Here is a 72089-nt window from a genome sequence, read left to right on the forward strand (position 1 = left end):
TAGGTGGAGCGATTTTGACGTCAAATCCCAGAGGCGGAGCACGTACCTTCAAACCAGCTTGGACTGACTATAGCAGAGCCCTTAATTGCAGGGCTTGTGAGTCTTCAAGACACTGGGAACTCCTTGAAAACAGGTCTTGTAAGTGGTCTGGCAGATTTCCTTCTTCTTTGACCACACTCCTTTTACAGGCCTTCCACTGATGCCACTCAGGGTACACTGCCTGGCACAGTCCCACTATTTCTCCCTCGTTCATCTCTGTCTCATGGGAGAAATTGGCCACCACAACTGGCACTTCACCTGCACCTGTTTCACCAAATCCTCCCTACCATCACTCCAGCCTTCGTCTTGCATCGTCCATCAGGCTGCACTGTTCCTAGACAGCTGACAAAAGAGCCACTCACCTTACAGTGGAGCAACAGTTTTGAGCTCGGGGTATCATTGTAGTGTGCAGTGCCCTCATCTCGCCACCAGACCTGGTGTGTTTCACTGCCATGACGGGAACCCAATTTCCTCAGCCCTTAAGCTTCCTGGAGCAGAGGTCCAGCTCACATCCCATGGACATCAGATAGCCCAGGCCAGGAAGGCAAGGATCCTCCATGTTGGCCATGTAGATTAGAAGCATCTCCTCTTGTCTTGCCACTTCAGTCCGGATATTCAAGGATCCCTTCAGTTCAGTGTGGTGCCCAGATAGCCACACAAATGTTCTGATGACTCAGGCAGATACCGATGACATACCACATCAGGGCTCACGAAAGCCTGCTTTGAGGCTGATTCAATCACCAGGGAGCACCTCTCGCTGTCTATTCTTCCGTCTGCTTTCACATTGTCAATCATATTTCTCTTCCATTTTCTCTGAGGTGGGGCTACTTGGGAAAAACCGGGTGTTGTTGCCCCTTAACACAAGCCTGTACTAATTTTCCAGTATTTTTTTCTTGTCTTCTGCAACCTGCTTCTTATCCTCCTTTTTCTTCTTTGAAAAATCAAAACTGAAGTGTCAAATCTCACCATATGTCCAACACTCTTTTGTTGGAATCGTAGGTTTACCTGCACTTTTCTGTTCTTGCTCCTTCTTCCCTTTGTAACAATCCTCCTTCTTGTGTCCTGGCCTCTCGCAGAGCCAGCAACCTCCTCTAATCTTCTCCTGTTCCCTCTTCCACTTGTAGCAGTCTGCTTACCTATGTCATGGCTTCTCACAATACCAGCAACTTACATCAAATTTCTCTGCTTGATGTACCTGCCCCATTCTTGCCTTGAATCCTGCACTATGTCCTGCCTGCAAATTGGATGTACTGGACCTGATGTAGGATTCAAATTCCAGAGGCCTGGCTAGTGCTTCTCGCGTGCTTATCTGTTGTGCCTGCTTCACTTGCACTTTCAACTCATCACCATCAAAGGCATAAATGACCGAATCCTTCAGAAGAATAGCCAGCACGTTAGGTACTGTTTCAGGGTACGCCTTTTGTGCCATACTCTCCAGGTCATGAACAAGTTGCTAAAGGGATTCGCCTCGAGCCCATACATGGTTCCGGAATCTCCCTCTGTTAACCTCAGTCTGGCACATGGTCCTGTATCTGCTCTAGCACTTCTACTAAGAAATGATAAATGTTCCTCTCCTTCAGTGACAGCTGGCCAAGAATCTCCATTGCAGCACCCTTGAGGCTAATAGCAAACTGCATTGCCCTCTGCCTATCATGCCAACCGTTCTGATCTTCAAGTAACTCAAACTGCACACGATAGCTTCCAAAGATACTTTACCATCAAATTCCTGAATATTCTTTTTAATTAGGCCCTCATTATAGTTATGCACTTCACTGGTTTAAGGACTAAAAACTGGGGCATTATAATTAAGTGTTGGACTCAAACCTTCTACATTCTAATCTTTCAGCCCTGTAATGCTACATTCAGATGCTTGGGATTCATCAAGGTTCACCACACACTGTTCATTTTTTACATATGCTCCCTGTACACTAACCTGAGGCTCAGCAGTGCAAGATTTCTCTACAATCTCAATAATTCTCCCACTTATTATCTTCAACTGGTCATCTGTATGCTGTCTGCACTCCATCATGTTATTGCTCACCTCACGCTTCTGTTGCTGTAGCTCAGTGTATACTTCTTCCTTCAACTGTTGCTGTTCTTCCTTCAGTTCCCTCTTTAATGTGTCTTGTTGTTCCTGCATCACCAGTTGAAACTCCTGTTGTTCCTACAATGTCTCTTGAAGCCGTTCATGTCGTTCTTTCTGTTCTTCACTTTGTGCTCGTAGTTGTTCACTTTGTGCATGCAGTAACTTAGCAATTGCAGCCAGAGATGCCACCTCCTGCCTAGTTTGCCTTCTTGTCTGTACATCTCCTGGCTCTGTGTCGAAGATTTGACTCACTACAGCACTTTTCTATCCCAACTCCTGACACAACTTGTTACGTCCTCATCCCACACTGCCACAGGCTCCAACGTCAGTACTTCTGTATAGGATGGACGTCCCACAGTGAATTGTTCCTTGAAGGGTCAGCTTTTCAATGTACACAAGATCACCTCAGGCGTCGTAATAACATATGCTTCTTACGTTCGAAGTCTTTATTTTCCAAGTAATTATACTGTCTACATAACTAATTTCACAAGTGCCAGAGATACACTAACCTCACTAGGCCACAAGTAAACTCACTCCTCTATTCACTCCCCCGTCCTGTTATACTCTTCTCGGACGTTCTAGATACTCTTAGCAGCAACAGTTCCAAGTCGGAGCCATTTAAAATATTCCAGAGTTTTCTTACAATATGTGTCACGAAATGCTTTAGCATGCAAACTGAAAAATTTGAGTGGTACATAATTTAACAACCATCCATATAAAACATTATAGGGAGACAAAAAAAAAAATCACGCATAACTTTACAAAATACCTCCACTCACAACAGCAGGCTACCTGGCACCTCTGACTAACAACTGAAAATGCACAATCTATCCTGAATTTTCCGCTACCACCTAGCTATCACTCGTGTTTCTCAACACCTGTGTATTATATACATCTTCTATTTTTATGGAAGGACGAAGGAACCAAAGACCAAAAGCCTGTAAGACTACTCCCTCCACGAAAAAATAATAATAATAAGATAGCAATGATAAGATGGTTTGCACCAGTTACCTTCAAGATTATACCAAGAAGTGCAGGATAACTTGCAAAGGAAAAGGCGTTACGGATCAACAATGCCACTTAAAATAAATACAATATCCCCTCTGCGATCATACGCGTACTACCATTGTGTCGTGGGAAGAGAAGGTAGTTGAGTAGACTGCAATTGCTGTCATCCTTGGAGTCTTGAAGGACAGATGATGTTCCGGCACCCATTCGAACATTCATCTAAGCTCGTTCAGATTAGATTGTACTCGCCAGATCGGCCTTACATTCTCACTACCTACATTCCCTAGTGCTTGTTTACATTTGTTCATCAAGTGTAACTCCACCCTTTGGCCCTGAACCATTTTCACGGCGGCCTTGAGAATAGTTGCGACCTTGTGATAGCGAAGAATTGTTATCGATTTTAAAATTTAGTTGGGGTGTTGAGGGGTAGCCCTGACGACCTGAATAATTTTTAGAACATTAGGTTAAAGGTCAAGGTCAAAGGGCCAGGTCATATTGAGTTTGCCATGTAACCTTGATGGTTGCCCTATTCTGCTCAAACACAGTATTATGAACTGAGATATAACATACAACCCTGGACCAAAAATATTAATTTTCACCTGTTTAACAAGAGACCTACTTTCCAACATGTTTTGTACAAAATCAGGAGTGTGTGTGTGTGTGTGTGTGTGTGTGTGTGTGTGTGTGTGTGTGTGTGTGTGTGTGTGTGTGTGTGTGTGTGATGCATGGATATACAAAATTTTTAATACTGAGGAAAATATTATTAAAAAGGTAAATTCTCTTGCCCTAGGAGGGACATATGCAACGTCGATGCAAGCAATTGTGGTTACTTAACACGGGAGAGAGAGAGAGAGAGAGAGAGAGAGAGAGAGAGAGAGAGAGAGAGAGACAGAGACAGAGACAGACAGAGAAAGAGATTCTGATAGAAACACACACACACACACACACACACACACAGAATAAGCCTGCATCCTACCAACAATAATAGCTAATGTCTGCAATTTCGAGTCCTGCATCTCTGCCAAATTTCCATTATTGCACATTTACACGTGACCTATTCCAAGGCCCAGTAGTCCTCCTACACCTCCGCATGTCACCACTTCGGCGCTAACACCCACCATCCTTATTGAATACATGCTAGGGCTGCCTCATACAGGACTGGTGTATTGGTATTAGCGGGGGTATTTTTAGATCAGGAAAGCCTGCTTTTAGGAAATACAAATCCTTAAAGTGTTCCATGCCCCAGTTGGGATTCGAACCTGGGTTCATACGGACTGCAGGCCGCCTGTGTACCGATTCAGCCACCGCCTCCGCCATCATTTGTCCCTGCATCATTTGTTCATTCCCTACTCACACTCACATCCTTACCACAGACAGCGTTATCAGTGTTTATCCTGCATCATCTATTCCCATCTTACTCATATCTCACACTGACGCCCACACCACCGGCAGCATTACCAGTGTCCATCCTGCATCATCTATTCATTCCCTACTCACACACTCACTCCCTCACCACTGACAGCGTTACCAGTGTCCATCCTGCATCATCTATTCATTCCCTACTCACACACTCACTCCCTCACCACTGACAGCGTTACCAGTGTCCATCCTGCATCATCTATTCATTCCCTACTCACACACTCACTCCCTTACCACTAACAGCGTTATCAGCGTCCATCCTGCATCACCAATTCATTTCCTACTCACACTCACATCCTTACCACAGACAGCGTTATCAGTGTTTATCCTGCATCATCTATTCTTTTCCTACTCACACACGCTGAAGCCCACACCATCCTGCATCTTCTCTTCATTCACACACTCACGCCCACACCGTCATACACAGCAGTCCCTGCAAAGCACAAGATACCACCAGATATATTTCAAGTGCAGCGCTATTCCCTGTAATATGTCCCTCATACTTACACTTTTATTTACATTTACAGTGCTAAATAATGGCTGGTAACGGAGACTGCTCCCCCGTGATGACCTTCCCCTTGGCCCCGGAGATCCAGCACGAACTACAGACGAAATTCGGATCTTTTGATAAGGGACTGATGAAGGTTGGACCAGGGCGGTACCTCCTGCCACGGCACTGCAGATTGTACCTTGATAAATATGTCCAGTTCAGGTGAGTAGATTTGTGTGTGTGTGTGTGTGTGTGTGTGTGTGTGTGTGTGTGTGTGTGTGTGTGTGTGTGTGTGCGAGAGAGAGAGAGAGAGAGAGAGAGAGAGAGAGAGAGAGAGAGAGAGAGAGAGAGAAGTGAGTCTATGATCTTTACACACATACAAGGAGAGAGAGAGAGGGGGGGGGTTGCAGGGAACGGTGTAAGGCTTTGAATTTCGTTAAAGCAGACTTCCTGGTCAACCATAAGACCCGCCGATATGTCATAAAAACACCCCTGCTAAAACCAATACACCAAGTCCTGTATGCAACAGCACTACCATGTATTCAGTATAGACGGTGGCTGTACCATGTATTCAGTATAGACGGTGGCTGTACCATGTATTCAGTATAGACGGTGGCTGTACCATGTATTCAGTATAGACGGTGGCTGTACCATGTATTCAGTACAGACGGTGGGCGTTAGCTCCAAAGTGGTAACATGTGGAGGTGTATGATACGCTGAAGGACTGCTGGGCCTCTCGGAACGGACGCATTAAACAAAAAAAAAAAAAAAAAAAAAAAAAAAAAAAAAAAAAAAAAAAAAAACATATACCTCAACGGAAGTAGTATTATCCAGACTGAATCTTCCTCATCATTGATCCTGCCATCTTCCCCACTCCACCTTCAGTTCATCCCCAAGGGGGGAGGCGGTGGCTGAATCGGTAGAGAGGCGGCCTGCAGTCCTGATGGACCCAGGTTCGAATCCTGGCTGGGGCAGGGAACAGTTTAAGGATTTGAATTTCATAAAAGCAGACTTTCCTGATCTACCAGAAGACCCGCCGGCATGTCATAAAAGTACCCCCACTAATACCAATACACCAGTCCTGTATGAGACAGCCCTAGCATGTATTCAATATGGACGGTGGGTGTTAGCGCCGAAGTGGTGACATGTGGAGAGGTGTATGGTATGTAGGAGGACTACTGGGCCTTGAGAGCAGGCTGTGAAGCCTATGCCCAGAGTCGGACACATAAAAAAAAAAAAAAAAAAATCCACATCCACCATCCGTTACCCCCTCCCCACCCTTATTCACCGTGACGTGTAGGTTGTTGAGCAGACCCAGTAACCGCAGGCAAGCAACCACTCTCCACCCAGTTAATAAGGGCACCATAGAGGGCAGCACATCACGCCACAGCTGTATTATACGGTGGTCACCCAGAAGTGTAAACAGTTTCTTGGGTTAAAGGCTACCATTACGTTTGTCAGTCAGCTTAGAGCCACCTGAAGTTGAAAGAGTGGCAATAACAGTGACAGCAAGGATGGGAGTAACAGGAAGAGAGGAGAGCAGACACAGAAAATGAATTGTGAAGGTGGAGGAGGATGTAAGCAGCACTACATCAGGTGAGTGGATGATGGTCGCCACCGCCTACCTACCACCGTGACGTGTAGATAAATAAGATATACCGAATTTCTAATGATGGAAAAATCAGAGATCTAAAAAGTATATGACTAGTGATGACTAACTTTACTCTTTACTAGGGCTCTCACCACAGCCATCAAGGATTACCTTGAATCCTCCGTGAAATACCTTAGATGCAATTGAATTGACTTAAAAAACCCATGTATAATATATATATATATATATATATATATATATATATATATATATATATATATATATATATATATATATATATATAGATAGATAGATAGATATATATATATTTATGTGTGTGTGTGTGTGTGTGTGTGTGTGTGTGTGTGTGTGTGTGTGTGTGTGTGTGTGTGTGCGCGCGTGTGCGTGCGCGCGCGCGCAACAAGTCAGAACAGCGAGAAGAGGAGAATATAACTTTATAAACACAAGAAATTTGTATTTGATTATTACCGCTGCCAACGAAGTTGGAGGAAGTTTTGTATTCACCAGTGTTTCTCTCTTTGTCCACATGATATCTCCAAGAGTTCTCTGTGAATTTCAATGAAATTTTGTGGAAGGGTGGGCCATGGGCCAAGAAAGAATTGATTAGATTTTGGGGCGGATCCGGATCTGGATCCGGAGTATCCCGCACAATATCTCCAAAAATTCTCAAAATTTTCAATAAAATTTTGTTGAACAGTGGGCCATGGGTCAAGGAAAAATTAATTAAATTTTGGGGAGGATCTGGATCCTATATGTTTCACACAATACCCCCACGGATCCGGCAATGACATTGGCGGATGTATGCACTCTCTGAGTGCTTTCTAGTTGATAATGCACTCAAGTTCTCAGTTAAATGGAACGTATTTTTTCTTTCTTTTTTTTTCTAAACAACCAAAAAACATATCTCAAAGAGAAAACTAATAAAATTTTTCCAACAATTTTCCTACATTCATCATCAGCTGCATTACTTACTACATTCTTTAGGGTAGGGTGAAGATGGTTATCCAGCTGCAAATGAGCAATGGATACACCAATTCTTTTTTTTAGTCCATATTTAGTGTGCAGTAAGCTAACCAGGCTTGTACCTTTAAGTGAATTTCTCAGGTCAGTCTAACTACGTCTTAAGTGAAAAGCGTCTCTGCTGAAGCATTTGTGTGTGGCAAGGTTAATGCACATTCTGTTAACTTAGAAAGACTGGGTAATCGTTGTTTTCCATTAACATCAGTCAACAGAAGCTGAGCATTGAGCATTTCGGTTATGGCAGAGAATAGTACGTTTTAGAATGTCAGGGTTAGGTACTTTCACTTGACTATGTACTTGCACTTGACTTGGTTAGGTTAGGTTAGGGTGGTAAGGTTAGGTTCTGATATTTATTGACATTCGCAAACAAAGTTTATGTGTTTTGACGATTTTTACATTAATTACTGTGGCAAAATACGAAAGTGTTCTCGTCCGTAAAATTTGTCTTAGAATAGTCTAAACAATTCAGAAGAAAAAGTACTACAGGCTGGGCTGAAAGTATATATTTATCTAAAATCATTTCGCTGTTAAATTCAGAATTATATGATCAGTACACTACCATTAGGCTACTTACTCACTGCAGTTTCCTTAAGACTTCATAAAATGCCGGAGGAAAGACAGTACACTGACGATTAGCACACCATAACACTGCTACTGGAAAGCCTGCGAATCTGGGCTTGGAACTCGGCGCACTCACCGCACTGGCTGGCTGTGTGGACAGTGTAGTGCGAGTAGACGAGACAGCAGAGATAAGCAGCCGGTCTCGTGGACGTAGTCGTGTACCGTACGGAGTATGGCCTGCCAGGCCCGGCCACCATGTGATGTAACCGTGTGTATTGCCGCTGTTCGTGGCCATTATACCAGATTTTTTTTAAACAAAATATAATGATATTGAATGTATAATGTACTTTAAAATTATCAAAATTACCTTAGGTGTTACCACCATAATGCCCTGAAATACCTCAAAATTACCTTAAAAATTCCATTACCTCAGAGATTTCCTTAGATGAGTCAAAATTACCCAATCTAAGGTAATTACCTTAAAAGTGAGAGCCCTGATAGTAAATATCTTTACAGTAAATATGCAGTTGAGTTTTAACGTGGTTCTTCAAATGTTGGAGCTTTTCTATCCTTCCCTCCCTCCTTCCCTCCTCCCTTTGCTCTCTCTTTCTCTCTCTTTGTCTCTTTCTGTCTCTTTGTCTCTTCTCTGTCTGTCTGTCTGTCTGTCTGTCTGTCTGTCTGTCTCTCTCTCTCTCTCTCTCTCTCTCTCTCTTTCTTCTTCTTCTTTATCTTTTACGTGCCATGTCTGGGAGGTCCAAAAGAAGAAAAAAAATCCTCACGTAAGACGTAGGACTAAAGATACTCCATCAAGAATTCAGGTTATTAAAAAGACTCCCACGACGACTGGGTACTTTATTGGTAGAGGGCTGTGCTACACTCCCGGAGTCTAGTTGTGCTCTGTCTCTCCTAATTTCGTGGAGGGGAAGGTACAGTACGTGTGCTTCAGTTTACCAGTCCGTTAGGCTGGGTTAAGGAATTCTCGGATTTGTACGAGTAAAACAGTCTTCTCCTCGTTCTCTTCCTTAGTTTGCAAATTTGGCGACAGCAAACTCTTAGCGCCAGTTAGCTCATTTTTTTTATGTTTTACAGGACGAATTTTTCCTACGATTTTCATTTCTCTTGTCCAGGTTTCGGCCAGATGACGTAGTGGTGATGACGTTTCCCCGCAGCGGCACGACGTGGACGCAGGAGATGGTGTGGTGTATGACGCACGACCTTGACTTCACCACAGCCATTAACACGCCACTCAGAGCACGATCCCCCTTCCTTGAGTAGGCACCAACATCACTTGATTCTGCTTCACTGGTAGTGGCAGTAGTTGTATAACCTACTTGACTGACCTGTGCAGCTGAGATGTATGGGGTGAGTAGGGTGTGTTTGATTCGCGGCTGCTGGTTGGCCGCCGATGATTTAAATTTACAGCTTTTCTTATTTTAGCACATATATATTTGTATTTTTTAATTGCCTACAATATAAGCAGCCAGGTGAAATATGGGATAATTTCCGAAGCTACAGAGGTCAAAATTAGCTTTAAAAGTTTACTGTTATCAAAGAAAATAAAAGATGATTATAAAGTTTTAGAAAACGATGAATGACTTTGGAAGTAAATTGTCCACCCACGGTGTACACCCACGTCCGCACGTTGCACTGAATCCACCCACGGTGTACACCTACGTCCGCACGTTGCACTGAATCCACCCACGTTGTACACCATCGGCCGCATGTTGCACTGAATCCACCCACGGTGTACACCATCGTCCGCATGTTGCACTATAATATCTACCCACGTAGTACACGTCCGTCCGCATGTTGTACTACAATACATGCCTGCATTTACTTCAGTGTCATCATCGGCGGCCAATCAGCAGCCGCGAATCCAACACACCCTGCTTGCCCCACACATCTCAGCTGCACAGGTCAATCAAATAGACTAAGAGTAGTAGTAGTAATGGTGGTGATGGTGGTGGTGGTAGTAGTAATAGTAGTAGTAATGGTGGTGGTGGTGGTGGTGGTAGTAGTAATAGTAGTAGTAATGGTGGTGGTGGTGGTGGTGGTAGTAGTAATAGTAGTAGTAATGGTGGTGGTGGTGGTGGTGGTAGTAGCAATAGTAGTAGTAATGGTGGTGGTGGTGGTGGTGGTAGTAGCAATAGTAGTAGTAATGGTGGTGGTGGTAGTAGTAGTAGCAGTAGTAGTAATAGTAGTAGTAATGGTGGTGGTGGTGGTGGTGGTGGTGGTGGTAGTAGTAATAGTAGTAGTAATGGTGGTGGTGGTGGTGGTGGTAGTAGTAATAGTAGTAGTAATGGTGGTGATGGTGGTGGTGGTAGTAGTAATAGTAGTAGTAATGGTGGTGATGGTGGTGGTGGTAGTAGTAATAGTAGTAGTAATGGTGGTGGTGGTGGTGGTGGTGGTAGTAGCAATAGTAGTAGTAATGGTGGTGGTGGTAGTAGTAGTAGTAGTAGTAGTAGTAGTAGTAGTAGTAGTGGAAGCAGTTGTAGTAGTAGTAGTAGTAATGGTGGTGATGGTGGTGGTGGTAGTAGCAATAGTAGTAGTAATGGTGGTGGTGGTAGTAGTAGTAGTAGTAGTAATAGTAGTAGTTGTGGTGGTGGTGGTGGTGGTGGTGGTAGTAGCAATAGTAGTAGTAATGGTGGTGGTGGTAGTAGTAGTAGTAGTAATAGTAGTAGTAGTTGTGGTGGTGGTGGTGGTGGTGGTAGTAGCAATAGTAGTAGTAATGGTGGTGGTGGTGGTGGTGGTAGAAGTAGCAGCAGCAGTAGTAGTAATAGTAGTAGTAGTGGAAGCAGTTGTAGTTGTAGTAGTAGTAATGGTGGTGATGGTGGTGGTGGTAGTAGCAATAGTAGTAGTAATGGTGGTGATGGTAGCAGTAGTAGTAGTAATAGTAGTAGTAGTTGTGGTGGTGTGGTGGTGGTGGTGGTGGTGGTAGTAGCAATAGTAGTAGTAATGGTGGTGGTGGTGGTGGTGGTAGTAGTAGTAGCAGCAGCAGCTGTAGTAGTAGTAGTAGTAGTAGTAGTAGTGGGAGCAGTTGTAATAGTAGTAGTAGTAGTAGTAGTAGTAGTAGTAGTAGTAATGGTGGTGGTGGTGGTGGTGGTAGTATTAATAGTAGTAGTAATGGTGGTGGTGGTGGTGGTGGTAGTAGTGTTGTTATTGTTGTTGTTGTTGGTAGTAACATCAGAAGTACTAGTAGTAGTAGTAGATGCAGTAGTAGTATTTGTAGTAATAGTAGCAGTGGTAGTAGTAGTAGTAGTAGTAGTAGTAGTAGTAGTAGTAGTGATGGTAGTAGTCGTAGTACTAGTAGTACTGCTCTTAGTCTATTTGATTGACCTGTGCAGCTGAGATGTGTGGGGCAAGTAGGGTGTGTCTGAATCGCGGCTGCTGATTGGCCGTCGATGATGACACTGAAGTAAATGCAGGCATGTATTGTAGTTCAACATGCTGACGGACGTGTACTGCGTGGGTGGATATTATAGTGCAACATGCGGACGTAGGTGTGCACCGTGGGTGGATGCAGTGCAACATGTGGACATGGGTGTACGCCATGGGTGGATAATTTGCTTCTAACCTCACTCATCGTTTTCAAACACTTTATAATCAAGTATAATTTTCTTTGATAACAGTAAACTTTCAAAGCTAATTTTGACCTCTTCATCTTTGGAAATTATTCCATATTTAATTTGGCTGCTTGTATTGAAGACAATATAAAAATATAACTATACAGGTCTTAAAATAAAAAGAGGTGTACATTTGCATCATCGGCGGCCAATCAGCAGCTGCGATTCAAACACACCCTACTCGCCTCATATATCTCAGCTGCACAGGTCAGTCAAACAGGGTATAGCACTGTACTCAATTTTCTTCCAGCTGATGATCCACTTTCGTGAATGTGGCACCTGCGCACTCCTGCCGCGTGATTGGTTGGATTCAGTTTAATTACTGAAGTATCATATAATAAAAAAATGTACCTTATACTCCAATTCTCATAAATGCTGTTTTGCATTGTCATTGTACTATACAAAGAGACATCAAACGAGTATGTATCTGTGCTTCACCCAAACGGACAATGAATTTGGGGTCACCCCCCAATTAGCGGTAGGAGGGACAATGTCAGGTGGGTCGGGCCTAACATTTCAAATGGGCATAAAATCGTCAATTTTCACCAGATTTACTCTAAACTTGATATGTGTCATCTTTGACTAAATTTCCTGCTGTGTTTATACGCCAGCACTAAAATGACTGCCCAGGACGGGTTTGCTGTGCCTTGGCACCGCTTCTTGTTTGTACCCTTACGTCTTCTGATTTTTCGTTGATTCATGTCATATTCTTGTTGATCAGGACTACGTAACGCCTCTCCCTTAGCGATTTCTTTTGCCTATCAACTAACACGTCAGATTCATAGTAAATTAGAAGTGTTACTTAGTCTCCTCTGTCCTCCATTGAGTAAGTATAATGAGGGACGCCTTCCCACGGTGACACTGAAATGGACAGGTCACTCCCCTGCCTGTTTATACAAAAAAATTTCCCTCAAATCTCTCCCTATCCCCGAAAGGAGAAAGGTGATCGAAAAGAGCAGGACTACTACTACTACTACTTTTTTTTTTTTTTTTTTTTCAAAAATCACCTCCATCCGTTGGGGAATTACATTGTGAAGATCAAAACCAACCTTCCTAATACAGTTCACCATTTGGAGTTGTAATGTGAAGGTTAACACTAACCCTCATACTACTAGTACTACCACCACCACCACTACCACCAGCAGCACCACCACTACTACTACTACTCCTACTACTAGTTGGCATAGACGTTTGGAACTGGAGGGGTTAGATACAGCCTTTATTGTTTTACTGGAAAACAAGTCAGTACTATGGCTCTACATCCTTTTCCACAACCTGGCCTAAAATTGCCGTGTTTCCATCTTGAATGCTGAGTTGTAACAGTTGGTTAATACTAGAATATGATGCTGATCACGAAGAAGTGCCGTGTAAAAGTAGTAGAGACGTAGCAATGCACTTCTCTGCCCCAGAACTACGAGAAATAAGCTGCGAAAGGACGGACATTTGGGCCAAGTTAAAGTGAAGGGAGTGTAGGTGTATATTTTCGTCCTTTTTCAGCTTATATCCAGTTGTCCAATGATAGAATAATAGAAATGCCACGGTGCTGCATTCTTTCCACATCACTTCCTCGTAACTAACACCATATTCTAGTGTTCATATTCTGTTACAACTCCACATTGTAGTTGGAGGGGGTAATTTTGCGCCAAGTTAAACAGGGTATAGATATTATACTCTTCTAACGCTAATTTCGCCTAAATTTGCCATCTCTCCATCTTGGCTGTGGGGGTGTAACAATAGATCATCATTACGATATGGTGCTTGTCATGAGGAAGTGCTATGTTAAGGATGTAGAGATACAGAACTGTAATTTTTTGTCACTGAGCTAGGATTAACACTAGAATATGGCGCTAGTCATGAAGAATTGGTGTGTAAAGGATGGAGAGAGAGAGAGAGAGAGAGAGAGAGAGAGAGAGAGAGAGAGGGAAACTGACAACGATCCTTTTTTTCAGATTTGACTCACTTTCCCATCCAGATTTTCCCCGGCCCAGTTTTCTGGTTGACAGTTTTTTAAAGCAACATCCAGACGAGGACCCGTGCATCACTGGGGTATTTTTGGCCCATGCTGAGTCCGTTCCTTCACCCAGAATAATCAAAACCCATCTGCCCTTCTCACTTCTCCCGCCATCCATACTTGAGAGCTGTAAGGTGGGTGACGTACACACTCTCTCTCTCTCTCTCTCTCTCTCTCTCTCTCTCTCTCTATGGCGGCATAACCCTAAGCTTCGCCATTTATATGATGAAGCTTTTTGTTTTCACCAGTATTATTTTTCATTGCACTTTTTTCTTCGCTCTTGATGGTATTACACATGAAGGAACCCTAAGGTAACCCAAGTCCTTGTGCCAAATATAAATGACCCTGCCTTTTTTTTTAAGGTGGTATACAGTACTCATTTTTATTCTAATAACTGCATATTTGATTTTAAATATCTCACAAACTAATTGAGATACAGCTATTTGGCTGAAGATACTATGATAAAACTATTTGCTGAATCATTTTGGCTTAATATTTTGCCATTTAGCCTACTGGAAAGTACCGAATTCAAATCTCCCCAGTTTTTTCTTTGCAACACGTTTTAGGGAAAATCACAAAAGCTTTAAAGATGTACAGTTCCATATATACAGCTCTGGTCCCTCTTATGATCAGAAAGGATTATGGTTACAGTTAAGCATACGGTTAGCTAGTTATTGAGACAAACGTAAAATTTACATATGAGTACTTCGACACCTTTGTCTTCAGATCCGTTGTTGATGCTACACAAGTAGTTATCTTAGGGTCTTCAGAGCTTGTTCATATTGTACATACCTTCTATACCATCACCAGTATCATTGCTGATGCCGGGAGGAGTAGAGAGAACAGAAAGAGATCGAGGACCGGACGAGCAACGATGGATGAAGCATCTGCTACTGCCTACAACCCACTGAGGTTGGGAAAATTGCAGACCTCAGTCTCTAGGAACCGTGGTTTGGTTCAACGTCAGGACGGGTACGCTTTCATCAAGCACCATGATACTGGCGCTGATGTTTTCGTACACCGCCAGGCAGTTGTTGCACCAAACCAATTGCATCTCCAGCGCTCCCTCAGGGACGGTGAGCTGGTGGTGTTTTGTCTCTTTGGGACTCCCAGGGGTCCTGAGGCTCTGAATGTTTCTGGACAGAGAGGCTTGGCCATGCAGGGTTCTAACTATGCACGACGGCGTCTCATGGCCCAGGGACGCCAGGTCAGGGATCCTGCGAGTCCTGGGGAGATAAGCACCATTGTGTAGATGTGCATCGCGATGACAAAGGCTTTTGTGGGGGTGACAAGGAGGCTTTGTGCTTTCTTCTCCCCAAGATCTTTGAGGAGAATGGGCTGCCTCGCCTTGTCATCCCCTAGTGAATTGCCCGTGATATACACTTTGTTCCTTGCCGACGAGAATGCCGCGCCAGCCAGCTGCAACCTACTGCCCCCCGCATGACACTGCGGAAGAGGCTGAGGCTGGATGCCCCATTTAATTGGAAGACTGCCAGCCAGATCACTGACCTGGCACTGGAGTTGGACACGGCTACGACCACGGCTGAAGTACACCACCTGCTGTCAGAGACCAAAGAGGGTGGGACTATTCTGCCTCTGTGTCCATGGCCGAGGATGTGTCGACCTGCTGCTCGACTGGGGAGGAGGTCGATGAGTCCTCCCCTCCTTAGGCAGAGGAGAAAACCCATCTTGCCCTGCTATTGTGGAGTACAAAGATTGGCTAGATGAATCTTCTTTCCATCACCCTTCATACACTTGCCGCCCACACCCGGTCGTATCAGCTCGAAGCCACACCCTACTCCAACCTCTGTGATCTGCTACAGGCAGCTGACCTGGGTGAGGGGATTGCACCCATTCTGACTGTCAGGGAGGAGGAGGTATGTCTTGCCGATTACAGTATTTTACTTCATGCTCCCACCCCGCTTGGCCCCCTAGATTGGCCGATATGTGTGGTGCTTGAGCTTGCTGGTGACTTGCTTTCCCAGTCCTCCTGGGCATAATGCCCCAGATACTGGGCGATGGCCATAAAGCCATAACTAAAAAAAACATTAATAGTTATGGCGAAGCTTCCTTGTTGTGGCTCCACAAGAAGATTAGGTAACTAGTTTTAATCTATTTTGTTTTCTCTCTCTCTCTCTCTCTCTCTCTCTCTCTCTCTCTCTCTCTCTCTCTCTCTCTCTCTCTCTCTCTCTCTCTCTCTCACTGTTAGTCTTGATCTACTTTGGTTTCTACCGTAGTCGACAAATACAGACTTTGGCAGTCTAATTCTACTTTTGAAATCTGAATCATGGAGATGAAGATGATGATGATGGTGATGATGATGATGATGATGATGGTTTACATTTTCATTCGTAGGTGATATATGTGGCTAGACATCCGGGTGACGTGTGTGTGTCTTACTACCATCATCAAAGACTCTTCAAGCAAGTGAATTTCAAGGGCGACCTGGAAGAGTTCCTGGATTTGTGGTGCCGAGATTTAGGTAAGAAGAGAGAGAGAGAGAGAGAGAGAGAGAGAGAGTGAGAGTGACTGAAGAATGGGACTTTGCCTCTCTTTTTTCTTCTCCCACGCCTTCACCTTCTTTGCCCTCTCTTCTCTCTTTCTTCTTCTTCTCCTTCTTCTTTTTCTCTACAGTTCTGCTAGGGCCATACTGGAGTCACTTAAGCGAGGCATGGGCAAAACGCACCCACCCAAACCTCCTCTGGCTATACTACGAAGACGTGAACAAGGATCCGCTGAGGGAACTTCAGCGCCTGGACCAGTTCCTCGCCACAGGCCTGACGGAAGACGAGCTGCTGCAGGTGGCCCAGCATTCCAGCTTTGCCAACATGAAGGCCAGACCTGCCACTAACATCAGTCTCATCCCGGAATCGCCTATACTGGTTCCGGGAGAGGCTGAGTTTGTGAGGAAGGGTGAGTTTAATTAGCGTCGTCGTTGTTGTCATCATAATCTTAATCATCCTTTTTTTATTTATTATCGTCAGTCATCAAATCATTGTCATTATTATAATTGTTATTGTCTTCATTACCATCATAATCATCATCATCATCATCATCCATCGTCATTGTCACCTTTGGCATCATTATCATTATTATTGCCTTCATTTCCATCATCATCATCGTCTGTCGTCATTGTCGTCATCCCTTTTCATCATCATTATCATCATCATCATCATCACTGTCTTCGTCTTGGTGTTCATCATCTTTGTCGTTACATCATCATCATCGTCATCATCATCATCATCATCATCATCATCGTCATCATCATCATCATCATCATCATCATCATCATCATCATCCCTGTCTTCGTCTTGGTGTTCATCATCTTTGTCGTTACATCATCATCATCGTCATCATCATCATCGTCATCATCATCATCATCATCATAATCATCATCATCATCCCTGTCTTCGTCTTGGTGTTCATCATCTTTGTCGTTACATCATCAATATCATCATCATCATCATCACCATCATCATTATCATCCCTATCTTCGTCGTAGTGTTCATCATCATTGTCGTTACATCATCATCATTATCATCATCATCATCATCATCATCATCATCATCGTTATCATCATCATCGTTATCATCATCATCCCTGTCTTCGTCGTAGTGTTCATCATCATTGTCGTTACACCATCATCATCATCATCATCATCATCATCATCATCATCATCGTCATCATCATCATCCCTGTCTTCGTCGTAGTGTTCGTCATTATTGTCTTTACGTCATCATCATCATCATCATCCCGGTCATCATCTCAGTGTTCATCATCTTTGTCGTTACATCATCGTCATCATCATCATCATCCCTGTCTTCGTCGTAGTGTTCATCATCATTGTCGTTACATCATCAGTATCATCATCATCATCATCATCATCATCATCATCATCATCATCGTCATCATCATCATCCCTGTCTTCGTCGTAGTGATCATCATCATCATTGTCGTTACATCATCGTCATCATCATCATCCCTGTCTTCGTCGTAGTGATCATCATCATCATTGTCGTTACATCATCATCATCGTCATCATCATCATCCCTGTCTTCGTCGTAGTGACCATCATCATCATTGTCGTTACATCATCATCATCATCATCATCACTGTCTTCGTCGTAATGTTCATCATTGTCGTTACATCATCAGTACCATCATCATCGTCATCATCATCATCACTGTCTTCGTCGTAGTGTTCATCATCATCATTGTCGTCACACCATCATCATCTTCACTCACCTCATTACAAGCCAGTGAGACAAAGTAGGTTAAGCATGTCAGGTTTGAATGACCAGGTTACAGTATGCTAAGCTGGGAATACAACGATACACAAGATGGATGGTATATTGCACCCTTGTATCTTGTGGTCCTGGCTCAGTCTGCTGGTATGGGGAAAGCAGAGATTTTGGCTTCATCATGAAACTACTAATCCACCATGCAGTCAGTGAAAGCATAAACGTGGAGAGTATTAAGGATGTAAAGTTTTATGGAAAGTAGTAAAAAAGTAGAAAAGAGGGAGAGGGAGTGGGAGACCAAGGACGAGATGGAGGGATGGAGTGAAGAGGTATGTGAGACAGGGAAATGTGAGATGGGGGGGGAGGGCTCCAAAATGGTGGGGGCAGGGTGACATGGAGGCTATTTGTTTGTGGGCACCCCTTAAAGCGTCTGGCTGTAGATAGATAAACAGAAAAGATTTATGGGAAGTAGTTGCTGTTTACGCTGACTGAGCCGTCCCTACAACACATGTACCTATACTGTCACTGGGTAAGGAAGCTCCCTAACACCTCTTCCTTAGTTATTTATTTTGGGATACGACTGGTTATTATCTTTTTGTACGTTATTTTTTGCAGAGTATGGTGATGTTAGTACTTATGTAACACTGAAGAGTACAGTAACGTGTAATAAACAAACCTCTTAGGAAAAAGTGTCAGGGACCTTCCTTAACTCTCCAAAATGGTTTGATGGCAACTGTGCCAGAGCAACAGCCCAAAAGTCATTAGCATAGGCCTATAACTCTTACTTAAAATCAAAAACATCTGAATCACTCTCCCAATTTAAAATCGCTAGAAATCATGCAAAAGCTGTATTAAATCTAGCTAAATCAAACTTTCTTCAATAGCAAGCATCAAAACTACTTAACAACCCTAATGACAATAGAATATTCTGGTCAACTCTTAATTCTTTCAATAATAACTTTAACAAGTTATCTTCCATTCCCCCACTAAAATCTTCAGATGGCAACGTTACAAATGACCCGCGTGGGAAAGCAGATAAAATCTTTGCCAGTACATTTGCCAGAAACTCTACCATAGACGATACCAGCCAGAATGTCCCAGTATTAGAACTTGACTCTCCCGAAATTGTCCCACTTAAAATACAGACAAGATACATAAAATCCATCCTAGACAATTTACCCACCAACAAAGCTCCAGGCCCAGATGGAATTTCGCCAATTGTTTTGAAAAAGTGTTCCCCTGAACTTGCCTCTGTTCTAGCTAAATTACTGAGACTATGCATACTTACTTCGTCATTCCCAAATTCATTGAAAGAGGCCAATATTCACCCAATTCCGATGAAAGGAAGTTCCTCTGACCCCTTTGATTACAGACCAATAGCTGTCACATCTTCTCTTGGTAATGTATTTGAAACTTTAATTAATAAGCACATTGTTAAACATCTTGAATCCAACAACTTAATTAGTGATAGACAATATGGTTTTCGCCACGAAAGATCCACAATTGACATACTCAATCACCTAACTCATACCATCCATCAATCATATGATCTACATGGAGAAACTCATGCAGTAGCCCTTGATATTTCTAAAGCTTTCGACAGAGTATGGCACCGTTCCCTGCTGTCCAAACTCCCCTGCTATAGACTAACGTCTTTTGTTCCTTTGATTTCTTCATATCTTAGTGACAGGAAAATAAGAGTAAAAGTAGATGATGTATATTCCAATTTCCACTCAATTAATGCCGGCGTGCCGCAGGGATCAATTCTGGCGCCAACCCTATTCCTGGTTCATATTAATGATCTCTTATCTGTCACACACAGTCCCGTTCACTCATATGCAGATGACTCAACACTACATAGTTCATTCACACTCAGACACCCAATTACAAAGTCGAATATCTCTACCTCTCAACTCAGTACAGCCATCTCCATAAATCAAGATCTATCTACGATCAGTGAATGGGGACAAAATAACCTTGTCTCTTTTAATGCTAGTAAAACTAAATATATACAGTTTACTAATAGACAGATATTGCCAGATTCGTACATTACCTTCAGTGCTACTAATATTCCCATCTCCAAAAGTATTGAAATTCTCGGCGTCTCACTTAACAATGCCCTCAGCTGGACCTCTCATGTCAGATCACTTGCTAAAACCGCCTCAAAGAAACTTGGATTATTGTACAGAGTCAGTAACTTCTTCGCTGATGAGCAGTTAGCTATAATTTATAAGAGTAATGTGCGCTCTCAGCTTGAATATTGCTCACCCTTGTGGAATGGTTGTGGAGAGGTTGCATTAAAACAACTAGACAAAATTCAGAACAAAGCTGTTAGAATCATTAACAACTCTGCCATTACAAATAAACTACCTCCCCTGCAAGTAAGAAGGAATGTTGTCTACCTTGCATTATTTTGCAGATTTTTTTTTTTTTTTTTTTTTTTTTGGCAAATGCTCAGATGAAGTTGCGTCCATGGTACCACCTCTCCATGTCTTCCCTCGTGCTACTTGGGCATCTGGTAGCGTTCATGACTGGAATGTCACTCAGCCATATTGCAGAACTTCTGCCTATTAGAATTCTTTCATTCCCCGAATTCCATCTCTCTGGAACTCGCTTCGCCAGAGTTGTTTCCCTCCAATTTTTAACCCACAGCTGTTCAAGTCTAACTGTTACAGATATTTTATGAACAGAGGACACCAGTAATCTGGTGTATGGATTATTTTTTTTTTTAATTCATTTGTTTTTCCTTCCTCTGTTCTGTTTACAGAGAGAGGAAAAAAAATAAACTAACAAGAATACGGGCCATTGTGTAATATATGGACCACCCTTTACTAGAAACAGGTAAATATAAGCTGAGTGAGATTAAGGTGAGCCCACAGATAAAGGTGAAATAGCATGTTTTACCTGACAAAGATCCATAACCCTTTGTAGCTCAGTTGATGGCCAAGCGAAGTCAGACTGCAAGGTCAATTTAACTATTAATGAGGGAGGCTTATGTCCACCTCATTACTAAATTTCATCTAAATTCACGCAACTGCGACTTGGTTTTCAAGTTGTAGGAGTGGCCCAGTTCCATCAAGTTAATTAACACTGAGTATTGTATGTTCTCAGTGGCAGTGTTCTCAGTGTTCATCCTGTGTTCTTCTCTCCCTACAGGTGCCACTGGGGACTGGGTCAATCGCTTCACTCCCCAAATGAAGGCCAAGTTCCAGGTACCATACTCACAAATTTTCTTGAGCATGATTTGAGTATGAGATTGTTACTTTATGCTTTTATTTCCACTCCTGACACTTCATGGCCAATCTTGAGTTAGTATTATGATGAAAAATTTATACCAAAGACAATGATCTGTGATATTACTGAACCACTGCAATAGAGATTTGTTTATTGCAAAAATTGATCAGGATCTTTTATTCTTCTCCAGGCTTGGGTGGAGACAGGGAGTAAGGCAGTCGGGGAGGTGCCACCTAGGTACACCCGAGGATAAAAGTTCACTTAACATTACACCTGCTCTACTTCCCACTCTCCTCACTCTCCTCTGTTGGCTGATGTTCAAATGCTGAGATGCCTGGTGTGTTTCTCTGCCCATTATTAATGCCCTCTAATCTAAACTATTAGTTGTGGAGGGCTGGGTATGTCCTGCTCTGAGTGAAGCTAAGTGAACTCATTCAGCTCAATTTAAGGACACCTCCGATGTGTGGATGTCCGGGGGGGGGGGGTTGTAATATGGTGTTGTGATCGAGGTGTTGTAGTGCCCTGCACATGAATACAGTATAGGTAGGTGTTTTTTCATTGTTAGTGTTCGAATATCTGGAGGTTGGATATTGTTGTTGAGGGTTTGATAATGTTTGTGTGGTGAGTGTTTTATGTGCCTAGGTGTGTTGTGTGTTTCTTTCATATAAGGACAGGGATGTTGTGTATTGGAGACGGCTGCTGCAGAGAATTGTGTGCCCCTCATATCGAAGTAGTTCTGACAGGTAGGACTTTTGTTTCAGATTGCAAGTAAGCTGTTGGTGTGATTTTGGTGGAGCCAGTGGTGATGCATTGTTCTGTATGATCTGCAATACGTTGTGGCGAACATTAGATAGGATGGGAGCCCAGGCCGGGGAGGCATATGACATTATTCATCTATGTTTGTTGAGTAAGGAGAGTGTTTCTTTTTGTTCCCCAAAGTGTGGCCTTATAGTTGCCCTTAGTGCATTGAGTCTGGGGATGCACCGCCTCTTGACGTACATGGCCCTTGTAGGTGAGTCCTGTGTTATGTCACTCCAAGGGTCTTAACAGAGGGTGTGTGTGGCACATGTACATTGTTAAGTGTGATGTGGGGGGAGTACCTGTGGTCATGTTTACTGCTGCTGATGAGTGTGGTTCTGGAGTTGACTGGGGCAATCTTCAGCCTGTTGTCCACACAAGTCTGCAGTGTGCTGAGGAAGTCCTGTTGCAGTGTGCAGTCTGTGTTTGCAACGAAGTGTGTGGTTATTTTGGTGATGTCATCTGCATAATAAGGCAATGTTTGTAAGTGGTTGGGGTGTGGGAATATGTACGTATAGGTCGATGAGTATGGGTGAGAGAAGAAAGCCCTGTGGAACCCCATTAGGGAAATTTCTTGTTCATGATGACTTGCCATGGAATATAACATTTGCTTATCTATCAGATAAATAGATGGCAAGCCAACAGTTAGTGTTGTTCTCCACATTCATATTCATTAGCTTGGTGATTACTTTGCATCGCGGGATGGCATTTACGGTTTTAAGTATCTGTTGTGAGAAGTGTACTCTGAGCTGGTGTCGTGGAGTTAATGCCATTCGATGCTCGTTGCGTGAGATTAGCCAGTCAGGTGCATGTAGAAAACATTGCATTGAATCCGTGCAAGGGGGACATGGGGAATGACTTTATTGAGAAAGAGACATTCACCTATTTTGGATGGTGTGCTAGGTAGTGTTACTAGTCTGAACAAAGAAGGGAGTGTCTGGTCATTGTTTGGTTTAGGTATAATGTTTCCAAATACTGGGAATGCAGCAGTGTGAATATGAGTAATTGGTGATGTTTGTCAGGGTCTGGATGCCCTGTGGTCCTTAATGTTTTAGGTACAGCTTGCTGATACCATCTGGCCCTGTGCTTGTAGGGTTCTTTTTGTTGATGTTAAATGTCTCTTCTGGAGCGAAGGGGGTTGCATTGTGATCGAGAGAAAAGGAGGGCCTATGTTGAGAGGTTTGTTTTTCAGACCCTGTGCGTGTTGTGACTTATGTTTTGTAGTGTTTTATGAGAATATTTGCTTGTTCATTGTAAAATGTGATGCGTTGGGTGTTGTAGGTGATGGTAACGTGGGTCTTGGAAGTGCATGTTTGTGATTTAGTGATGCTGTTAAATATTTTGTAGAGTCTAGAGGTGTCTGTGAAGTGACAAAGTGTTGTTACAAAGGCTTTCCAGTTTTCCATTTTCTTTGTACAAAAATGTTGTTGATCACTTTGTTTAATTCTTGGAGCCTTGTGATGGTGTGTTGTGTGTGTGGGAGAGGTGAGGTGTGTTTAAATCTGTTGCATTGCCTTATGAGGCAGACAATCTTTGGTGAAAATTTTGGGTTTTAATGAATTCTGTTGCCTCGTGGGTTGTGGTGTTCGTGTGTGTTGAGTATGATGTTGTGGACTAGTAAACAGGCAATTGGAGCTGCATGTTTCTAAGCCCTTAGATGATTTTCCCTGGTAGTGTGTATCAGGGAGCAATGTGATGGACATTCCCTAATTGTGAAGTAGATGCAGTGGAATAGCTGAGAGAGGTATGGTATGTTTCTCTGCTCATAGACAATATTCTGTGATACTGTACTGAACATCAGGGAGGAAAGTGATGTACAGTGTATGCTGTAAGTGTGAAGTAGATGCACTGGAATAGCTGAGAGAGGCTTGCTATGTTTCTCTCCCCATAGCTGATCCTCTTTGGTGTGAAATGTCGGGGAGAAAGTGACACTTGCTTGATCATGAACTAGACGCAGTGGATCAGTAGGCTAACTTGATGGTGGAGCTGTTGTTTCATGAGTTCAAAGCTTCCTATATAAAGGATATATTAACTTTTGCTATACTATATATCTGTGGCAATATTTTCTTAACACTTTGAAGACTAATTATATATTTCTGTATATTTGTAGTTTATTCTGCTGTTATCACCTTTTTTGTTAATATTACTCTGATCAAAATTTTTATGAATTTTACAAAATAAAGTCTTTGTTAGAGTTCATGAATATTCAGTATTATCTGACCCTTAACTCTTCTACAAAATTTTGTTTAAATGATACCAGAACTCTGAGCTGACCCTGTCTTGTAAATATGGCCTTTGACCTTTCCCTGTGACCTTGACCTTTGATTGTGCTCATAATCACACCCTGTTATTCGTGTCCACCACTTTCACAAGTGGTGTAAATTGGATGAATATTTAAAGTTTACCGTGCCCCATGATCTATAAATATGACATATAGTTCTAACAAAAATGCAATACCGTGCCTCACCCTCAGCCATTCAGCAAAGCTTGATTAAAAAGACACTACAACAGTTTGAGTTATTTTATTAACCATCACATATCCGAATCGAAAATTTGACCTAGACCTGTGACCTTGATCTTTCAATGAGCGTTCTCAAAACTGAATCACCCAATTCCTGCCATACCCTCAGCTCTTCCTCCAAGTTTTGTCATAACTGGATAAAAACTGTTGACGTTGATTTTGCTGAATCAACGTTTGACCCAGCCCCGTGACCTACATCTTTGACCTATTGTTCTTGAAAGACAAGAACATTCCTCTTGTTCTGTCCTTCAACCGTTTCCCCAATTCTGACTGAAAGCAGATTACAACTTTTTAAGACTTTTCTTTCACACACACACACACACACACACACACACACACACACACACACACACACACACACACACACACACACACACACACACACACACACACCGCTCAAAACAAAACATCCTTTCTCGTTTCGCGAGTCCTGGGTACAAAAACGTGATTTGGGTTGAGAGGGGTGGGGGGGATGGGTTTGGGTGGTGGTGGGTGTTGGAGCAAGGAAGAAGTAATACTTACCTGTTAACAAAGGTGGTGCAGGTTGCCTTCAGTGGATCTGTCTATCCCATTCTCTTCTCTCTCTCCGAGTATGCCTGGGCAAGTCCAGTCCAGCTGTTGTAAACAACAATAACAGCAATAAAGCCGTTCAGTCTCTCTCCCAGTAGTGCGTTTTCCCACCCACCTCCCTCGGGAGTCGCCGACCCACAAAACCGAGTCAGCAGATTTTCTATCGATCTATCTATTGCCAGATGCCTTAATCCCTTATACGGGGTGGCCACAAACAAATCGCCTCCACGTCACCCTGTCCCCCGCCATTTCATTGCCCCGCTCCTGATTCACAAACCCCCTTCTCTCATATACCTCTCCACTCCATCCCTCCATCTCATCCTTGGCCTTCCCCTCCCTCTCTCCCCCTCCACCTCAGTCACATGCATTCTCCTCGTCAGTCTCTCACTCTCCATCCGCTCCACATCGCCAAACCACCTCAGTGTGTTTCTCCTAATGCTTCCTATCACATCCACATCCACACCACAACGCTTCTTCACACCCTCATTCGTCAGTCTGTCTCTCCATGTGACTCCACAAGCTCCTCTTAAATAACTTATTTCCACTGCTCTCACTCTTGACTTATGTCCCTCCAACAACGTCCAAGCTTCACTTCCATGCGTCAGAGTTGGTATCACAATATTGTCATGTAATGACTTTTTCACTTCCATGCTCACTTCCCTGTTCCCTATCATTGCCTTCAAGGAACCAGCAACCTTTCTTCCTTGTTGTACCCTTTCAAGCACTTCACTCTCCAAACTTCCATCCTTACTCATCACACTACTCAAGTACTTAAACGTACTCACATTTTCCATTTCCTCATCATCTAACCTCACTGTACATTCACGGACTTCACTTCTCTCGAAGACCATAACTTTACTCTTTCCTACATTCACCTTTAAATTCCGTTTCTCTCACACACTCCCAAACGCATCTACCAAGCCTTGCAGCTCCCCTTCGTCTTTACTTTACAACACAGTATCATCAGCAAACAACAGTATAGGGAGTTTCCACACACTGGCCTCTCTCATTAGGGCCACTCCAACATCCACTGCCCTACCTTGTACAAATACTACAGTACTTCACTTTTATTTATGCCTTGTGCTGCCACAGCATCACTATATTTTTTCCTACATTTATTGTGGTAAAATATCAGAAAAAGTATTTCCTTCCTTTATAAAAACAGTATACTGTAAAGAAAAATGTAATTGTTCTTGATTTGTCTGGAGATAATTAAAGCTGATTTAAATGTATGTAAACGAACACTTTTATTCATAATTTTCCCCTAGGATTAAAAGAGGCCAAAAAAATAGTTGTAATATTTCTTAATCTAAACGAATGAAAACGTAATTAAACAAATATATAAATAAATACAAACGAAACAAGTTCAGAACTGTTTCATCTTGCTTACTTTACCTTAGGAAATATGAAACTGTTTGCACCACACATGCTTGGCAGTGGGATCGCCACACACCTAGGCCAGCATTGAGAGATGAATTGGATAGACATCTCGTCTTGTATGACAGTGAGCATTTGCGACCCAGTACTAGCTGGTATGGATTTATCTATACCAAGTCAACAGTTCGCTAAAAGATCGAACTCTCCAAAATGGTTTGATAGCAACTGTGCCAGAGCAACAGCCCAAAAGTCATTAGCATAAAACTCTTACTTAAAATCAAAAACATCTGAATCACTCTTTCAGTTTAAAATTGTTAGAAACCATGCGAAAGATGTAACAAATCTCGCTAAATCAAACTTTCTTCAAAATCAAGCACCAAAACTACTTAACAATCCTAATGACAAATGAATATTCTGGTCAATTCTTTCAATAATAACTTTAACAAGTAATCATCCATTCCCCCACTAAAGTCTTCAGATGACATTACAAATGATCCGCGTAGGAAAGCAGATACCTTTGCCAATACATTTGCCAGAAATTCTACCATAGAGGAAGTCAGCCAGAACGTCACAGTACTAGAACTTGACTCTTCCGAAATTTTTCCACTTAAAATTCAGACAACATACGTAAAATCCATCCTAGACATTTTACGTACCAACAAAGCTCCAGGACCAGACGGAATTTTTCCAGTTATTTTGAAGAAGTGTTCCCCAGAAGCTGCCTCTGTTCTAGCTAAATTATTCAGACCATGCATTCGTAATTCTTCATTCCGTAATTCGTGGGAAGAAGCCACAATTCACCCAATTCCAAAGACAGGAAGTTCCTCTGACCTCTCTGATTACAGAACAATTGCTGTCACATCTCCTCTTGGTAAAGTATTTCAAATTTTATTTGATAAGCACATAGTTAAACATCTTGAATCCAACGACTTAATTAGTGATAGACAAAATGGTTTTCGCCACGGAAGATCCACCACTGACGTATTCAACTTCCTAACTCATACCTTCCATCAATCAATCGACCTACATGGAGAAACTCATGCAGTATCCCTTGATATTTCTAAAGCTTTCGATAAAGTATGGCACCATTCCCTGCTGTCCAAACTCCTTTGCTATGGACTAACGTCTTTTGTCCCTCTGCTTTCCTCATATCTCAGCAACAGAAAAATAAGAGTAAAAGTAGATGATGTACCTTCCATTCAATTAGTGTCTGCGTGCCACAAGGTTCAGCTCTGGCGCCAATCCTGTTCCTGGTTCATATTAATGATCTCTTATCTGTCACCCAGAATCCCATCCGTTCATATGCTGATGACTCAACACTTCATAGTTCATTCACACTCACCCATTTACAGAGTCTACTATCTCTAACTCTCAACTCAGTACAGCCATCTCCATAAATCAAGACTCATCTACCATCAGTGAATGTGGACAAATCAACCTTGTTTCATGTAATGCTTAACCATATATATACAATTTACAAATAGACTGATGCTGCCAGATTCGTATATTACCTTCAATGCTACTAATGTTTCCATCTCTAAAAGTATTGAAATTCTTGGCGTCTCACTTAACAATGCCCTCAGCTGGACCTCTCATGTCAGATCACTTGCTAACACCGCCACAAAGAAACTTGGATTATTGTACAGAGTCCGTTACCTCTTCACTGACGAGCAGTTACCTTTAATTTATAAGGGTCATGTGCGCTCTCAGCTTGAATATTGCTCATCCTTGTGGAATGGATGTGGAGAGGTCGCATTAAAACAACTAGATAAGACTCAGAACAAAGCTGCTGGAATTATTAATAACCCTGCTATTACTAATAAACTACCTCCCAAACAAGTAAGAAGGAATGTTACTTCCCTTGCATTATTTTACAGATATTTTTATGGCAAATGCTCAGACGAAGTTGCGTCCATTGTGCCACCTCTCCATGCCTTCCCTCGTGCTACACGGGCAGCTGGTAGCGCTCATGACTGGAATGTCACTCAGCCATATTGCAGAACTTCTGCCTATCAGAGTTCTTTCATTCCCCGAACTGCATCTCTCTGAACTCGCTTCCCCAGAGTTGTTTCCCTGCAAACGTCAACCTTCAGTTGTTCAAGTCCAACTGTTACTGATATTTTATGAATGGAGGACACCAGTAATCTGGTGTATGGATTATTTTTATTTTTTTCACTCATTTGTTTTTCCTGCCTCTGTTCCGTTATTTAAAAAAAATAAAAAAATAAATAAACCATCTCCACTCTACTCCACATGACTGTTATTCGGCTTAGGGTATACTTCTCTCACTGAAGGGATTAATGAACGTTGCATCTAACTCCTCCAGTTCACAGTCTCGCCTAAGAGGAATAGCATCGTCTGGAGAGAGCAAGAATAATTTTGAAACAAAAATGGCAAAGAATGGGTTAATTATCTTTCAAGTTTCAGTTAATACCAGTGGTGTATAGGGGGGGGGGACGCTCAGCCAGGCCCCCCCCCCTTTTGTCCCAGTAGGCCTACATATCTGCAGCTCTAAATACGTATACAAAACAGGCCACTGTCACAAAAACTGCAAGGTATTGAAATGGATCTAGTGCAAGCTCTTGACAGTGTGAAAGACTGTACAGATGTGTTGCAAATGTACAGGAATGATGATACATTCAAAAGATTGTTTGAGACTGCTAACAAAAGTGTGGAAGAGAGATTCAAGCCCCAAGGAGTGTAGGCCGACAACAGTACCGGTCTAATCCCCCACCGAATCTGGTGATGCAGAAGCATACTCCTACCACAAACGAGCTGTTTTTTTGCCTTATATTGATACAGTATGACAGCTGCTGAATGAGCGCTTCACTTCAAAGCATTCTTCATGGCAGAAACCATGCCATCTCTTACCTTCCCTTTGTGTAAATAAAGCATTCCCAGATGTACATGAAGCAGCTGCAATATACAATAAGTTCCTTAAAGGTAGCATAGAGGAGTTGGAAGCAGAATACTACAGATGGCAAAACACATGAAAGAATCAGAAGGAGAAAGATAGACCAAAATCTGTTGTTGCATCTCTGAATGTCTGCAAAGAATTTGGCACGTATCCTAACACTGAAACACTGTTGCATATCTTTGCAACACTTCCGGTGACAACTGCTATAAGTGAACGGTCATTCAGCTGCTTAAAGTATCTGAAGTCATATCTGCTCTCCACCATGTCGGAGCAAAGACTGAATGGATCAGCCTTACTTTTTGTACATAAGGATATTGAGTTGAACTATCATGAAGTAATCAATTAATTCAGCCGTAAAAACAGGTAAAGAAGCGGTGCCAGTAAGTCTCCTGTACCAACGAGAATAAGATTTATTGTCTATTAACTTCCAATAGTTTCCTCAGGAAATGTTGAGATTTTGGATTCTTTAAAACTTCCAACAGCGTCCCTCTCCATCAGGACGTATATTCGTATTCAGGTCATGTGGTATTACTAATTATTTACACAGTTTGTAGTGTTACCGCTAATATTCAGGAAAGTCAGTTATATACGGGTTTATTAAAATTCATGCAAGCAAGAATACCCGTTTAAGTAATTGTACACTGACCCTCTCATGATAGAAACTTCATTATTCTATTTCAGATAACACAAAATTCTTTGATTATATTTATTATATTTATTTATTTAGTTATTTATCTGCTGAGTGACATATAGGAGCCTGAATATACCTACTTCACCATCAACCTGGTTATGATCGACGCAACTCAAGCATTCCATTCCAGCAAACGCCATATATTTTTATTCAGCCCGCATGTTACTGTGTCCAGGACCGATAAGTTACCACTTTTTGCATTAAACATACTCAGTGATTTTTTATAAATATAAAAGGAAAAAATCATTATGGTAATGCTTACATTGATATGACACTGTCAAAGGCAACACCGTGAAATACGGTAAATGTCTGTACATAAAGCCTCACATTGTATTGCCGAGTTGAATGATTAATCATAGTCTGTATCAATGTTGGATTACAGTGCACTGTTTTACCCTTGCATTGATTATATTGTCTTAATTATACATAGAGTCTTTTATTCCTTTGATACTATTAACTGCCCTAGTTTATCCTTGTTACCTCCAGACTACTCACTTCATTGAACTTACGAAAGTCTTCTCATTCTCGTGTATTTAATGTACACGGAATATATTCTTTCAATTCCAAGAATCTAGTCTGAACTGAATAAAACAAAAATTAACAGAAATGGAGAAAATGATTTAAAGTAAGAGTATGTGGAAAGAGGAGGAGATAAAGGGAATACATGAGGAGGAAGTAAGTGAAAGGAAGAGATAAAAAGACGATAATAATGAGGAATGGAGTGAAAATAGAGACAACGATGAACTGATAATCACACCATTTACGTGTGGGGAAAAAATGTGTGCAAATAGTCAAAAGAAGAATGAGAGAGAGAGAGAGAGAGAGAGAGAGAGAGAGAGAGAGAGAGAGAGAGAGAGAGAGAAACAAATAATAATGCTATTGGGAGGTGGAGAAAGTGCAAACCTGGTGGACAGGGTTTTTTCAAGAATACTTCCTCAGTATCCCTGCTTGTCGTAAAAGGCGACTAAAAGGGTTGGCGGAGGGTTAGTGCCCCTCCCCGGAAAACAACTAACAAAAAAAAAAAAACAATAAGCCTCGGACAAGGACTGACCAAACGATGACGACCAAGGACCTGACAAAGGACATGGTTATCGGAACGTGGAATGTAAGGGGAGCGAATGATGAGGTGAAAGAGAGAGAGATTGTCCAGGTGCTTGAGGGTGCGAAAGTGGATGTATGTGGAATAACTGAAACAAAATGGCGAGGAGAAAGTGTGAGAGAATGGGAGTATGGATGGGGTATATGTGCAGGAGTAGGTGAGAATGAGAGGGCAAAGGAAGGAGTATGTATAGTTGTGAGTAAAAGATGGAAGAAGAGCATAAGACAGTATGGATCAGTTGGGTCAAGGATTGTGTGGGTAAAGTTGAAAGTTGGAATACAAATGTGGGCGATTGTGTGTGTGTATGCGCCAACGCAAGATCGTGCTAGAAGAGTGAGAGAAGAGTTCTGGACAAATGTAGAAGTGTGCATGGAAAAGTTTGGAAGGAATGAGAGAGTGTTTTTGATTGGTGATATGAATGGCAAAGTTGGGAATGTGAAGGTGGATGGAATAGTTGGTGAGTGGGGTGTGCCTGCTGAGATAGATGAGAATGGCAGTGCGTTAGTGGTCATTTATGCTGGGAGGGGGTTGGTGATAACCAATACCCTCTTCAGGCATAAAATGATCCACAGGTATACATGGCGAGTGATGAGAAGGGTGGGTGGTGAACTGAATGAAAGGAAGGCAATGATTGATTATGTGTGTGTGGATGAAAGGATGCGAAGATGTGTAATGGATGCAAGAGCTCATAGAGGTTGGGGGAGTGGACTTTCTGACCACTATGTCACGAATCAATTCGCGACATTTCCCTTTTGTGAGAAGTCACGAACTATTGGTGGAAAACTCACTGTGTATCACTCAGTTAACCGTTTCTCTCTCCATTTCGGAGTATACTTTTCAAAACATTCGTCGCTGTTTAAAAGTGACTGATTTAATGCACGTCACTAAGTGCGCTACTGAGCGATACTATTGTTTTTTTATTGTTCACCTCTGCTTTGCCTCAACCGTTAGCCACGCCTTCTTCCGGTGGCTTGTGCGTCCTGCCCATACAATGTATTTTGAAGGCAGTCTAGTGTTTGTTGTGACGGAGGAAAGTCCTGCGCTCCAGAAGTGTGAGAGGTCGCTAGTACCCAAGCTCCACTGAGACAGTTAATCCAGTCCTCCCACCCCCCGGGTGATGCATAGCATTCATCGATTGGTATTTCCTTTTTGTATAATCCTAGTTTTAAGAGTTTAGTTAAGGTGTTTTTTTTCCTAGGCGTAAGTATTTAGCTATTGCGTGAGTGAGTGAGTGCGTCTCATTGATTTGATTTGAAATGTAACGTTAAATTTATTTTTTTGTAATCAATAAATTTAACAGTTCTTTTCCTTGAGCTTAATGTAAAGTAAAATCTTGTTTCATTTCTCCAAATTAAGCTTATTTTCCATATAGCTCCCAGCTTGCATAAACGTTTGCCTTCATAACTGGTACTTAGACCAGTCTTGTTGTATTAACTTATAATCCGTAGTGCCAGATAGGAGTTAATGCATCAGCAAGGACCTGATATTATTATTAGTATTAGTTATTTATTGTCAGGGGTGAAGTAACTTTCTCCAGAGGCTAACAGTACTAATTCAGCATTTGTGAGTAATTAGTCTCTGCTGTGTACTGTTGAGAAAGTTTATAAATTCTCGTTCTTAGAGAATCATAGCAAGTCAGCGTAAAGTAATCGTTGCTTGATGTAGCAAGACAATTATTGTCCTTGCTCTTCAGTATTATTGAATATTAATATCAATTTAAATAATATTTAAGTATTCATTTTAAAAACACCGTGATATTATAAAAACCCCGTGACAATTGGCGACCTCATTCCAGGATATTAACTCCTAGCTCTAAAGCTATTCACGAGATAGTGCTCACTCATTCATATTTAGGTATTTATAATTAAAGTTTATAGGCACAAGTTTACTGGTGTTTACCGTTAATTTAGCAAGTGAATTTTTGCTTTATTAATCAATAGAGTACTTAACTCTAGTTTATTCTTGGTAACGCCAGACGATTTTATTCGTTCCCGGGTAGCCGCCGTACCCATTGTGTTAATTATTGAGAGTTCTTAGTTGTTCGCATTTTTGCTTTAATCTTTGCCAGTTAACTAGATAAGACTGGTCACCACTAGTTTGTGTCTGTATTCTTTACTTGTGTTTATTAGTATTCGTCGCTAAGCAGTCAGTACTCAATTTCGGGTTGCTTAATAAATTAGCGCCATGGCTACCGCTGTATTTGTACAGGAAGCCAAAGATATGGGTCTCACAGACCCAGAGAAAATACAGAGTTACGTTCTCTCACGGTTCAATTACGAGCAAGAACGTGAGAAAGATGCTCGTGAAGAGCATAGGATTCAGCGCGAATACGAGCGAGAACAGCGCGAACATGAGCAGAAACAACGCGAGCTCGAGTTAGAAAAAGAGCGAGAACAGCGCGAATACGAGCGTGAACAACGAGACAAAGAACGAGAACATGAACTTGAAGTGCTGAAGCTCAAGCAAGATTCCTTGGCTTCAGACACGTCTGCTGCAGTTGGTCCAAGCTCCACGAGCGTTTCCCCTGCATACGTCCTGGCGACCCCACGCATCAAGCTTCCTTCATACAAGGAAAGCGAGCGAATCGAGCCGTACATAGCTCGTTTTGAGGACGTGGCAGACATGTATCAATTGGATGAGGCAGCTAAGCGGCTTCAGTTTCTTAGCCTATTTGAGGGGAAGAGTGAGAGAAGAGTTCTGGACAAATGTAGAAGTGTGCATGGAAAAGTTTGGAAGGGCCCTGCCCTCGATATTCTCCACAGAATTCGTGGAGACAATCTCACATATGAGATGATGAAAGCTGCACTCATTAAGGCGTATGGTCTCACAGTAGACAACGCCAAAGTTCAGTTCATGCGAGCTCGTCTCCAAGACAAGGAGACAGCTGTTCAGTTCCTTGATCGTCTCACAGCTTACTTAAATGAGTGGATGGAGAAAGATGAAACTCCTTCCACGCGTGAGGGGATAATTGACCTTATGCTGCGTACACAGCTAGAGAGGTCGTGGCCTGCTGAGCTCATAGCACAGCTTAAGATCTGCCAGGTGAAAGATGCCAGCCAAATGGCAGAGAAGGCTGACGCATTCTTTACTGCATACGGGTATCAAGCTCGTAAGCAAAACACCTGGAGCAGAAAAGATACTGCCAAATCTGGGAAATCGTCTCAGACTGAACCCCAGCAACAAGGCCATTCTCAGAATAATGGCCAAGGTCCAAAACCGCAGTGGAAGGACCAGGGGCAAAACACTCAGAAACTTGAGTGGAAGAGGTACAACAAGTACCCTAACCAGCAGCAGTATCAGCCACGCAACCGACCGTCGGGACAAACTTTTTCACCACCAGCTCAAAAGAGGCAGGAAGCAAACGCAGCCTTCATTCCTCAGCAGCAGCACGGTGGTCACGTCCCTACCAGTGTGGGTACTTCCCCACAGTTCACTAGTCCCACAGTGACAGTGAACCCCCCTCCACAGATGGCCAATGTTCCATCTTATAATCCTCAAGGCACAATGTTTGCCGCATCAATTCAGCAGCCTCATGAGTGGCTAGCTGCTTCCTCCACAGGCCCTCCCACAGGTGACAGTACCTTCCTTGTTCAGCCAGGGTTTGTGGGAGGCATTCCTGTGAAGGTCCTGAGAGATAATGGTTCCTCAGGTTGCTCTGTTAAGCAGAGTTTAGTTCGGCCTGAGCAGTATACAGGTCGACAGATCCATGCAAACCTTATTGATGGATCAGTGAGATTGTTCCCTGAGGCATGTATCCAGGTGGCATCTCCATTTTACACTGGTACGACACTTGCAGTTGTCATGCCAGAACCTTTATTTGACCTCATCATTGGAAATATTAATGGAGTCAAGGATAGTTGCTCCGATGACGCTACTCAGACTTTGGCTGCTGCGGTAACACGAGCCATGGCTGAGGCTCCAGACTGTGTCACCCCAGTGATCATTGAATCGCCACAAGATCTGATGTGTAGTCAACTTGTTGTACAAGAACAACATTCTGACCCGACACTTGCTACCGTGCGGAACAAACAAAAGGGTCGAGTGATAAAGTTTTCACGGGGAGGTCGAGCCAAGTTCCTTCGTCAACAAGAACGGCTCTACCGTGAGTCACGAACACCCGAGGGCGAGGTTCGACTGCAGTTTGTCGTTCCCGCCAAGTACCGCCTAGCAGTGTTACAATGGGGTCATTGTTCAGCCTCAGGAGGTCACATGGGCAAAAGGAAGACCCAGGGCCGTATCCGAGCTGACTTTTTCTGTCCAGGGATGGGACGAGACATAGATAGTTTTGTCCGTTCCTGCAGTGTGTGCCAAGGTGCCACCACTAATCAGGGACATGCCCTTCCTGTGCCATTCATAACCACACCTGTAATCTCTGAGTCAGTTGAGAGACAGGGTAGTGGTGAAGTGGGTGCTGACCTGACGTCTCGCCCATTGGCCCCACAGGACACATTATGTCCAGGGCCTGTACATACATATTATGTACCGTAAGTTAAGGGGGAAGTTGAGAGGCGACTTGAGGCTATGGAAGACCCAAGTTTGCATAAGGATTCTCAGCTTCCCGGTACTAATAGAAGTACTGTAGGTTAAGGGGGAAGTTCGAGAGAGAACTCCGCAGAGGCGACTTGAGGCTATGGAAGACCCAAGTTTGCACAAGGATTCTCAGCTTCCCGGTACTAATATAAGTATTGTACTGTAGGTTAAGGGGGAAGTTCGAGAGAGAACTCCGCAGAGGCGACTTGAGGCTATGGAAGACCCAAGTTTGCACAAGGATTCTCAGCTCTCCAATACTAATATAAGTATTGTATTGTAGGTTAAGGGGGAAGTTCGAGAGAGAACTCCGCAGAGGCGACTTGAGGCTATGGAAGACCCAAGTTTGCACAAGGATTCTCAGCTTCCCGGTACTAATATAAGTATTGTACTGTAGGTTAAGGGGGAAGTTCGAAAGAGAACTCCGCAGAGGCGACTTGAGGCTATGGAAGACCCGAGTTTGCACAAGGATTCTCAGCTCCCCGATACTAATATAAGTATTGTAGGTTAAGGGGGAAGTGAGAACTCCGCAGAGGCGACTTGAGGCTATGGAAGACCCAAGTTTGCACAAGGATTCTCAGCTCTCCGATACTAATATAAGTACTGTAGGTTAAGGCACTTCCTTCTATTTTCTATTATAGTGTGATGGGCGAATAATATTTCACCAGGATAGGCATCCTCTGTCGGAAATTTAGGAATAAAGGTTGAGGACCCGTGTGCAGTTCGAGGCTATGGAAGACCCGAGTTTGCACAAGGATTCTCAACTTGCCGACCATAATCGTGTGCTATAATTAATGGCGACCTCGAGTGTACGTCGTAGTACTGACTGCTAGGCAGAGAGAGCAATTGTAACATGATAAAATTTTGTCTCATTGACACTTTTGATGCTCCACCTCAATTGGTTTTGCAGGTTCAGCAATGGGTGTAGCAGTTTTGCTGTGCAGGCCAGCTGATCGTCTGCCGCACACTGCCGCCTCTTCTCTGCCTTCGTCGTCGCCATATTATTTACTGTGTCATTTTACACGTAGGTACAGTTACACTACAACTGTCACACCTACACCGTGTATTACATACATCACACTACACAACAATTAGTTGTCAGTGTAAATGTAGCGACTTTTCGCTCAGTTTGACCTGAGTACAGGATTTTCACCGTCGTCACGGAGTTTTTCCCTCAAGCTTGCTTCTATTAACGTAAATACGAGGTTTTTTCTCTCACTGGCGACTGCGACTTTCTCCTGTAGCAGGATAGCACACACACCACAGTGTGAATCTTGTGCGAATGACTTAGGATGTGTACATATATATATATATATATATATATATATATATATATATATATATATATCCAAAAATTTTTTCCTATAAGGAAAAAATTTAATTTTGTAGGGGCGTAATGTCACAAATCAATTCGCGACATTTTCCTTTTGTGAGAAGCCACGAACTATTAGTGGAAAACTCACTGTGTATCGCTCAGTTAACCGTTTCTCTCTCCATTTCGGAGTATACTTTTCAAAACATTCGTCGCTGTTTAAAAGTGACCGATTTAATGCACGTCACTAAGTGCGCTACTGAGCGATACTATTGTTTTTTTAATGTTCGCCTCTGCTTTGCCTCAACCATTAGCCACGCCTTCTTCCAGTGGCTTGTGCGTCCTGCCCATACAATGTATTTTGAAGGCAGTCTAGTGTTTGTTGTGACGGAGGAAAGTCCTGCGCTCCAGAAGTGTGAGAGGTCACTAGTACCCAAGCTCCACTGAGACAGTTAATCCAGTCCTCCCACCCCCCGGGTGATACATAGCATTCATCGATTGGTATTTCCTTTTTGTATAATCCTAGTTTTAAGAGTTTAGTTAAGGTGTTTTTTTTCCTAGGCGTAAGTATTTAGCTATTGCGTGAGTGAGTGAGTGCGTCTCATTGATTTGATTTGAAATGTAACGTTAAATTTATTTTTTTGTAATCAATAAATTTAACAGTTCTTTTCCTTGAGCTTAATGTAAAGTAAAATCTTGTTTCATTTCTCCAAATTAAGCTTATTTTCCATATAGCTCCTAGCTTGCATAAACGTTTGCCTTCATAACTGGTACTTAGACCAGTCTTGTTGTATTAACTTAAAATCCGTTGTGCCAGATAGGAGTTAATGCATCAGCAAGGACCTGATATTATTATTAGTATTAGTTATTTATTGTCAGGGGTGAAGTAACTTTCTCCAGAGGCTAACAGTACTAATTCAGCATTTGTGAGTAATTAGTCTCTGCTGTGTACTGTTGAGAAAGTTTATAAATTCTCGTTCTTAGAGAATCGTAGCAAGTCAGCGTAAAGTAATCGTTGCTTGATGTAGCAAGAGAGTCATTGTCCTTGCTCTTCAGTATTATTGAATATTAATATCAATTTAAATAATATTTAAGTATTCATTTTAAAAACACCGTGATATTATAAAAACCCCGTGACACACTACTTGGTGGTGGCCAGAATTAGAATTCAAGTAAGATGGAGGAATAGAAGAAGGGAAAGACGAGAGGAAGGAGTAGTTGCAAGGAGAGTGGAAAGGTTACAAGAGGATGAGAAAAAGGCAGAGTATAAGAGAGAAGTGGAGGAACGATTGGGCAAATATGAATTGGAGCAGATGGGAGACGTGGAAGATGTGTGTAGGATTTTTACAGAAGAAATATGCGCAGCATGTGATGTGGTGTGTGGAAGGAGGAGAAGACGGAGGGGGGTGCAAGGAACAGCGTGGTGGACTGAAGAGGTGAAACAGGCTGTGGCACAAAAGAAGAAAGCATACAATGAATGGATGAGAAATAGGGGCGTGGAAGAAGTTGAGAGGCAGAAGAGAGAGTTATATGTAAAAAGAAAGAGAGAGGTGAAAAGATTAGTAAAAGAGAGTAAGAAGAGAGTGGATGAGGAATTTGGAAGGAATTTGAGTGTAAAGTGGAGGGAATGTAAGAAAATGTTCTGGAAAGAGGTGAAAAGAGTAAGACAGGGTGGAAGTGAAGTTAGCAGGGGAGTGAAAGATAAAAATGGTAGATTACTAGTGGAGAAGGGAGAATAAGTGAGCAGATGGAGAGAACACTTTAAGGAATTGTTGAACATACAGGATGGAAGTAATGCGAGTATAAGTGGCTGGGGAATGGCCGGGAGAAGGAGGGAGGTGAGAAGACAGGAAGAAATCAGTAGGATAGAAGTTGTGGAAGCAATGAAGAAAGTTAAACTGGGGAAAGCCTCAGGAATTGTTGGAGTGTGTGGTGAAATGCTGAAGCATGGGGGAGAGATAGTAGTAGAATGGATGTGGAAGATGTGCAGATTGGCCTGGGAGGAAGGTAGAGTCCCGGAGGATTGGAAGTCAGGTATAATTATTCCCTTCTACAAAGGAAAAGGGGAAAAAGAAGTGTGTGGTAATCATAGGGACATTTGTCTTCTTAGTATAATAGGAAAAGTGTATGGTAGGATACTTATTAACAGAGTTAGAGAAAGAACAGAGAAATTAGTTGGAGAAGAACAGGGAGGCTTTAGGAAGGGAAGAGGTTGTGTAGATCAGATATTCATTCTTAGATCTTTAGTGGAAAAATTTCTAGAGAAGGGAAAGAAGTTGTCTTTAATGGATTTGGAGAAAGCATATGACAGGGTGGATAGACAAGGATTGTGGAAAGTGTTAAGAATATATGGAGTAGATGGGAAGTTGTTGAATGCTGTGAAGAGTATGTACGATGGTGCGAAGGCTGCAGTGCGTGTGGATGGTGAACTAAGTGAATTTTTCTCTTTGAAAGCTTGGTTGAAACAGGGATGTGTCATGTCTCCATGGTTGTTCAATCTGTACATGGATGGGGTAATAAAAGAGGTACAAGGTAGGGTAGTGGATGTTGGAGTGGCCCTGGTGAGAGAGGATAGTGTTTGGAAACTCCCTGTACTGTTGTTTGCAGATGATACTGTGTTGTTGAGTGAAGACGAAGGGGAGCTGCAAGGCTTGGTGGATGAGTTTGGGAGAGTGTGTAAGAAACGGAATCTAAAGGTGAATGTAGGGAAGAGTAAAGTGATGGTCTTTGAGAGAGGTGAAGTCAGTGAATGTACAGCGAGGTTGGATGGTGAGGAATTGGAAAATGTGAGTTCGTTTAAGTACTTGGGTAGTGTGATGAGTAAGGATGGAGGTTTGGAGGGTGAAGTGCTTGAAAGGGTACAGCAGGGAAGAAAGGTTGCTGGTTCTTTGAAAGCAGTGATAAGAAACAGGGAAGTGAGCATGGCAGTGAAAAAGTTACTACATGATAGTATTGTGATACCAACTTTAGCGTATGGAAGTGAAGCTTGGACGTTGTTGGAAGGACGCAAGTCAAGAGTGAGAGCAGTGGAAATGATTTTTTTAAGAGGAGCCTGTGGAGTCACATGGAGAGACAGGCTGATGAATGAGGATATAAAGGAGCGTTGTGGTGTGGATGTGGATGTGATAGGAAGCGTTATGAGGAACACACTGAGGTGGTTTAGCCATGTGGAGAGGATGGAGGGTGAAAGACTGGCGAAGAGAGTGTATGTGAGTGAGGTGGAGGGGGGAAGAGGGAGGGGGAGGCCGAGGATGATATGGAGGGATGGGGTGGAGAGGTATATTTGAGAGGGGTGTGTGAGTTGGGAGCAGGGCAGTGAGATGGCTGGGGACAGGGCGACTTGGAGACGATTTGTTTGTGGCCACCCCAAACGGGATTGAGACGTCTGGCAATAGATAGACAGATAGATAAATGTTGGTGCAGAGTAAAAGAAGAGAGATCGAAGCAGCAGCGGATGTTTTGTGAGGATGGAGGTTATTTCGTCTCGTCGTTGAGCATGGCGTCGATTATCTGCGGGTATTCAGCTGTATCAATGATAAAAAACAATTAGGATCGAATACACGCCGTTGTCCGATCCAGGACATTGTCTCTCTCTCTCTCTCTCTCTCTCTCTCTCTCTCTCTCTCTCTCTCTCTCTCTCTCTCTCTATTTATTTATTTATTTATTCTTGTAATCTCCAGACTATTTTTTTTTTTCACAGTATATAGACTTTTCAAACTGGAAGCGTTAGCTAACAACTGCTTCGCTATCAGCTGTCTCTTCAGCGCTAGATAAAGTCATCATTAAATAGCATGCGAAGTTTTTTTTATAACTTCGTCTAGTAATAACCTGAATATATTTTCTCTTTCTCATCTGTATGCTTAATTATGTACTTAATTATGTACCATTTGCAGATTACTGTTAATTTTCTTTTCCAACTGTTGTCTGTCGCATACTGTAATCTTCCTACTGTAGGTTACCACCAACAAACACGTGAACTCGTCATGGTTGCCAGGAGCACTATACAGTTTGGCGACCAGGTATCTTCCCTGTTATGTCAAAAGGTATTTTTAACTACCAAAACATAACTGTCTTCTTAATTCGGCTGTTGCGTTATTAGGATGGTTCAACTTCGCTATATATCCAACAAAATATAGAAAGATGCTCACTTCTCTGTTGCACCAACACCCAACATTTTACACTGTCCCAGGTTGACATGTCATGTACTGAACAGTTATGGTCAGTTGTTCCATTACACTCAGTCCTACATATGTGAATCTCTAAACAGGTCTCGCTGCTTCAGGGACAGAGAGAGAGAGAGAGAGAGAGAGAGAGAGAGAGAGAGAGAGAGAGAGAGAGAGATTAATTATTATAATCTCGTCCTTTCATTGATTAGGAACGCCGTAAGAGGTGTAAAGGGATTACAGTGACTACACATCTCACTAAGCAATCTGTGGATCTTACATACTCCATGTATATGTCGAGAGCAAGATTAGGATATGATGATGATGATGATAGTGATGGCTACACAGCTCCAGGGTCAGAACTGAGTCACGCTGCGTGGACGTCTAGTCTTTGCGTCACATATTCACTGACTGATTATGATACTGAAGAGGGACGCCTTCACGTGCTGGCACCGATATTACCAGGTGACTCCAATGCCCGGTTATACAAACGTCACTCAGTACCCTCCCTGTCCCCACAAAGGAAGATGGTGACTGCAGAAGAAGGCTAAATTCAGCCTACACTCTGAAGTTCATCTGGTTTGCGTTCAGGTAAGCCTAAGGCAACAACAACAATAACTGACTGTACACAAAAGAATGACTGACAAGATAACTACCCCCATATTCCCTCTGACGACTCCCGATGTTCTCTTTGCGAGCCAGATGTACTGATAAGGATCTTAACCAAGATTTTTGGTAATTATATCTCAATAGTTGTGAAAACAATGTTGCCATCAATTGTTTAGTTTTGTCGATTTTTTCTTTTCTTTTTTTCAGTATAACATATTCTAATATGGTTTGGAAGTGTTTGGTAGCTGGAGGAATGAAGATAAAGATACAAACAAGCAATCTTTTAATCATTTGTTACTCATGAAAAGTTAAAGATTACGGCTCCAGGACCCATTGTTGGTTCCGGCTAACATAATCCTACGACTCAAGTAAAGAAAATCGTGCCCAAAAGTCTCATGAGCTGCACGGGAATGGCGACGAGCTTTTGTACATGTTATCATGAAGTTCATGGTGAAGCAAATAAGTATTAAAACTAGCCGCCTAAAAGAACAGGCATTCAAAAGTGTCCTCTGGTAACACATACATTATCGCCGCACGTTGCTATAACCATCTGGCAAGGACACACTATATTATGCACTTAGAAATGGTCTCTCCTCGTCTAAAGGTTGAAAGCAGTGTCCAATAACCCTCCCTTTACGAGGGAAGGAAGTAAAACTAGACGATTGTAATTAGGTTTGACATGACTTCATTTCGTGAAGCAGATAAGTTTCTTAAATAATGTGTCAGATTCTGAAAATATAATGCTAAAGTAATAAATAAAACCCATGGTGTTTATTGATCGAGACTATACACCTAAATTGCAAATAATGAAGCTTGGTCACGCTCAAGGGCTTCACATGGCAACGAGTATTTATGAATAGATACACCAATTTCATAATATAACAAGTACTTGTCTATTCACTGCATATCTTCGCTTGCGTTATTTTTAGCATGATTTTGCTCCCCATAGACACTTGTATTTATTATATGTGCAGGTATTTAGCTGAAGCCTTTGCCTAAATTGTCATTATTGTCGCATGTTCCTTCAAAATATTTAGAAAATGCGTCAGATCGCGGAGAAATCTTGCCCAGCTAATGAACAAAAATGAAACAAACTCGAAGCTTATCTTTTTATCAGTCAGGAACCCCACACAGCAACGGGTTATATTCAGTTGCACCAGATTTAACCCCACACAGCAATGAGTTATATTCAGTTGCACCAGATTTAACCCCACACAGCAATGGGTTATATTCAGTTGCACCAGATTTAACCCCACACAGCAATGGGTTATATTCAGTTGCACCAGATTTAACCCCACACAGCAATGATTGCACCAGATTTAGTTAACTGAAAAGTATAATAATGACATTTAGGGTTAGTATGTAGCCGAGATTTTTGTCTTTTTTTTTCCAAATAGCTTTCCGGTTGATTCCTCCTTATCATCGTCTTGAAAATGTGCCGGAATCAAGAGACTCTGTTGACCACACTGACATAAAGGAAGCAATTTCATATCTTATTGTTTTATCCATCCGAAACTCCACACAGCATCGAATATGTGTATCTAGTCGCATCAGATTCATAGGTAGGGTGAAAAGTCTCTATTAAATCCGTCAACATAAAAGGAAAGTTGCCTCCTGGTAACTGTGCTGCGCCTTTGATGGAATTACACGATGGATCCTCAGACTGGCCGGCGGCATCCAGGCCCTCTGGGTGTACGTGTGAATGTTGATCACCGCTACACACCTGATCTCACCCACTGCCTCAGGGGGGTAGGGGCGGTATGGTGATGTTAATGTGATGTAAGGTTGATGTGGTGTGATACGATGGCAGTGCAATAATGTGATGTGGATAGGGGTGATGTAGTGTAGTGATGTTTATCTCGTGTAAGGTTGATGTGGTGTGATATGATGGCAGTGCAATAATGTGATGTGGATAGGGGTGATGTAGTGTAGTGATGTTTATCTCGTGTAAGGTTTATGTGGTGTGATATGATGGCAGTGCAATAATGTGGTGTGCATAAGGGTGATGTAGTGTAGTGATGTTCATGTGGTGTAATCGTGTACATGCTTGTGTGATGTTCAAGTAGTAATATTGGCATGGAGGTGTGATGTCGCTGTTATCTTAGGTGGATGGCTTGTTACTGTTATAGTGTACAGGTGATGCGAGATGGCTGTGTTGATGCGTTGATGTAATGCTAATATATTAATATTAGTTGTATGATGTGATGATGGTGTCCTGCGTTGGTTCAGTGAAATAGATGTGGTGGTGTGGCGTTGCTGTGGTGTTCCCTAGATAATAATTATGGCGGATGAAGTGCGATGCTGAAATGTTATGCAGCTTCACACTGTAAACCAGAGCAAAGTCATATCTTAAGTAAGTGGGGCTGATGTGTTGGTGTGCTTGCGTGGTTCTGGCTGGTGTGTGCTTGTTATGGTGGTGTGTGGCTGGTGTGAACTGGTGCGTTGGTATCCTGGCTGGTGTGGTTGAGGTGGAGTGACGTTGAAGTGGTGTGCTCTAACATGAGTGGGATTGATGGTGTGGTGTAGTGTAGGTGGTGTGGCCTTAGTTGTGATAACTTATTGATTAGGTAGGCTAGTTGCTAAGAAAAAACTACACACAGCCATGACACTGGACTCATAAGATGATTTTTTTTTTTAATTAGTTCTTATTAGTATTTCGAATGAATTTGGCCAAAGCAACTTATCGCAAATCGCTAGTTTCCGAGTTTTAGACCAGCGGACCCCACCCTAGAAACTAGTGGACGGTGTTCAAAGTGGCAGTCGGTCAAAACATTAAAGTAACCATGAGACGAGAGCTATTTCAACGCAAGTAAAGCCAGAAACCACACAACTCACATACAATATAAAAAGGAAAACCTTGGATTTCCAAGCTAGCAAGTTTTCTTAATGGTAAAAATAAACCAAAACTAGTGAATTACAAGCCATTTTAGGCATTAAACAAGCAACAAACACCTAAACCTAACCTAGATCCGTCTAATTCGAACCTAACCCAGACCAGTATCCAACCTTACCTTAGTCGTCGGCCGCAGGTGAAAGGCATCTCCCACACAAGGAATCCATCTTGACTGATTTAAAAATTTTAAAATATGAGACGGACTGATTTCCGGCCCTATGATTCGCTGAATTAGGCCCATGAGGCACCAGCGAATACAAGCATACTACCTAGGGGATTATGTAGTGATGTGTGTTGTTGGTTTAGTTGTGTCTAAGAGTTGTTTTGTTCCTGCCTCACGATCAACTGTAGAAATTTGGCCACTTCTGCCGCATATATCTAGTGTTATGTAGCTGTGGTAAAGGACTTGTTTTTGTCGCATGAATGAGGTGTATGAGATTGATAAATATATTACGCCATGTAAGATGCAATTACATTGAAGACAGATTGGGCCGTGTGTGTGAGCTGGGCACTGTATTGGTCGTGGAGTAGGGAAGGGTGATTGTCACACCGCGTCAGGACAGAGTGAAGTTGTATCCCTGTAGGATTTTGCTTGACGCACTGAAGTGAATTATTTCACTAATTATTTATTTTTTTATTATATTTATTTATTTATTTATTTATTTTTTTGCCCTTTCCAAACACTCCTATGGGAGGTGATGTCACAAACTAGTGGCAACAATATTACAATCATGAACTGTGCCGTGTGTTTCTCAAGTTCATATGGTCCTTGATAGGAAGTATGCTTTTGATTGCTGAGGATGGTCCGAACGTCAGCTCTTTGACCAGTCCGTTATTATTATTATTATTATTATTATTATTATTATTATTATTATTATTTATTATTATTATTATTATTATTATTATTATTATTATTTATTATTATTATTATTATTATAATCAGTAGTAGTAGTAGTAGTAGTAGTACTGTACTAGTGGTAGTAGTAGTCGTATCATTATTATTATTATTAGTTGTAGTAGTAGAAGTAGTAGTAGTAGTAGTAGTAATAGTAGTAGTAGTAGTAACAGTAGTAGTAGTAGTATAGTACTAGTAGTAGTAGCGGTGGTGTCATTATTATTATCATTATTATTATTATTATTATTATTATTATTATTATTACCATTCTTCTTCCTCTTCATCATTATCTTATTATTATTATTATTATTATTATTATTATTATTATTATTATTAATTCAATTATAATTATTATTAATTCAATTATAATTATTATTATCAATTCAGCAAAGTAGGCTGGTATCTTTTTTGATACTGTGCCGTATACTGTTCCGCAAGATTCATCAGTTGTGTGTGTGTGTGTGTGTGTGTGTGTGTGTGTGTGTGTGTGTGTGTGTGTGTGTGTGTGTGTGTGTGTGTGTGTGTGCTTTAACTCCTGCTAGGTTATTTGATGGATTTGAATGAAACTTAGCAGGTTTGAAATGAAAATCCCCTACTTCATCCCGTTTCCTTCCACCCAAGTAACTTAGGATGCTTTAAAACAGGAGACAAAAAGAAGGAAGAAAGAGAGAGAATAAAAAGGGAGAAAAGAACACAACTTCAACACTTACAAGTATAATGTAATGATAAGTGGCCGAATTAATACAAAGAAAACCAGAAATAAAAGTTATCAGAAAGGGGAATATAAAAATCGAGGATGAAAAAAGGAAAAGAAGAATGGATGGATGGAGGCGATTTGTTTGTGGCCACCCTTTACGGGATTAAGGCGTCTGGGAGTAGATAGAAAGAAAAAAGCAAGAAGGAAGAACAATAAAACAAGGATATGCAGGAAAGAGAGAGAGAGAGAGAGAGAGAGAGAGAGATCAACAGTTCAGGGAAGGATCGACCTTGAGACACTTTTGATGGATTCTCAGGCCTCTCCTCCTTACCACACCCCGGCTCCAACTCTGTTGTAGCTTTATTGCTGTAATATATTGAAGAACGGAAGGACGGATAGTATAGAAGAAAAGAAGGAAATGTGAAAAGGCCAAATAAGTAAAAAGTAGAAAAAGAAAGAAGGAAAAGAGAAAAAATAAATATAAGAAACAGGGAAATATAAGGACTGATACAGAGATATAAATAAAATGATTTAGAATTAAACGAGGTTGAAGAAAAGAACCAGATGAAAAGAATGTTTAGAAAAATATAAAGAGAAGAAAAGAAGAATGAAACAAAATATGAAAAAAAAAATGAATGAAAATAAGAATAGGCGAAAGAAATGAAAACGAAGTATAAACAGTACAGGTGTTAACTTGGTACACGTGTAGAGGAGTCCCAGGCCGATACACCTTTCTCTGTTTTCACCTCTATTGTAGCTCTTGATGTTGATATATAGTGGAGAGAGAGAGAGAGAGAGAGAGAGAGAGAGAGAGAGAGAGAGAGAGAGAGATGAAAATTGAAGGGTAGGGAAAGAAATGGATTAAAAAGAAAACGAAATCCAATGAATGACATAGCAGGAAAAACTGAAAAAAAGAATAGGGGTTGAAGCAAAGACAAGGAGAAAGATAAAAGATAAAGAAAAGCCATGACGGAACATTTGAAAGAAATGGACAGAAAGAGATAAGAGAAGACAGAGAAAAAAGGAGAGCAGAGGATATTCTTAGGTTTGACCTCAGTACAGCTGTAGTAGAGTCCCAGGCCGCTATTTCATCTCGCCTCCTGCCTCTCCTGTAGCTTGTGATGCTGACATATAGCGTTGAAATCTACGTAGGTCAGGAGAGTGCTGGCAGTGATGATGGTGATGATGATGATGACAATGATGATACTGGTAGTGGTTGTGAGATGGTGGGGGTCAGGAAGTGTGGTTTGATGAGAACAGAGATGACTCTGGATAATACTGATGAAGGTGGTGGTGGTGGTGTACAACAGTCTATTGTTATTGAAAAAACCCTGTTTCATCTCCCTTCCTGTTTCTCTTGTAAGCTGTGATGCTGTAATATAAGGGAGAAAGAAGGAAGAAAAGGAAAACAAGGAAAAAATGTAGAACGCAAGAAAGTACAAATCGATAGAAAATGGAAAAATACAGGACTGAAAATCCATGAAAACTAAAAGAAACTCACAAAAGTTGGGGTATAGATAGGCCAAAGAAAAAAGAGAAGAGATCAAAAGAAGAATGGAGAAAGAATTAAACATGATTATCAATGAGGAAAACAGAAGGAAAAACAAAAAAGAAGAACACTGAACAAAACAAGGATATAAAACGAGAAAAAGGAAAATAAAGAAAAACAAAATGACAAAAAACTAAAATAGAACTAAGGCTTTAGCAGGGTGGAACTCGAGACACCTTTGTTAGAATCTCAGGCCGCTCTTCCTTGCTTCATCTTGGCTCCTACCTCTCCTGTTGCTTTCCTGCTCTATGGTAGTGAAAAACGAAAGAAAAAAAGAAGAAAGAGAGAAACAACTGAAACAGAATGGAAAATGGAAGGAGAAAGAAAGAAGGGACGAAGATGAAACGAAGAAGGTGTAAGCAAAAAGTAAATTTGAGGAATAATAGTGGAAAAGAAGAAAGCAATGAAATAAAACGAGAAAAAAGAGTAAAGAGAAGACGGAAGAATGAAAATGAGTTGTAAAAGGCAAAGGTGTTAACTGTACACCTATAGTAGTACCAGGCAACTCTGTGTTACTTCATCTACCCTTCTACCTCTCTTGTAGCTTGTGTTGCTGAACTGAAATGTAGTTGTGGGTTTGATCTCATGCAGCAGATGGTAGTGGTAGTGATGGTGGTGAATGTTGTGTGATTTTGATGGTGGTGGTGATGATGGTGATGGCCATGTATGTTAGTCTGAATATAATTAAAGGTAACTAAAAAAAATATATGATGATGATGATGATAATGAAAGTGAAGGTGGTAATGATGGAGATGGTGGTGAAGGTGGTAATGATGGTGATGGTGGTGAAGGTGGTAATGATGGTGATGGTGGTGAAGGTGGTAATGATGGTGATGGTGGTGAAGGTGGTAATGATGGTGATGGTGGTGAAGGTGGTAATGATGGAGATGGTGGTGAAGGTGGTAATGATGGTGATGGTGGTGAAGGCGGTAATGATGGTGGTGGTGGTGAAAGTGGTAATGATGGCGATGGTGGTGAAGGTGGTAATGATGGTGATGGTGGTGAAGGTGGTAATGATGGTGATGGTGGTGAAGGTGGTAATGATGGAGATGGTGGTGAAGGTGGTAATGATGGTGATGGTGGTGAAGGTGGTAATGATGGTGATGGTGGTGAAGGTGGTAATGATGGTGATGGTGGTGAAGGTGGTAATGATGGTGATGGTGGTGAAGGTGGTAATGATGGTGATGGTGGTGAAGGTGGTAATGATGGTGATGGTGGTGAAGGTGGTAATGATGGTGATGGTGGTGAAGGTGGTAATGATGGTGATGGTGGTGAAGGTGGTAATGATGGTGACTGTGATGGAGGTGGTATGATGGTAATAGTGGTGCAAGTTACTACAGAAAATGTTAATCTTACTTCTTGTCTTGTAGTATGTGATGCTGTAATACACGTATAAAATAGAAAGAAAAAAAGGAAGAAAGAAGAAATGTGGCAAAAGAAATAAACTGGGAAAGAAATAAACAGTAAGAAAAATTCAATGAGAAAGGAACACGGGACAAAAAAATAAAAATAAAAAAAAATAACGAATGGAGGACAGAGACGGGAATGAAAAAAAAAAATTGATATAATTATAGACATGTTTCTTTTTATTTTTCAGACCCGGGTCTCTATTGTTTTCAGACCCCGGTCTCTATTGTTTTCAGACCCGGGTCTTTATTGTTTTCAGACTCGGGTCTCTATTGTTTTCAGACCCGGGTCTCTATTATTTTCAGAGTCGGGTCTCTATTGTTTTCAGACCCGGGTCTCTATTGTTTTCAGACCCGGGTCTTTATTGTTTTCAGACCCGGGTCTCTATTGTTTTCAGACTCGGGTCTCTATTGTTTTCAGAGTCGGGTCTCTATTGTTTTCAGACCCGGGTCTTTATTGTTTTCAGACTCGGGTCTCTATTGTTTTCAGACTCGGGTCTCTATTGTTTTCAGACTCGGGTCTTTATTGTTTTCAGACCCGGGTCTCTATTGTTTTCAGACTCGGGTCTCTATTGTTTTCAGACTCGGGTCTCTTTATTCTTTTTTCAGAGCCGGGTCTCTTCTTTCATGACTCGCGTCTCTTATATTTTACAGACCCGGGCGTCCTATTTTTTCTGACCTGGGTGTCTTTTTTTTTTTTTGACCCCGGTCTCTTCTTTTCTTGGACCCTGATCTCTGTTGTTTTCAGATCTGGGTCTCTATTGTTTTCAGACCCGGCCCTTTATTGTTTTCAAACCCGGGTCTCTTTACTCTTCTCAGACTAGGGTCACTTTATTCTTTTCAGACCCGGGTCTCTTCTTTTTTCAGTCCCAGGTCTTTCTCAGAAACGGATCTCTTCTTTTTTTCAGAAATGGGTCTCTGTTTTTTTTTTTCAGAAATGGGTCTTTTCTTTTTTCAGATCCGGGTCCCTCCTTTTCTTCAGACCAGGGTCCCTTCTTTTTTTCGGACTCGGTTTTTTTTTTTTTTCAGACCCGGGTCTCTTTTTTTTCGGACCAGGATGTCTTATCTCTTTTCTGACCAGGGTTTCTTTTTTACCTGGGTCTTTTTTTTAATCCGGGTCTTTTTTCTGACCCTGGTCTTTTCTTTTTTCTGACACGGGCCATTTTTTTATTACCCGGGTGTCGTCTTTTTTCTGACCCGGGTCTCTTCTCTTTTCATCTGACCCGGATCTTTTTTGTAACCCGGGCCTCTCCATTTTTTCCTGACCCGGGTCTCTTCTTGTTTTCTGACTCGTCTCTCTACTTTTCCTTACCCGTTTTTTTTTTTTTTTTAACCTTGTCTCTTTTTCTCTGCCCCCGGTCTCTGTATTTCTTTCCGTCCCAGGTCTCTTGTTTCGGACCCGGGTCTATTTTTTGACGCGGGGTCTTTTTTTTTTTTTCTTCTTAGGCTTTGAGTCCTTTATTGGCTTCGGGTCTTTTTTTAGCATCGGATCTTTTTTTGGCTTCGGGTCTCCATATTTCTGGCCGGCCCCGAGGGTCTTCTTGCTCCCGATTGCGTTTTGTCCCGGGTCTCATTGCCCCCGGGTCTTTCTGCCCTCGGGTCTTTCTGCCCCCGGGTCTTCTTGCCTCCTGGATTTTCTTTCTTCCGAGGTGCTCTTGCCCCTGGGCGATTTTTTTCCCCAGGAGTGTCTTTTTCCCGGGATCGTCTCCCTCATCCTCCCTCCCCCTCATCTCCCCCACACGCCCTACCTCTTCCCCAGCTACTCGGGCTACTCCGCCGCATGTTGCTCTCACTCCAGTCCAAGCTGGAGTTGTGGGGATGCTTGAGGGTGGTGTTCAAGGCTTTGAAGGAGCTGAGAAGGGCGTTGAGGGTCAGGTCGGTGTAGGTCGGGTCGGCGTTGGTTGGCTCTTTGACACTCAGGTCGGCGTAGGTCAAGGCCTGGAATGTCAGACTTTTTTGTGCAGTCGTCGCGATGATTCTAAGCGTTTTCATTTTTAGCTCTTTCGCATTTTTTCTCTCTTAATTTTTCCAAGGTTTTAGATTTACCTGTTGCAGAATACGTGTGGGGCGTCACTGTGATGAATTTGAGATGTAATCAAAGAGTTGCCTTCGTGTCGTGTTATCGATTGGAATTGCCTGTGGACCTGCCCTTATTATATATATAAACGTCGAACATCTAGCTTGTAAAAAGGGACATTGATAAATAAATAGTAAAATAATTGACTGGATACAGTACTTGTAAAAAAACTATTTTGGAAAAATCCAACGCCTTTCAGCCTCCTTTCCTTCATCCTCAACCTGCTCCCCATCATCCTCAACCTCCTCCCCATCAACTTCCTCCCCACCGTCCTCATTTTGCCTTGCCTTCTACGCCAACATACCCATACTCACCACCACCACCACCATCACCTCCATCCATCATCATCATCATCATCAAGGAAAAATAATCATGAATAATTTTTATAACCCTTATGTAAAAAATTCAGCACTCTACTCGTACAACCCCCCTCCCTACCATCCTTATCCTCAGCGGACACGTTCGGGTAAAAAGAGCTTTGTATTAGTAGTCGTAGTAATAATAATTGTGTTGCTGGTGGTTATAACAATAGTGGCGGTGGTGGTTGTGGTTATGTTTGTAGTAGTAGTCGTAGTAGTAGTTGTAGTATTAGTAGTAGTAGTAGTAGTAGTAGTAGTGGTAGTAGTAGTAGTAGTAGTAGCATCAGTGTGGCTAAACCGGATGTGTGTGTGTGTGTGTGTGTGTGTGTGTGTGTGTGTGTGTATGTGTGTGTGTGTGTGTGTAGTGGCCTACATTCCCCAAATAACCCATGGTATGCGTCGCACTTCTCGCCGAGCGCAATGAACGGCTGCCACTAATTTGTAGTTGGCAGCGTTTAACAGTAGCAGCGGAGAGTGTGGAGACAAGCCCAGAGGGGGCCTACAACCTCATAGGTTAGGACAACACGATATTAAGTGTCCCTTTCTGACCCAGACTCCCCCCTGGACTACCAGTAATAACTGTTCCACGCACTAAGGTTGTAAAACACAAACACGGTTTTTATTTTAGTCTTAACGGTTGTGTACAGATTGTTTACACTGTTTTACAAACAGCTTATACAAGTCACTTACGTTAATGCGAATACTGCAAACTGCTTGATATGAGGGAAATCTCAACCACATTTTTACGACTTGACAGCAATTCAGTTACTTAATTTGATAGTTATGTACGATTTAAGTGCAACTTGGTCACTTGACTAGGTAACTCATCCGTTGAGTAATTAATGCTCACTTAAGTATTACAAAGTCTCACATTAAGTTAATTCTACTGTCCAATTAGTACTTCCAAGACCAGGGACATACGCGTCAAAGTACTGTAATATTGCTGGTTTTCTGAGTAATGACTGTCGGTACTTTTCGTCACTCTAACGGCACATATTCACCTTGCGTTACTCTCTCGCAAAACTGTTCTTCAAACACTTCTACTCACCAGAGCCGTGATGCCTATGGTCGTGACTGTATTCCTCCCCGTCTGTCCAAGCTGGACACAAGACAGTTTCGTCTGAATTAAAAACTCTCTCTGCCTGCATCGCTCAATGTGAACGTTTTACAAAGCATTAGGCGAATTACCCTGAGAGAGTTTAGCAGTGTGGTGGGGATGGAGAACGAGAGACAAACAAGAGGAGTGTTTGTGACTGAGGTGGAAGAGGAGAGTGGACGGGGGAGACCGAGAATGAATGGAGGGATAGGTTGGAAAGGTATATGAAAGAGAGGGGTCTGGAAGGAGGAGACCGAGGATGCATGAAGGGCTAGAGAGTGGTGTGGAAAGAGGAGACAATGAATGGAGGGATTGGTTGGAAAGCTATATGAAATAGAGGGGTGTGAAAGGGAGAGACCGAGGAAGGGATAGGTAGGAAAGGTATATAAAAGAGAGGGGTGTGTGAGTTGGGGAGAGGGCAGCCAGACGGTGGAGGAGGACGAGATAACGTGGACGCGATTTGTTTATGATCATCCCTTACGGGATTAAGGCGTCTGCTGATAGATAGATAGGTAGATCTACAAGGAGCAGTACATTCGCTAAACATAATCATGGCATTCTTTAACTCGTTATATTACATCGGATTCAGCCATTGTTCCCTCTTGGGAACAAGTCGTATCTGGCTTATAATAACGCATTTTTATATTCTGGGGGGCAAGTATTTATTGACATTATTTCACCTCTGGCTGGAGAGAAAAGCATTTTCATTACGTTTAAGCCTGGCTGGCCTTTAATGGGTTGAAACAATCATCATAATGAAAGCCACAATAAAGTCACCAACGCAGCCTGAAATTAAGAAGAGGCCGAGAAGGCAATGCTTAAAAGCACTACATTCTCGGCTTAAAGTAATCAGTAGAGGCTTAAAGTAATTATAAAGGAGCTGGTGGCGGCAGCAGGGCTGCGCCGCGCCGTGTTCACATTAGGAACAATCAGGGCGTCACGCCATACTGCAGTATGGCATTTCAGTTTTACCCCCTCCCTTACCCTCGTTTGTGCCTTATACCTCCACCACCCTCCCTTTAATGTTCATATCTTCCCCATGACTCTCCCCTCAGCAATCCCCCCTCCATCCACCCACCCAGTAGGACGTATCAGTTGTATCCCCTCCCCTACTCTCTCTATCCCCTATCTCTTTACTTCCTCACCACCCACATTCCCCCCCCCCCTGTCTCTCTCTCTCTCTCTCTCTCAATGCAACAATACATCCACCCTTTAGTCAATGTCCGTGCACCAATGACCATTAGCTGTCCACTTCAAATTTCTTTTTCCTGTACCCCACACTCTCCTCCCAAACCCCAACTCTCCCGTTTTTCCTGCCCCCTTACATTCCTTCCCCTCTTAGTCTTGTAAAGCGGGAAAAAAAAAAAATCTATCTACAGCTAGATGCCTTCATCCCGTTTGAGGTGGCCACAAACAAATCGCCTCCTTGTCGCCCTGTCCCCCGCCACTTCGCTGCCATCCGACCGCCTTTTACCTCCCTCTCTCAAACAGCTTTCCCCTCCATCCCTTCATCTCATCCTCGGTCTGCCCCTTCCTCTCCACCTCCCGAACATGCATTCTCCTCGTTAGTCTCTCACTCTCCTTCCTCCCAACATGGTAAAACCCACCTCTACGTATTTCTAGTAACGCTTTCTATCACATACACTTCTAAACCACAATGCTCTTTCACTTCCTCATTTGTTAGTCTGTCTCTCCATGTAACTCCACATGCTCCTTTCAAATAACTCATAATTTATCCACTGCTCTCACTCTTGACTTGTGTCATTCCAACAGGATCCAAGCTTCACTGTCATATGTTAAGAGTTGGTATTGCATTACTATAATGCAGCGATTTTTAAAATTCCATGCTCACTTTCCCTTTTTCATATCACTGCTTCCAATGAACCAGCACCCTTTCTTCCCTGTTGAACCCCTTCAAGTACTTCATCCTGTAAACTCCCAGTCTTACTCATCACACTACGCAAGTACTTAAATGCACTCACATTTTCCATTTCCTCACTATCCAGCCTCACTGTGCATTCAGTGACTTCATTTCACTTGAAGACCACAACTTTACTCTTCCCTACATTCATCTGTAGATTCCGTTTCTTACATGCTCGCCCAGACCCATTCACCAAGCCTTACAGTTCTCTTTCGTCTTAACTGTGCAGCATCATCAACAAACAACAGAATAGGAAATTTCCAAACGCTGTTGTCTCTCATTATGGGCGCTCCAACATTCACTGTCCTACCTTGTATCTCTTTTATAACTCCATCCATATACAGACTGAACAACCATGGCGATGCGATACATCCCTGTTTCAATCAAAGATTCAGATAGAATTCACATAGTTCACCATCCACACACTCCAGTCCGTGCGTCCTCATACACATTCTTCACTGCATTTAACAGTTTCCCATTTACTCCATGTATTCGTAATATTTTTCATTCCTTGTCTATTTGCTTTGTTATAGGCTTTCTCCAAATTCATAAAGGCAGCATACAACTTCTTTCCCTTCACTAGAAACTTTTCCACTCGACACGTTAAGATGAATATCTGATCTACACAACCTCTTCCCTTCCTGAAACCATCCAGTTTTTCCCCAATTAATTCCTCTGACACTCCCTTGCTCTCTCAATAAGTATCGAACCATGTGCTTTTCCTAATACACTAAAATCACAAATGCCACTATGATTACCAAACACTTCTTGTTCCCCTTGTCCTTTGTACAGGGAAATAATTGTACATGACTTCCAATCCTCTGGGACTCAACATTCCTCCCAGGCCAATCTGCACATCTTCCATATCCATCCTATTACTATCTCTCCTCCGTGCTTCATTATTTCACCACACACTCCATCAGTTCCTTGGCTTTTCCACGTTTCGACTTTCTTCATTGTTTCCATTATACTAATCTCATCCTTCCTTCTCATCTCCGTCCTTCTCCCACCCATTCCCCAGCCACTTATTCTCGGGTTACTTTCACTAGCTGTGTTTAACAGTTCGTTCAAGTCTTCTCTCCATCCTCTCTTTTTTCCCCCCTTCTCCACCAGCAATCAGCCATTTTTGTCTTTTGCTCCCCTACTACCTTGTTTATCACCCTGTATTATGCTCTTAACCTCCTTCCAGAACACTTTCTTACATTCCCTCCACTTTACACTTAATTTCCTTCCAAACTCCTCATCCAATCTCTTCTTTTCCGCCCTTACTAATCTTTTCACCTCTCTCTCCTTCTCAACATACTGTACAACCCTCTATTCCATCTCTCAACTTCCTCCATGCCTCTGCTTCCCATCCACTCACTATATGCTTTCCTCTTTTGCACCACAGCTTGCCCCACCTATTCATTCCACCATGCTGTTCTTTGCACCCCCTTTCCTCTATCTCCTCACCCCACACACCACCTTACATGCTGCACATACTTCTTCTGTGTATATACTGTATATTGCACGCACCTTCCACCTCCAAATCAAAAGTGAAATTCTAATTAAACGTCAAGTAAAATCTTTAGCTGATACTCAAATATCCAACTGAATAACACTGTGTGTGTGTGTGTGTGTGTGTGTGTGTGTGTGTGTGTGTGTGTGTGTGTGTGTGTGTGTGTGTGTGTGTGTGTGTGTGTGTGTGTGTGTGTGTGTGGACTATATAATCGTTCTTTACCTGCCTTAACCTATTAACCCCGAGTGCGCCATAATTACGTTGGTACCAGAAGAACTGATTCAGCTTAGGCAAGCACCATAGGAATGAAGGAGTTAATAAAGGCTGAGTTTAACCATCCAGTATGAATATTCTCTTCCAGACTGAATATAAGCATTCAGCAGAAGCAAGTACTGAACATTTTAGGAAAGATTTAATCCCTTCAACGTGTGTCGTCCTTCCTTGAGGTTTTATTCCAAGTACCTCCAGACACTTCCATTCAGCTATGACATGAGGCATAGCAGTCTAATGGTTAACCGCTTCAGTTCAGTAACTTTTATTATTATTTTTTACTCTTATTTCTCTTTGTCTTTTTTCTTTTAGGGGGGGGACACGAGATACTTTTCAAAATGGAACGGTTGATAAAGTCTTCATGAACCCCTTCAGTTCTACGAAGTTCTAGTAAGCCGCATATACAGTAAATCGCAAGGTACGAAGCTTATACTAAAAAAAAAAAAAAAAAAAAAAAAAAAAGCAAAGTCCTTTATTATAGAGATCACGATTTTTTTTTTCTATCGCAGTGGAGATGCCAATATTCTCATATTTAATACTGTTTTGTGTTACGCTTACACCAATCATACATTTTACCTCTATAGTTGGTTACCCTGGATGATTTACTTTAGAGTATGAAGGGCCTGTGACTGGAGAGATCAAAACTCTTCTTGAACGTTTTCATTATAATGGTGATTTTCCTTTGTTCCTTATTTCTCTCCCCAGACGAAATTAATAAACTTGAGATGTTCTCTGGTCGAAGGGGTTAATGATACACACACATATTACCATCATTCTGGCTAGTAATATAACAACAAGTACAAAGGCAGTAGTTAGATACAGGACCATTAGAGCGATAATATAGGGCTTCGTGAAAGTCTGTAGTAGTGGACCACTACACGTCTCAAAAACAGTATAATATGACAAACGGATAGGCCGAGAGATGCTTCCCCATCCAAAACTAGGATAGAATGTGTGCACACACAATACGGTTCTGTGAGTACTGGTGTGAAGTCAGTGTCACATAACAAGGTCAAAGATTGTGCCATTATATCAATTACTGGTCATGGATGTTGCACTCTCTGAGTGCCCCTTCATTGTTTTTGTAACAGACAGAGTTTCCTTTAGATAAAGTGATTTTACCCATTTTAGCAACTACTGTAGAAATGGCCTTATCGAACTCCAGTAGTGAAGTAGTCAATAAGAGCTGTTTGTAACCCCTTCAGGCCGAAAACTTGCCTCTGAACTGAAAATCTCGTGTGGTGATATGCATGTTCTGCTGTAGCGGCCGGCATGCACACGCCTGGCATGACGGGGCAGCTCTACTATATATGTTCAATTTGTTTTACGGGTTCTGAGTGATAACTGATCCATAGGGCCAAGGAACATCACTTTCTACCACTGAAGAAGTACCTCCCCCACCCAGTGTTTTACGCATCCCTAAAGATTTGGAAGGCTTTGTAGTGAGAAGTGAATGTGGGAAATGTGGTGGAGGAAAATAAAGGAGATGCCACAGGACTTGAGTTGTCCTCTACTTACGCCTAGAAGCATTTGTGTTACGGTTAATATATCACCAGAAAGATAACTTCAACTAATGTCTAGGTACAACTGTGTTATTCTTTACGTCTCAACAGAAAACAGTGTATGCTTCAGTCTACGTGCGAGCGAATTTATGACTGTCAATAGGGGGGGGAAAAAAAAAAAGCTAATTTAACTTTTTTTGTTGCAAGTGTTTTATCATTTATCCATTAAGACAAAACTCACAACTGCCGAGGTTTACACATCTACGCATATAACTATGTTTTCGTTTAGCTATGTCAACGAAAATAAAGAACGATATCTGCTTAGGTGTAGAAGTAACTGTCTGTTCATTTTTAAGCATCAAATGAAAAATCGCACAGACTCAGTAACTGTCTGTTCATTTTTAAGTATCAAATGAAAAATCGCACAGACTCCCCAAGATAAAGTAAACGAGTCTGAAAAACATTATCATTGCAGCAAATCTAAGGGAAGGGAAACGTGGAGGGTGATCGGGAGGGGAACCAGCAGGATATGGGATGCAAGCCATTGGACGGGGTAATGGAGGTGAGGGCAGGGGAGACTGGCGAAAGATCACGTGAAGTGGCACAGAAATTGTGGGTTGGAGGAGTTATGTTTTTGCCCAGTGACTTGGGCTCGTACTCTTGTCGGGGAAGAAAGCTCCCTAATACTTCTTCCTTAGCTGTTCATTTCTCGGCTTGCCTGATTAGTATCTTTTTGTAGAGTATGTGGATATTATAGAGTATGTGGATATTATAAGGATTTTGCAGAGTATGTGGTTATTATAAGGATTTATGTAACACAGAGGATAGTAAGGTGTAATAGACGAAATGAACCACTGAGGAAAAGGTGTTAGGAAGCTTCCTTAACTGACGAGAATACGGGTCGGTGATTCTCTTAATCTCTCCTGCATGCCTCACTTGTTTTGCTCTTGCTACCGTCAGACTACTTCATTCAGCAGAGGACACACTTCTCGGGCTGGAGGGGTTAGATATAGCCGTCATAATTGATACGCTGCTGTTCTGATCTGGCCTGACAAGAGTTTACTACAGTACGTGTACAACATTAGTCACGAAGGGGGACATATGTTACGGATTTTACGACAATTCACCTAACACATTACGACGATAGAATGGAACTGGCTTCTCCATACCGTTGCTGTTATACCTTTGTACTGTGGGGTGCAGGATGATTGAAAGTAAGTCATAGGTGTGGAAGAGTTATCAACACCATCACGCTCTCACTACTTCAATATATCAACATCATCATCATCATCATCATCAGCCATTACAAGTCCACTGCTGAAAAAAGGCTTCCCCCAACCCACTCCATGAATTCCTTGACTGGGCCAATCTTTGCCACGTTTTCTTTGCAAATTTCTCTATCTCATCTTTACATCACCTGTCTGGCCTTTTTCTGCTACGCTTGTAATCTCTTGGTATCCAGTCAGTCAGCCTCTTGCTCCATCTGTCATCCTTTACTTTTGCTACGTGGCCTGCCCAGCCCCATTTCTGTTCTTTTATAACTTGAGTAATGTCTTTGACTTTAGTCTGCTATCTCACCCAAGTTGATCTTTTCATGTCTCTTAAAGAAACTCCCAACATTGACCTTTCCATTGCTCTCTGAGAACGGATTAGTATATTTTCCATCGATTTTGTCAGTTTCCAGGTCTCACAGCCGTATGTCATAGCTGGAATTATACATTCGTTATATACTTTTCGTTTCATACAAACTGGCAAGCTACTTTTCGTAATGTATCTATGCTTACCGAAAGCTTTCCATCCAATTGTAATGTGTCTTTTTATTTCGTTATCATGGTCTTTCGTTAATATTAGTATTTGTCCCAAGTAACTGCACTCAGTTTTTTCATGATTTTCTTCGCCTATTCTGATGACGATTTTTGGTGTATGTGCATTAAACACTAGTTTTACTCCGGTTCATCTTCAGCCCTACTTTGAGACTTTCTTTGTTCAGGTCATTTAACATTTCTTGTAATGTCTCTGCTGTTTCTGAGATTAGGACAGAGTCATCTGCAGACCTTAAATGGTTTAGGGTTTCTCCATCGTGGTTTTTGAAAATCTCATGACCTGCCCGATCATCATGCCAAATTTCAAAAATGTGTCACAAAGTGCACGATTCTTGTGTTTTATGACATGTTCCTCCACTGCTGGAGGGAAAGAAATGAGGATGGGGAGTGTCGTGTTCAGTGGCACAGCCATACTGGATACGTTGGCTTGGCATCGACAAAGCATGGATACTTAGTTTGGATCAAAACTGTAGGCTACATTTGCCATTTACCAGTCTTCTGCGGGGAAATTATTATCGAAGCTTTATAAAACTGAGTATGAAGTAACTAAATTTTGTTTAGTCGCTACTCAGCCGTTAATTAAATGCGTCATACGGTTGTCACGCTCACCCGCAGTGTACCCCCCTGGGAGGGAGGGGGGAGAATACTTCTCCAGTATCCCTGTTTGTCATAAGAGACTAAAAAGGGCCTTATTGTCTCCACTCATTCTATTCTTACTGTGCTCCTCTCCTCTTCTCTCCCATTTCACTTCCTCAAATTTCCTTGTTTCTTCTGGCCTTTATTTCCCTCTTCTCCTATCAGGTTGGACATTTGGTTTTATGACATGGATACGTTAGAACCTCCCATTGGTACTGACCCTTCCTCCCTGTACTTTAACTCCAAACCGTTTCATTACCAAGCCACTTCAACGCCTGTGTTAGTGCCATGTAGACAATTTATGGGTTGGTGCTAGTTCTTGATTATTCCTTCCTTCCTGTTCCCTAAGAATGGCATTGCCAAGCACTCATCAGATGCTCTGAAGGTCGTTTTCTGTAATGCGTAGCTACGAATTTTCTTTAAAGACCAGAGTAAAGCACATACTTGGACTGTGGTTTCTCTTGCGTCATTGTAACTGACAGACTGCCTTGTGTGAGCGTGACTGACATGTGATACATTGTTTAAGTAACTCTTAACACCAGGCTACATGAAAGTTAAGTAATTTTTACATCATTAAAGAATCCGCAGAGGACGAACACATTTGAAATGTAGACCCACGAGCAAAAGTTTGCCGACAGTCCCTGCCAGGCATATATTTCCATACATAAATCATAGAGGGCGAAGCTCTCGTCCAACAGACTGAGGGAGTAGGAAGGAGACGCAGAGGGGGAGGGGAAGGGAAGCAACGAGACTTGGGAGGGAGAGGGAGGCAAGAGAGGGGAGAGAGAGAGCCTGTTTAGATGCCACATATCGGTTGTTATATTATTATTATTATTATTATTATTATTATTATTATTATTAGGTATGAGATAAGTATGGGAAAGAAGGACGCATTCCAGCGTTAGCCCTTTGAAAACGGCTGACATCTGTATTATTTCTAATTCTACACAATTTTTCTTGTGTGACGGAAGCACTAGTGATCTCCAAAGGCTAAAGGATTGATAAAGTCTAGTAACCCATAAACAACGGTTTGAATTTGATCCAGATAATCAAAGAGGCCACAAGAAAATTTCCATCGTCTAAATGCTAAGGAGGCAAAAAAATAATATAATCATGTCAGGTAATGTAAAGGTAGACAGCGAGGTAGAAGGTCGTAAACATAGAGGCAAGGAAGAGAGAGAGAGAGAGAGAGAGAGAGAGAGAGAGAGAGAGAGAGAGAGAGAGAGAGAGAGAGAGACAGACAGACAGACAGACAGACAGAAGGAGCTGGCAAGTGAAACATGTAAAGGGCAATGCCTAATTTAGTGGTAAACATTTGTGTGTCATATAATTACATACTTCATAAATGAAAGTTGGTGATAAAAACAGTTATGATAATAACTTTCGAAGTTATTAAACAATTATCCTTTTTAATTTGATGAGGAAAGGCAGGGCCAGTGCTGCATTTTTACATTACTGATGTTACACACATACGGTATATACCATCTCCATTCAACCAATGGCACGCTGCGAAGTGATTCACCAACCCCCTTCAGTCCGAGATGTGGCTGGGCTTGGGCTTGGCTTCCACACATCATTCCTCACCTTTGGGAGGGCAATATCTAATGTCTTCATGTAGTTCTGATACACCATAATGCGATACAAATTTATCCATGGGTGTATTGTCTGTATCATATCTCGCGAACAGAATGAGGCCATCGTGGAGTGCACGCAGGAACGACCGTTGACACAATCCGTGAAGTTAACACAGGATTTGCACCTGACCTACAGTGTTTTCACTGTGCTACGACGCCTCCACGCAGCAAGTATTAAATGTTACGTGCCGGCTGTAAAGGAAGTGTTATCCCCCGATAACAAAGATGCTCGACTAGGCTTTTCTCTCCAGTACTCGGCGGAGAACGAGGCATTTTGGAAAAATGTAGTATTTACAGACGAATAGTGCTTCTCGTCTGTGAAGACAGGGCCTGGGGTGTGCTGGGAAGTCAAGAACAGGATGTATTTAGACAAAGATATCATGTGCAAAGCAACCCGTGGACGTATATCTGCATCACTCTGGGGTTGGGTGTGGGCACATGGACCAGGAGAAGTATTTGAAATTGAGGGTAATTAACAAGTGAATAATATATTGCAATCCCCGAGGAAGCTCTGTTGCCCTCAGTGCGCTTGATGGCAATCCCAGCCCCCCCATACTATCCACGTTTGCACTGATAGCAGCCCCATGCACACAAGCAATATGGTGAAAGATTGGATTCATACACATCCTGAGGTTCACTTCATCGATTGACCAGCGAAAGGATGTGATATGAATCCCATCGAAAACTTATGGACTATTATGGTTCAAGAGTCGAATATCAGACAAGAGCGAACTAAAACTGCCTTTGTGCGTCACACACAGGACGTGTGGGAAGGTCTGCGCCCAGGTATATGCGCCAACCTTGTAAAATCTGTGCCAAACAGAATACAGGAAGTAATAGATGCACGAGGAGGCTGGTCATCCTATTGAATCACCAAAAGGAAATAGTCTATCTATCTATCTATCTATTGCCAGACGCCTCAATCCCGTTTGGGGTGGCCACAAACAAATCGCCTCCAAGTCGCCCTGTCCCCCGCCATTTCACTCCCCTGCTCCCAGCTCACACCCCCCTCTCTCATATACCTCTCCACCCCATCCCTCCATCTCATCCTCGGCCTCCCCCTCCCTCTTTCCCCCTCCACCTCACTCACATACACTCTCTTCGTCAGTCTTTCACCCTCCATCCTCTCCACATGGCCAAACCACCTCAGTGTGTTCCTCATAACGCTTCCTATCACATCCACATCAACACCACAACGCTCCTTTATATCCTCATTCGTCAACCTGTCTCTCCATGTGACTCCACAGGCTCCTCTTAAATAACTCATTTCCACTGCTCTCACTCTTGACTTGTGTCCTTCCAACAACGTCCAAGCTTCACTTCCGTACGTTAGAGTTGGTATCACAATACTGTCATGTAGTAACTTTTTCACTTCCATGCTCATTTCCCTGTTTCTTATCACTGCTTTCAAGGAACCAGCAACCTTTCTTCCCTGCTGTACCCTTTCAAGCACTTCACCCTCCAAACCTCCATCCTTACTCATCACACTACCCAAGTACTTAAACGTACTCACACTTTCCAATTCCTCACCATCCAACCTCGCTGTACATTCACTGACTTCACCTCTCTCAAAGACCATCACTTTACTCTTCCCTACATTCACCTTTAGATTCCGTTTCTTACACACTCTCCCAAACTCATCCACCAAGCCTTGCAGGTCTCCTTCGTCTTCACTCAACAACACAGTATCATCTGCAAACAACAGTACAGGGAGTTTCCAAACACTATCCTCTCTCACCAGGGCCACTCCAACATCCACTACCCTACCTTGTAGCTCTTTTATTACCCCATCCATGTACAGATTGAACAACCATGGAGACATGACACATCCCTGTTTCAACCCAACCTTCAAAGAGAAAAATTCACTTAGATCACCATCCACACGCACTGCAGCCTTCGCACAATCGTACCTACTCTTCACAGCATTCAACAACTTTCCATCTACTCCATATATTCTTAACACTTTCCACAATGCTTGTCTATCCACCCTGTCATATGCTTTCTCCAAATCCATGAATGCCGCATACAACTTCTTTCCCTTCTCTAGAAACTTTTCCACTAAAGATCTGAGAATGAATATCTGATCTACACAACCTCTTCCCTTCCTAAAGCCTCCCTGTTCTTCTCCAACTAATTTCTCTGTTCTTTCTCTAACTCTGTCAATAAGTATCCTACCATACACTTTTCCTATTATACTAAGAAGACAAATGCCCCTGTGGTTACCACACACTTCTTTTTCCCCTTTTCCTTTGTACAAGGGAATAATTATACCTGACTTCCAATCCTCCGGGACTCTACCTTCCTCCCAGGCCAATCTGCACATCTTCCACATCCATTCTACTACTATCTCTCCCCCATGCTTCAGCATTATAAAGAATATCAGCGTTATTTTAAAAATAAAAGTGAGTTAAACATGGTTTACTTGGCGTTATTCGTCATATGTTTTTTCTTGGTTAAGTTATAATTTTAGATTACGTAGCAGGAATCCGATTACATGATATATTATGCACGTTGGGTGCATATGTATCATGTAATAAATTTTATATATATATATATATATATATATATATATATATATATATATATATATATATATATATATATAAAACCAATGTGTATTATTTGATTCATTTGCTCCAGGTGTCCTCAGTATAGGACGTAGCTGGGCACTTTCAGAATTTGATAAAGAAGGGAACCCCAGGGTAGGGACCTATGAGAATCGTGACTGAGCCGATAGGCGGAGGGCGGTACGCTTAGTACCCTTCCACCAAAATTCCCTCGCCCAGGAACTCTCGGAGCTAATGGGTTAAAATATCTTTTTATTGTTAATGTGGTTTTCCAAGTGCGACAATGTAATATACGTAATGTATAATATTTACACAGGAAAGCAGGGATACCTATCTGAAACATGTATCAACTATTTCATGACACTATATAATAAAGTAATACCCTCCCAACTCAGCACAGAAACGTTATATCCTTAAACCATTGACTTCAGAACATGGCTTTTACGACAGATATGACGACCCCTATAGGTTTACGGTATTTAATCGTATCAGACGTCCTATGACCGTAGGGCATTCGCATCACAGCCTGAGTGGCAATAACACATAATGTCAATCACCAATAAAATTATTCTACCACATTTCACCTTCCCATTTCTTAAGTATGTAATCTATGATTCACAAATGCTTACCACCAAACTAGGCATTGACCTATGCGTATTTCACTTGCTAACTCCTTGTTCTCTCTCTCTCTCTCTCTCTCTCTCTCTCTCTCTCTCTCTCCCTCTCTCTCTCTCTCTCTCTTCCTTGCCTCTATGTTTACGACCTTCTACCTCGCTGTCTACCTTTACATTACCTGACATGATTATATTATTTTTTTGCCTCCTTAGCATTTAGACGATGGAAATTTTCTTGTGGCCTCTTTGATTATCTGGATCAAATTCAAACCGTTGTTTATGGGTTACTAGACTTTATGAATCCTTTAGCCTTTGGAGATCGCTAGTGCTTCCGTTACACAAGAAAAATTGTGTAGAAATAGAAATAATAACGAAGATGTCAGCCGTCTTCTAAGGGCTAACGCTGGATTGCGTCCTTCTTTCCAGTACTTATCTCATACCTAATAATAATAATAATAATAATAATAATAATAAAACATTCGATATATGGCATCTACACAGGCTCTCTCCCTCCCCTCTCTTGTTGCCTCCCTCTCCCTCCATGTCTCGATGCCTCCCTACCCCTCCCCCTCTGCGTCTCCTCCCTACTCCCTGACTCCGGTGGACGAGCGCCTCGCCCTCTATGGACTATACTTAGAAACATATGCCTGGTAGGGACTGTCGGCGAACTTTTACTCGTGGGTGTACAGTTGGCATCAAATCTCTTGTCGCCTCTCCTGCTTTCTCCTGTAGACTTTCAAAATTAATCTGATGAATTCGCAGTAATCAACACTGATGACTTCACCTATCCACGGATAATTGTCGTACTGAAGTTGTTATCCGGACTGCTCTAGCGTACACTCGGTAAAAAAAAGTATCGGTGCAGAGAGGGTTCGACGTCTTCCGAAAATATTCACTCACGTGCTGGCTGTGTGGGAGGGTTGGTAACTTGTTATGCCTGGCTGTAGCTGGTTCAGAATGTTTATTTATATTTTAGCGAGGGAATACCTCAGATGACGTTATATGACATCTCCCAACACCTCCCAACACGTCGGACACAAATATTTCAGAGACCTTAGTACCGTGATCCAAAATGTTTCGTCAATGTTGTGCACCGAAACTTATTTTACCGAGTGTACATCTTCATCACCCAGTTGCGGAAGTTTTGAAGCGTGTGGCGCACCATGATCACAGGCGGGTGTTACATCGCCTACCCACTGGGGGTCTGCGCTACCTCCCCCGTGGCCTAACTCATCCCACATTGGCTGGCACTGGCACTCATGTCATGCCTCCCACACGCACTTGGACCCCTGGCACTGGCACTCATGTCATGCCTCCCACACGCACTTGGACCCCTGGCACTGGCACTCATGTCATGCCTCCCACACGCACTTGGACCCCTGGCACTGGCACTCATGTCATGCCTCCCACACGCACTTGGACCCCTGGCACTGGCACTCATGACATGCCTCCCATACGCACTTGGACCCCTGGCACTGGCACTCATGTCATGCCTCCCACACGCACTTGGACCCCTGGCACTGGCACTCATGTCATGCCTCCCACACACACTTGGACCCCTGGCACTGGCACTCATGTCATGCCTCCCACACACACTTGAACCCCTGGCACTGGCACTCATGTCATGCCTCCCATACACTTGGACCCGTCTACTAGGGGTGAGCAAATATTTTGCTGCCATTGTAATATTCATTGTATCGACACATCCACCACCAACACCACCATCAACATCATCTAGACTTCGTTTCCCACCTAAGGTCTCATTATGCAGTGAGAATATCTGGAAAAGGTCAATGAACAACTGGTCATGGATGATTCATAGCTGCTGCCCGTTGCAAAGGAAGAGTGAAAAATACGTTGCGACAGAGAGGGTGTTAGCAGTGCCGACCCACCCACAGCAAGGTCATCCTCCTGAGATGGAAGAGGATTTTTCTGAGTAGCTCCTGTCGGTCTGACCGAGCATACTCATTAACTGCAGGCAAGCAACTGCCCCTGCAGGGCCATCCCGTGCAGTGAGCTGATGTTCCCTTGCGGTAGACAGCTCCTCGCCACAGTGAGGCACTGGGAAGAGTATGGAGGTTTGGTTCCCGGATGGACGGCACATTCGCTTTTCTCCACCTAGTTAACAGGGGCACAATAACAGGCTCAACATAACCCCACCATTTGGTTATATGGTTACCACCCAGCATTAAAAATGGTTTCGTTGGTTACAGGAAACCATCTGGCTTGTCAGTGATTATGGAGCTGCCTGAAAAGGATAAAAGAGCTATAAAAAGTGACAGAAAGGATGTGAGAAATCGGAAGAGAGGAGAACAGAATGATTAAGATGAAGGAAGAATTAGGCAGTACTACACTGAGTGAGTGAACGATGGCAGCCACTGCCTGCCACCAAGAACGAAGAGGAAGCACTTGGAGTAGCAATCGCTAGGATGAATTTGGGTAAAGTGACTTTCATCTCTGAAATAGTGAGTGAGATGCTCAAAGCTGCTGATGATTTAAGTGCAAAAACGATAATCGAGCTAATAAATGCAGTTGTAATAAAAAAAAAAAAAAAACAGTACTTAGAAGGCTGGCTGCAGCTTGAGTGTGAATGTGTATAAAGGAAAAAGTAATGCACTGAAGGATGTAATTACGCATATTTGTATCTGTTAATTGAAGCTGTTCAGTGAAGTGCATTTTCATTTTATGCCAGGTTGAAGCAGGACTGTTGCAATATTCATTGCCTGTGAGCTGCAAAAGAAAAGCTCAGACATATTTGTGGACTTCAAAAAGACTTTTGACAGAGTTCCGAAGGTGGTGATAAAATGGTTTATGAGAAAGCTGTATGATACTCTGTCAGGTTGGTAGTGAAATTATAGGAGAAGGCAACTACGCCTTTGAGAGCTGCTGGAGAGTTAAGCATAGAATTCAGGTCAATATAGGGTGCAATAGGTTTCCCCTGGCACTTGAGATACTGTCAATAGGATTTAGAAGTAGACTACATTAGGAGCTTTTGTATGCGGACAGTTTAGTCTTGATTGCTGAAAATGCCTGAGAAAAGTTAGTGACTTGTAGGGATGGACTGGAAGCAAAGAGACTGGTAAAACAAAGATCATGGTCAGTAGGAGTGAGGGTGGTAATGCCGTGGAACAAGATAAGCGGCCTTGTGCAGTGTGTACAAAGGGAGTTGAGAATAGGTTGCACAATCTGTAAAAAAAAAAAAAGGTCCTCAAAAGATGTTGTGGCGTAAGAGGTAGACTGCAGGACTAGAGAAATTTGCAGTGTGTCGTATGAAGGAGTGTTCAGACTGTTGACGATTAGAATGGAAAGTTGCTTGAGATGACAGCTGCTTGGAATGGGTAGAAGAATCTGCTACCTAGGAAACACGCTGAACGCCTGAAGCCAGTAACATTGCTGTAAGATGTGGATGAAGTAGTTTAAGAAATGCTGCCTCTGCTGACTGCGAGGGGGAACTCCTTTCGTGCCAAGAGTACTCTGTACAAAACATGTGTGGAAAGTGTTTTGCTGCAAGACATTGATACTTGGCCAATGAAAGAAGAGGATACAAGAAGACTAGAAGATACAAAAATAAGAATTTCGAGATGGATGAATAAGGCATCACTGAGTGACAGAAATGAGAACAAATGGCATTATGTGAAGAATAAACTCTCATCACTCTTTGAATGTTAGTGCTTAAGGGGTCCATCTAGTTGGAGTGTCTTAACCCACTAGGCCATCAGGCGTCCATTTGGTTATATGTGTCACGAGTCAGCTCGTGACATTAAATTTAGTGGGAAACTGCGAATTCTAGTAGAATCCCAGTGTTTATCGTTCAGTTAACCTCTCACCCGGTCGGGAGTGTTTTCAAAACAATTCTTCAGTGTCATAAGTGATCGTCTTTGTGCGAGACATTAGCGCTTCCGCTGAGCGATTTGTTGTGGGCGTGTTTAGCTCATTCTAGCCGTTAGTAATGCGGCCACAACACTTCCCTCTTTCCCACGATTTAGTCAGTCGAATTTTGAGCGCCACAAAAGCAGGTTGGGCCAGAGCGTGTAGTGCCGCCGTTCCTGAATTTCCACATAGTGTGATAGGTGAGAGACGGCAAGTGCAGTGTCCTTCCAGTAACGACGCCCAGTCATCCGCTTAGTCCACTCTTTGACCAGTATTTCTTTTCATATTTTCCTAGATTTAAGAGTTTAGCTTCTGAGTGAGCAAGTGAGTGTGATCTCCTTATTTGAATTCACTTTGAAATATAACGTAAATTTATTCCTTTGTAATCAATAAATTTAACAGTTCTTTTTCTTTGAGCTTAATGTAATGTAAACTCGTGTTTCATTTCTCCATTGAGCTTATTTCACTTATAGCTCCTAGCTTGCATAAACGCTTTGCTCTTCATAACTGGTATGTAGGCCAGTCCTTTCGTATTAAGTTTAAAATCCGTTGTGCCATCTAGGAGTTAATGCATCGGCTATCATTAATAGCATTAGTTATTGATTGTCAGGGGTGGAGTCACTTTCTCCAGAGGCCAAGAGTACTAATAAACAGCCTTTGTGAGTAATTAGTCTCTGCTGTGTACTGTTGAGAAAGTTTATAAATTCTCGTTCTTAGAGAATCGGCAAAGCAAGCCATCATAAAGTAATCATTGCTTGATTTTTAGCAAGACAATTCATTATCCCTGCTCTTCAGTATATATTGAATATTATCTTTTAATATTTCATACCTCTTAAAAACCCCGTGACAATATGGTTATCACATAACGTGGTAAATTATTTGCTGGTTTATAGAAATCCATTTGGTTTGTCACTCACCATACAGTCAAATGGTGGTTGTACTACACGTATATTGTGTAAGCGGATGGTTGAAAGGACAAGGAAAGAGCGAAAACCTGCCAAGTCTTGTTCTTCCCACCAGTCAAAATGCGAGTTATGGGAGCGACTTGCTGGTAAATTTGTTAGCGAATCTAGCCCACGGCCTTGCTTTCCTCTGTTATTCGTAGCCATATCTGTTCTGTTTCCTTCGTAGCCTTCCTCATGGACCTCCATTTTTAATGTCACTCTCTCATATCATCACACCCAGCACTACAGTCGTAGATCTCTTAACCCCTTCAACCTCGAACCTGCTTTTTTTTTTTTGAAGGGAGGGAGGGGTTGTGCTACATCCAGACGACCATTTTTAGTTTGAAGGAGGCTTTTGGGACGTGAAAGGTTAGATGTAGAGATGTAATTTCTATTAACAATTCGATAAAAGGATTTTCACGTAGCTTAGATAATACGGTTCTCATGCAGCAATAATAAACTATAATAACACGTCATGTGATTGACGAGGTTAAAACCTGACCTGATAATGTATTTTGTGTCTTTAGAGTTCGTCTGGAGGTAGTAAGAATAGAATTAAGAAAAGGTAATCATTTTAAAGAGATATTGTTTCCAACCCCCTCAGTAAATGAGACCTTTCCTAAGCTGAATAAAATCATCTGAAGACAGGAAGAATCGAATACAAGACAAAGAACACCTACGATAGCCGCACTCATGCCAACCTTATCCACCACCCCAATACATCCCCAAACAGTGTCCTCAGACGCACACCAGACACAGCCCAGCTAACCACCACACGCACTCATAAAACTCTACGGGGGCAGCCCATCAGATTTCATCGCTCCTAAAAGGTACAGTGACTCAGGGCCACACACTGGATTTGGCCAGCCCTGTGAGTGCGGCAAGATGGCTGCTGTACTGGAAAGGTTAAAACCCAATGTAATATAACACACATTGTAAGGTGATATCAGTGTGTGAAAATATGGTAGAATGGTAAGTACCAATAAAAGGATGATGATGATGGTGATTATGATGATGATAGCAGTAGTAGTGGTGGTGGTTGTGGTGGATGTGGTGAAGAGGATGGCGATGATGTTGGTGACTGTGGTGTATGCGGTGAAGAGATGATGATGATGGTGATAATATTGATGATGGTGGTGGTGGTGGTGAAGGAGATGATAGTGGTGGTGGTGAAGATGATGATGGTGATGATGATAATGATAATAATGGTCATGGCGTGGAAGTGATGGTGGTGGTGGTGGTGGTGGTGGTGGTAATGATGATGACGGTAATGGTGGTGGTGGAGATGGTGGTCGTCATGGTGGCAGTGGTGGTGATGGTAGTGGTGGTGATGGTGGTGGTGGAGGTGGAGGTGGAGGTGGAGATGTTGATGATGATGATGATGATGGTGGTGGTGGTGGTGGTGGTAATGGTGGTCGTGGCGGTAGTGGTAATAATGATGATGATGATAACGTGGTGGTGAAGGGGATGGTGATGGCGATGATAATGATGATGATAATTGTGGTGGTGGTGATGATGACGGTGTGGTGGTGGTGGTGATGATGATGTTGATGACGGTGGTGGTGGTGATGGCAGTGGTAATGATGCTGATGATGATTTTCCTATTTAATTCTCTCCCTCAGACTAGATTATATGATGATGATAATGGTAATGATGATGATTTTTATTATTACTGGCGTGGTCCAGCCTATACTCAGAACAGATATCTTTTTATCATTAGTAATACCACACAGGAGCAGCAGACCAGTGACATGCAGTGGAACAAGCACAGAACAAGATGAAGTTAGTGGTGTTCAGAGATGTGGTCCAGGTATCCATCTAGCTGCCATTCTATGTCCATCTGTCTATCTACCTATCTATCTATCTATCTATTGCCAGACGCCTCAATCCCGTTTGGGGTGGCCACAAACA

At 42.3% G+C, this 72089-nt stretch overlaps 1 protein-coding gene across 1 annotated transcript; it reads left to right on the plus strand.

Annotated features, from left to right (window-relative positions):
* The first annotated feature begins 5088 nt into the window (after positions 1-5088).
* Positions 5089-16796, plus strand: LOC145418117 (sulfotransferase 1C4-like). Its single transcript, XM_080286643.1, has 5 exons — positions 5089-5264; positions 9363-9506; positions 13862-14003; positions 16225-16351; positions 16504-16796. The coding sequence occupies exons 1-5, from the start codon at positions 5089-5091 to the stop codon at positions 16794-16796; spliced, it is 882 nt and encodes a 293-aa protein (XP_080142769.1).
* Positions 16797-72089: the final 55293 nt, after the last annotated feature.

The sequence above is a fragment of the Coenobita brevimanus genome, chromosome 112 (assembly GCF_032717465.1).
Source record: "Coenobita brevimanus isolate Jiangsu-jjx chromosome 112, ASM3271746v2, whole genome shotgun sequence".
Lineage (NCBI taxonomy): Eukaryota > Metazoa > Arthropoda > Malacostraca > Decapoda > Coenobitidae > Coenobita > Coenobita brevimanus.

Excerpts from the sequence above, each read along its gene's own strand:
- LOC145418117 (XM_080286643.1), top strand. The coding sequence starts at position 5,089 with ATGGCTGGTAACGGAGACTGCTCCCCCGTGATGACCTTCCCCTTGGCC. Across the intron at positions 9,507-13,861 it reads GCACGATCCCCCTTCCTTGA|TTTTTTAAAGCAACATCCAG; the intron begins GTAGGCACCAAC and ends TCTGGTTGACAG. Across the intron at positions 16,352-16,503 it reads TTTGTGGTGCCGAGATTTAG|TTCTGCTAGGGCCATACTGG; the intron begins GTAAGAAGAGAG and ends TTTTCTCTACAG.